At 33.7% G+C, this 72,089-nt stretch overlaps 4 protein-coding genes, 2 long non-coding RNA genes and 1 pseudogene across 13 annotated transcripts; 3 read left to right on the forward strand and 4 right to left on the reverse strand.

The window, feature by feature from the left end:
• Positions 1 to 2,005: 2,005 nt before the first annotated feature.
• On the reverse strand, positions 2,006 to 3,474 carry LOC147388601 (inorganic pyrophosphatase 2-like). Its single transcript, XM_086419943.1, has 3 exons — positions 3,046 to 3,474; positions 2,734 to 2,935; positions 2,006 to 2,629 (listed from the first exon to the last, which is right to left on the reverse strand). The coding sequence occupies exons 1-3, from the start codon at positions 3,159 to 3,161 to the stop codon at positions 2,264 to 2,266; spliced, it is 684 nt and encodes a 227-aa protein (XP_086276069.1). The 5' UTR covers positions 3,162 to 3,474; the 3' UTR covers positions 2,006 to 2,263.
• Positions 3,475 to 9,515: 6,041 nt separating this feature from the next.
• Positions 9,516 to 10,088, forward strand: LOC147388602 (putative disease resistance protein RGA4). The gene has a single exon (XM_086418319.1). The coding sequence runs from the start codon at positions 9,516 to 9,518 to the stop codon at positions 10,086 to 10,088; it is 573 nt and encodes a 190-aa protein (XP_086274445.1).
• A 187-nt stretch (positions 10,089 to 10,275) lies between these two features.
• Positions 10,276 to 11,094, forward strand: LOC147388603 (putative disease resistance protein RGA3 pseudogene; annotated as a pseudogene).
• Positions 11,095 to 24,073: 12,979 nt separating this feature from the next.
• On the forward strand, positions 24,074 to 28,714 carry LOC147388604 (putative disease resistance protein RGA3). The gene is made up of 2 exons (XM_086417682.1): positions 24,074 to 27,867; positions 28,555 to 28,714. The coding sequence occupies exon 1, from the start codon at positions 24,336 to 24,338 to the stop codon at positions 27,819 to 27,821; it is 3,486 nt and encodes a 1,161-aa protein (XP_086273808.1). The 5' UTR covers positions 24,074 to 24,335; the 3' UTR covers positions 27,822 to 27,867; positions 28,555 to 28,714.
• LOC147388605 (uncharacterized) lies at positions 26,490 to 38,881 on the reverse strand. Of its 7 annotated transcripts, none has more exons than XR_015170444.1 (11): positions 38,496 to 38,881; positions 38,304 to 38,393; positions 38,048 to 38,159; positions 32,947 to 33,025; positions 32,708 to 32,845; positions 32,256 to 32,411; positions 31,640 to 31,715; positions 31,165 to 31,245; positions 30,977 to 31,057; positions 30,661 to 30,744; positions 26,490 to 27,784 (listed from the first exon to the last, which is right to left on the reverse strand). It is a non-coding gene; the product is annotated as an uncharacterized LOC147388605 (long non-coding RNA). The 7 variants fall into 7 exon arrangements; XR_015170443.1 differs by lacking the exon at positions 26,490 to 27,784 and adding an exon at positions 30,427 to 30,551 and having other exon boundaries at positions 38,496 to 38,880; XR_015170445.1 differs by lacking the exon at positions 26,490 to 27,784 and having other exon boundaries at positions 30,427 to 30,744; positions 32,256 to 32,363; positions 38,496 to 38,878.
• Positions 38,882 to 44,037: 5,156 nt separating this feature from the next.
• On the reverse strand, positions 44,038 to 48,591 carry LOC147388606 (uncharacterized). Of its 2 annotated transcripts, XR_015170639.1 has the most exons (5): positions 45,392 to 48,591; positions 45,185 to 45,262; positions 44,842 to 44,964; positions 44,525 to 44,607; positions 44,038 to 44,458 (listed from the first exon to the last, which is right to left on the reverse strand). It is a non-coding gene; the product is annotated as an uncharacterized LOC147388606 (long non-coding RNA). The 2 variants fall into 2 exon arrangements; XR_015170638.1 differs by having other exon boundaries at positions 45,185 to 48,586.
• Positions 48,592 to 54,509: 5,918 nt separating this feature from the next.
• On the reverse strand, positions 54,510 to 56,269 carry LOC147388607 (inorganic pyrophosphatase 2-like). The gene is made up of 4 exons (XM_086419612.1): positions 56,050 to 56,269; positions 55,655 to 55,776; positions 55,361 to 55,562; positions 54,510 to 55,025 (listed from the first exon to the last, which is right to left on the reverse strand). Exons 1-4 carry the CDS (start codon positions 56,185 to 56,187, stop codon positions 54,681 to 54,683), a joined length of 807 nt encoding a protein of 268 aa, XP_086275738.1. The 5' UTR covers positions 56,188 to 56,269; the 3' UTR covers positions 54,510 to 54,680.
• Positions 56,270 to 72,089: the final 15,820 nt, after the last annotated feature.

Raw genomic sequence — 72,089 nt, forward strand, 5'->3', positions numbered from 1 at the left:
TTATTTGTTAGTTTTCTTTATTTTTTTTTCTCATCATGGCTGGTCGTAAAGATGATTCTCTCTAGTCGATTAATGTGCAATTAGATGGGAAAAATTATTCGTATTGGAATTATGTTATGAAGAATTTTTTGTACGGCAAATCTATGTGGGGTTATGTTACGGGTACAAGAATTCAACCTACAGACAAGACTACTGATAAAATAGAATCGTTGGATGTTTGGGAGGTTGATAATTCGAAGATCATAAAGAGAGAGGGATCATAAATAAGTTGAAAACTTTCCTTGTATTTACCCGATGTGGGATTAAAGAAAGAAGATATGTTTTTACAATTTTCAAAACTAATAAAGTAAAGTAAAACAAAAATGGAAAAAGAAAAAAGTTCTTTTATGTTTCACCAAAACAGAAAATTACAACTTTTTACAAGAAAACATTCAAGAGGTCTTGAGTTCAAAACTTATCCTCAACAATAAATGAAATATTATATGAAAATTAAACTATAAATTTTATAAAAAAATAATTCATAGGGAACTGAGATCATGATTCATTCAAGCTCCTCGATCGCACTAGAAATTATGCTCAGCAGCAATGATTGAGTGACACATTTTCTGGTATTCAATCATGAAATGCATGCAAAAATGTTTGATATAAACCCATGTCATGTTTTTAAGAAAAATATTTTCTTTCAATGAATCAATTAACCCCTTTGTGTAGTTAAAGATCATTTGTTAGATAAACATTCAACTTGAGAATAGTGGATTATAACTACTAGATATGATAATTTGTCATATTTGATTCTTAATTGGGTCTAAAACAGAACTAAATTGGGTTAAAAAATCCTTAATGGGTGACGTAGGTCGCCTTGGAAACTGACCTCCAGAGTGTCTTGCTCAATTATGGTTTTCAACCAAGTCAGAACTAAAAAATCCATGTATTTATATGTATGTGAAACAAAAGCACTTTTGCTAATTAGCATATATTGTTGTAACCTAAACACAGAACAAAATCCGCTAAGCAAAGACAAGAGAATTAAACATGATGGAATTCACACATTAGTAAGAAGCTATAATTGAATACATGACACACTCACCAAACATTTTATAAGCATTTTGAGCAAGACCCAAAATTCTAAAAATAGACACAAATGACAATTACTATACATATGATTGTAATATTAACAGCAACAATAACAAAGATATGATGATCGGGCAACCGTTCAAATTTCAACAATCCACTTTCTCATCACCTCCCCTCCTATAGCTGCCATTTCGACCACCATGATGTGGCCTCCTTGTATTTCAAAGAAATCAATAAAACTCTTTACCTGTTTTATATGACGCCCCCCTCTGACACACGTCCCCTACACTCCCATCAAGAACCGTAGATCATTTGCCTTGGGATACACAAGAAAAATTTATGGTTATGTGTATCTCAAGACAAATGATCTACGATCTTTGATGAGGGCGTGTGTTTAAGGGAGGGGGGGGGGGGGGGTTAAGAAATCATTACACTATAATTTATATTCTTTCCAACATTTTGTCTGATCTAGACATGATTGGTCCAAATCCGATCCAATAAGGTACCAAAATTGGATCCCTATCAGACTGAAATAGATCGGATTTTGGGTCTGATCCGATCTTATATAAATCATTTTTTTTTTAATCATTCACTTATAAAAAAGAGACACCAAAGCCATTCAAAATATTCCGTAAGGCCGAGTTTTCAAAAATATCGGTCAAGTTCTTCAAGATCAATAGCTTCAAACTTGTTTTTCACCTAATCAAAGGGCTTTCAATCTATAATGGAAAACTTGTTCGACATCAAATTTGATATTTAAATTATGATTTTGAGTACTCTAATATATTTAGAGTATGGGAGCTGGCCATTTGTAGCCCATTATCGCTGAAGTTCTCTCTAGCTCTTAAAAAATGAAGCTCAATCCTCTTTAACTCAATTTTTAGATCCGATTGAGAATCTACTTTGGTAAAGTATTTGACCAAATCTACTCGGGTATTAATGGAATTATCAATTCTAAGAAATGGCATTTTACAATCATTTGATATGGGCTCAAAATTTAAACAATTATACGGATACATATTTATGAGATTATTTTTATTACAATTTTTGGACTGCACCTTGAAAAGGCTGCCTACGTACCCAAATATGGATCAAGCTTCACGTAGTTCTATTAGAAAAGAAAAGAAAAAAAAAACAATTGTATAATCATTGTTGTTGGTTTCGCTAGACTGTATCGAACTCTTTGAAATTAATGATGAATTTGGAGAGCTTGAGGAATGGGGTCATGAGTAGAGATTGGAATCTTTGGGATCTTGCACTCAGTCGATATCAATGCAGATTTTGTATTATTGTCGTCTTCATGGATGATTGTGCTGATAAGTTGAAGGAGAACCCGTTCGAGATCATCTCCATTGCTCCATTCATGTACACCCGCCTTCATCAGTTGGTTGTTGTGGATTAGCTCCCAGAGTGGATAATTCTTCCTCGGCATTACTCGATCGTCTTTTGTAAGCTTCAAACTTGGACAGTAATCAGCCTTTCCATCCCCAACGTAGATAAATCGCTTTTTTCCCTCCACAAAAGTAGAAGCTTTGATCCTATCGATTACCAAACCCTATTTTGAAGAAAAAAAAAAAATTAAAACCATGAGGGGAGGAATTTAAGGTTAGTTTTACTAAACAATTAATTTTAATGAATTAAACTAACCAACTAAATTACCTTGCACAAGTTGGGAGGGCAGATATCACAACCATGAGGGGAGGAGATGAAATCATGAAAGGGGAGGATCTTAAGCTTTCCTTCTTCGTCGATGAAGCATGGATTCGTGTTGATCTCCGAAAAACAATTCATCAGATCATGATGCTTCAAGATTGTCTCAATGAAGAATGGATTAGCATCACTCAGAATCCTCAAATCACACCTTAAAAATAATAAAACAAACACATAAGTTAGCATCATTTGTTTTAGCAAAAAAATATTTAGAAATAAAAAGAAAAATAAATTTGAAAAGGGTGAATAAGAAAAATTTACCCTAGATGATGGGCAGATTTAATGGCTGAGATTATCTTAGGATGCAATGGAACCCGCTTCAAGCATTCGGCTATATCTTCGATTGTCCTCCCTATAGAGTGAAGCTCCTTCATCATCCTACCCTAAACAAATTCAAGAACAAGAACAAGAACTCTTTCATTAATAAAACTGCCCATATCATCTCTAGTTAAAAACAAAACTAGATGAATCTAATTAAATTCTTGGTGTAACAACGACGCGAAATCAAATATAATATCAAAATCTAATCCTATATTTTCTGGCTCCTCTGTTCATTTGTTTCGAATCCTCCAAATTAGGATTTGTAGTTTGCCACCCTATAAAGAATCTGATTTGGTTGAGAAATTTCTTGGTGGGCATTTACACTATTTCTACTAATCTTAAAGAAAAAGGCAGTTAAGAGCAAAATCGATGCTCAAAAATACCTAGACCTAAATAGAGTAGAAAGTTTACATCTTAATCCAAGGCGGCTAAGGCAACCTGACTTGAACCCTAGACATGGGGTTGGCTCTAACACCATGTGTGAAAGAACCTCCCACGTTGCCTTCGTTGGACACTGAACTGATGTGACAGTGCACAAATAACCATAAATTTCTTTCCTCGAGATACAAATAAAGAAATCTATGATTCTTTATGCACTACCACAGTGTTGAACACAGTGTCCGAAGGCAGTTCAACATTTTCCTATGTTAAAACCTAAATTAGTGGCCCACTTTATGGCGACCTAACTTGAACCCTAGACATAGGGTTTGGCTCTAACACCATATGTTAAAATCCAAATCAATGCTCCAAAAATACCTAGGAATTAATGCAGTGAAAAGTTTTAAGTCTTATGTCAAATCCTAACAAAGACCTAGGTCAAGGGTATGTCATCAATTTAAAAACATTGGGTATCTCTGATATTTACTAAAAATGGGAAGGGATTTGATGTTTTCTAAGAACTAAAATGTAAGAAAATTTCAGCTTAATATATTTATATATAAAGTTATAGAAATAGAAGTTACCATTAAAATGTTCAGAGGCATGGTAGGGAGAAGTTGATTGAACAACTTTGTCGCACCTAACTCGTCAACCACCCAATAATCGCTATCGCAATCGATTATTGTATCATCGAAATCAAAAACCACCACTAATCCAGCCATTGAGAGAGAATATTTGATTTCTAAACCTGTTTTTCTAAGATTGAAAATGTAGATTTCGGTAACTTCTCACCAAAATAAATATTTACTTGTTGGCCTAGAAGCTATTTATGTGCCTCGTTGGTTAGATGACTTACTTAGAGCACGAGAAGGATTAGTATTATGTGACGTCACATATATACACTGTCATTATCTTAGTCCGAGTTTGATGCGAAGTTACGAACATCAGCCACATCAGGAATGTAAATCAATGCATCCACACAATCTTTTAAATATACCCTTTACAATTTGAAATTTTTTATACACCCCTATAAATAGAAAATGACCTAGGTATCCTCATCTTCATTCATAAACCAAAAACCCTCTCATTTATTTCTTTTTTTCCAAAGTCAATCATCTTCCACCTAAATATTCAATCTACTTCAACTTTCAAGTTAAAATGAGATGATGGATTGAAGCTAAGGATGAATATATAGAAAAAAAAAAAAATTAGAGTAAATTATTAAAATGGAGCAAGAAAATTCCAAAAAAAAAAAAAAACCCCTAAAGGTGCGCTATTCGATCAAGTAATTTATCATTTTGGAAAATAAATTTTTGTACCAAAAAGGTAAAAAATAAAATCAACCGTAATTTTTCAATTTTTTTTGTACAAAAAATGTCCATTTCTCTTTCTGAAACCTTTTTACCAATTTTACCCTTTACATTTTATCAAAACTCAACTCTTTTATATAATGGTAGCTAACAAAGCTAGGAAAGTATAAATGTAATTGGAATATATATTAAAAGAAGAGTAATTAAGTGATTTTAATATGAAGTTAAAAAGGGTATATTGAGTATGAAAATTAGAAAAAAAAAATACTATTCATTTTATTTCTTAACATTTTGGTAAAAAAAATTTGCTTATGAAAACAATAAATTACTTTACTGTTTTTGAAACTAATTTGATTAGTGCATCATTTTTGGAAATTTTCAATTTTCTGTGCATGTTTTGGTAAATCAGTCAAAAATTGACCAGTTAAAGAAATTGAGGATAACTGAATTTGAAAACAAATCAAGGGTATTTTCCACCTTAACCATACTTCTCCAAAAATTTAATTAATGTTTGGAATATTAATGCAGATTGAACATTAAAAGTTGAAGATAATTGGTTTTAATAATGAAAAATCAAGTATAAAGATAAAAGATTTTGAGATAAAAGAAAAGGTGTTGATGAAGATGAGGATATATATGTCATTTTCTATTAATTGGGGCATCCAAAATATTTCCTAATTCCCCAAGGTTTAAAATGCCCCTTAATGCATGATTTCAAACAATTTGAACTCGACTGTACTAATCTTCTTTAGTTTGTTAAAATTAGGGTTGTCAATAGATGCTTATCGATTCAGATACAACAATATCCGAATTCAAAACCGACGGATGTTCTAAAACTCTATCCAAATTCGAATCCGATTATCCTACTGGATATCGGATAATATTCGATTATAATTCGAATAATTTGTATATATAAAAAAAAACATAATTTTTCCTTATCCAACTGATTTTTCTTATTAAAAAACAACCTATTATATATTATACTATTTATATAATAAATTAATCAAATAAAATAATATATATTATTTTATTTTATATAAAAAATAAATTAAATAAAATAATATATATTATATATTATTTCAAATTGGATATTATCAGATTCGAAATGTTAATATCCGAATCTGTAGCCGATAAGGATTTGAATATATAAAACTATCTGAATTAGAATCCAATATCTAAAATTTTTGAATAATATCCGATTTTTTGACTATCCATTGACACCCCTTGATTCATGAACATGTGGAGATTAGATGTAATATTCAAAAACCATTTAATCAATTTGTTAAATTACAAATAAGCCCCTTTTGATACATAGGCCTTTGCACATGCCAACTTCTGGACAACTATGCAACAAATGCATGGCAATCAATGTACTAAAAATAAGAAACCTATTACATATGTTAGTTTTAATTTTTATTGATTTCGACACTAATACTAAAATAGATTATCTTAGGGGTGCAACTTGATCCGGTTCAAATTGAGAACTAAACCAAACCAAACTGATCTTAATTCAATTTTGTTCTATTGGCATTTTGATTCAATTCTGATTTTTATTTAGTTGTTGGATTGATTCCAATTTAACCTCAACCCGAACTAAGTTGTCTCCAAGATTATCTTAAGATGGAGTACAAGAAGCAAGTTATTTATACCAAGCATTCTTCTTAGGATTGGATCTCAGATCAACTAATAATCATTGCCTTAGTAATCTATTGCCTCACTAATGAGCTAATCAGACGCGAGCCCCTCCTCATTGGATTCTTCTTTTCAATTGAAATAGATAAACATAATCTCACAAGAAACTTGATACTGAAAACAATTAAATTTAGATACCAAAATACCCTAAATGATAACTTATTATATACAAAGAGTTTGTTTATAATCCATCACTAAAACATGTTATACCTACCCTTTGACATCGTCGCATAAAATGTGCATTTTTTTTTTTTTTTTTCTGTTTGACAAACAAGATTAGTGCTTAGTAATTAGTCGATTGAAAAGGCGGATTCTCAACCCAAGGTCATGAAGTCATGACATCAACAATGACAAACTTAAACCTACCATTTTTTCTAGGAGTCTTGTAACGCGTGGCACGTTAAAATGTAATAAATACACTTTGAGAATTAGATTTTGTTCTGAAAATGCTCTTAAAAAAATTATTTATCACCAAAACACCCTAAGATTCCAATTTCCAAAGTGTATTTATCGCACTTTAACGTGTGCCCTTAAGGCACAAGTTAACTAAACCCTTTTTTCTAGATTATTAAATAGATTAGTGGCTTGTGATTAGTAGGTGAAGATGGAATTTGAACTAAACCAACTCATTAAGCTTGCAGATTCATGCAATTCACAATTAATGTTTTGGTCACATGAAAAGTTGTACCTCTTCATAATCATCTCTAACTTTTATCTAGTTTGATATGAAGGGTCAGACATTTAAGTGGTTAAAGTAGATGAGAAGTTACACTAGTCCAAAACTAATTCGATCAGTTTCACATGAAGGTTCAAATGTCTCAAACAGTTTTTGAGGGAATTGAAGGTTCAAATATTGCTACATTGGATAGGAAGAGAGATCAACACATTGGATGGTTCCCCATTGCATATTGCTCATATCCACCACCTTATCCCAGATGACTTGTCCAATATTTTGAAAATCTCTGACAACTCAACCAGGTTTTGTTGTTTTATTATGTAAAATAATCATTTTTAACAATTTAAGTGATTGTTATTTATATATAAAAATAAAATACAAGAATTTGTTATTGGGCATCTACTAATCCACCTTATAATAGAAAAAAAATTGTTCAAATATATTTTTTTAAATAAAAATATATTATTATAAAAAAGGGTGATTTACCGAAACAAGCATTGAAAATTGCAAATTATCAAAATGACACACTATTCATTTCAATTCCTAAATCGGGAATTTACTGTTTTCGGAATTAAATTTTTTTCGTTATAGTGAGGAAAAAATTCACTGTTTTATAAAACATTTTTTTAACTGTTTTACCAAAATTAAAACTAAGAAAATATTTAATGTTTTGTAGAAGGGAAAACAAAATACTATTCATTTGAAAATTGTAAATATTTTGATGAAAATTTTTAATTCCTAAAACAGTAATTTACCATTTTTTGGAATTAAAATGAATAATGTGCCATTTTGGTAATTCTCTTTATAAAAAAAATGTAAATCAATTTTAAATTTACTTGGCTCGTTTGAGATGAGATGACTCGGACATTTGCTTAAATGATGAAACACCTAAAATTTGCAGTAGTATCAGAACAATAAGCATTTAAGGGTAACATGTTATTGGCTCAAAAATATATGGCATGTGGACATTTTATTGGGTGCCATAAAATGTAGTATAAATGTCTTGTATTCTGTTGCGCTACGCACAGTTGTAGGGGTGCTAGTCGCAAGCTCGAACTTTTAAGGGGTACAAAAATGGCAATTGTGTAATATTTTATTAAGGGTTTTTTTTTTTTTTTTTTTGAAGGTTTCTGTTTTTGGGAGCTTTACATGTTTTGATAACTCTCGGTTATATAAATAGAGATCTGGAGGACTGTAAAACTTACTAGAAAATAATGACTATTCTTGTTCTATTCCATGGACGTAGACACATTGCTGAATCACGTAAATCCTTGTGTTTTGTGTGTTGTGGTATCTTTGCTATTTTGTTTTTTTCACATAAAGGTCGTAAGTGTCCCTGCAAGGTTCATCAATTATAGCTCAAAACCGAAGAAGAGACTGCTTAGACATGTACTCTTTTTTATCTTCACCATTACATACTAGAGAGAATTACCAAAATGGCAAAGTGAAATTTGAAAATTACTAAAAATGGCACACTCATCATTTTAATTCCAAAAACAATAAATTACAGTTTTTGGAATTAATTTTTTTTTACTAAAACGGTAAATGAAATGAATAGGATTCTTGGTTGAATTACCATTTGGTGAGCTGAATTCGACGGATTTACAATTCCGGCTCATTGTTCATTTTAATTACCAAAACATGAATAGTAACAAATTCGGAGGTTTGAAAGTGACTATTTCGCAGGTTTATAGCGAAACCTACGAGATAGTCACTTTCAAACCTCCAAATTCGTTACCGCTCACGTTTTGGTAATTAAAATGAACAGTGAGCCGGAATCGTAAATTCATCAAAAGTTGATCACTTTTTCATAAATATCCCTAAATACTTTCTTTGTTTTAGTTTCAATAAAACAGTTGAAACAAGTTATGTTTTTTAAAACAGTGAAGTTTTTCTTCACTTCAGGGCAAGTGTTTTAGTTTCAATTTTCAGTGCAAGTTTTGGTACCTATCTCATGACTACTAATCAAAATTTTAAATAATTAAAGTATTCCTTAGTGTTTCAAATCAAATTAGAACACAATTTTATCTTTTAAAAACATATAGTCATTTTGATAGAACTTAATAAACATAACCAAAACAAGGAATGTGGAGTGTAACTTTGGTAATATGGTGCACTTGAGGTTCACACTCACAAGTCACAATGTGTACTCCATGGCATGCAATGCATCATGTGATAAGGAATAAACCAAAAGTTGATCGGTTGGTTCCCACCACAAAGATAAAAAAGAAGATTTTAGAAGGAAAAAAAAAAGTCAAAAATGTTGATCTCCCACCATAATAGAATCCCATCTATGATATTGCTGTTTTTCCATCTTCATCCATTTGTTTCTACCTCCTCTCACTATTCCAAGTATGGCTGAAGCACTCGTTTCCATTATCTCGGAGCAATTGAGCTCCATCATCCAACAAGAGATCGAACAAGAGGTGAGACTTGTGGTGGGTGTTCGAAAAGATGTTAGACAGCTAACAAAAACACTCAAAACCATCCAAGATGTGCTTGAAGATGCTGAAGAGAAACAAGTAAAAAACAAAGCAGTTAAGGATTGGTTAGAAGAACTTAGAAGCATTGCCTACAACATGGAGGATGTGTTGGACGAATGGAACAACGAAATTCTCAGATCAGAAATTGATGGAGTTGAGAATACTTGTAATAGAAAGAAGAAGGTGTGCTCTTCTTTGTTCTCTCCTTGCAACTGCTTTAGTCAAGTTTATTTGCGTCATGATATTGGTCATAAGATAAAAGAAATAAAAGACAGACTAGATGTGATTGCAGTTGAGAAGGATCAGCTCCAACTTATTGATAATAGGAGGGTTGAGGAACCACCACGACAAATGACTAGCTCTGTGATTGATGTATTAGACATAGGCGGCCATACCATGGACAAAAGTATTATAATGAGTAAGGTGTTGAGCGAAAGTAGTTGACAAGAAATTGATGTCCCTGTCATCTCCATACATGGAATGGGGGGAATTGGTAAGACTACTCTAGCCCAAGCAATGTTCAATGATGAGAAGGTAAAGAGTTTTTTCGAGAAGAGAATGTAGGTATGTGTATTTGAGCCTTTCGATTTAATAAGGTTTGCCAAAGCCATTATTGAAGCCATGGGTGAAAATGTCTCTAATGTCATTGAATGGGATCCATGTCTCTAATGTCATTGAATGGGATCCTTCGCATCAACACTTGTGCAACTCTGTTCGAGGAAAGCAGTTTCTACTCATGCTGGATGACGTGTGGACAGATGATCACAACAAGTGGAGCCCGTTGAAGCTTTCTCTTAATGGTGGTGCACAAGGGATTCGAATTGTGGTTACCACACGTAGTGAGAGAGTTTCAATGATAATGGGTTCGACTTACACACATAATCCAGGTCAATTGTCTGAAGATGATTGCTGGTTATTATGTAGTCGTATTGCTTTTCAGGGAAGGAAAATAGAAGAGTGTGAGAAGTTGCAAGAAATCACAAAAAAGTGCAAGGGTGTGCCTCTTTTCACAAAGACTTTAAGAAGTCTTATGACCTTTAAGAGAACCAGGCAAGATTGGCAAGACGTTTTGGAAAGTGATATCTGGGAACTACCACAGATTGAAAACGGTGTCTTACCTGCTCTACTGTTGAGTTATTATGCTTTACCTTCACATTTGAAACGTTGTTTCACATATTGCGCTATCTTTCCAAAAGATTTCAGGATAGAAAAAGCTGAGGTAACGAAGTTATGGATGGCACAAGGTGTCCTTAGCGCCACTGGAAGAAGAGAGTTGGAAGTAGTGGGTGCAGAATATTTTGATAATCTAGTGATGCACTCATTTTTCCAAAATTTAGGAAGGGATGGTGATGGAAACATAATTTACTACAATATGCATGATATTGTTCATGATTTCACCGAATATCTCACAAAGACTGAATGTTTTATCATGGATGGAAATAACACATAATTAAACATCAGTTGCAAGGTCCGTCATTTAAGTATTGTACAGTCTACGGATTTAGATTCCACTCTTCGGTCCATTTACCAGGCAACGAAACTATGCACTCTGAACCTCCATGGGCGGACATCAAAATCTCCTATGGTACTTTCTAATTTATTTGGTCAATTGACATGTCTTAAAGCACTATCTTGGTGCAATTGGTGTCTAGAAGAACTGACAAATGGGATTGAGAAGTTGATACATCTAAGATACATTGACTTGTCTTGGACAAGTTTGAAGGAATTGCCTGAAGAGATGAGTAAATTGCACAATTTGCAGACTTTGAAGCTTAACCCATTGTATTAGACTGTGTATACTGCCTCAAGGGATTGGGAAAATGATTAACTTGAGACAGCTTGAAATTAAAGGCATGAATGCACTAAGGTACTTGCCACAAGGAATTGGGAGATTAAGCTCTCTTCGAACAGTGTCAAAGTTCATTGTGGGCGATATTAACGAAGAATAATGCAAGATTGGAGAACTAGGAGATCTCAAACTCCTCCAAGGGGACCTAGAAATAAGAGGGTGGAGAAGAGTGACAGATATAAATGAGGCTAATGAAGCAAAGTTAAAGAATAAGCAGTATCTCCATGGTCTGGGTTTGAGCTTTGAGGGTTGTGAGTTGGGAAACATGGGAGAAGGCGAGATAAAGAGGATTGAGGGTGTGCTGGAAGAGCTCCAACCCATCAAAACTTGGAGGAAGTGCATATAAAAATGTACAATGGTTCTAAGTTCCCTAATTAGATGGCAGATTTGGGGAAGTTTCAATTTCTTCAGAAACTCATTCCCAAGTACATTGAAGGGGTTAAATTCATGAGTCAGCTGTTTGTGACAATCCCCCCAGGATTGAAAGAACTTGATTTCAGTTGTTTGAAATAACTTGGAGGAGTGGGATTTGCGGGTAGAAGATGGAGTGATTATGCAAGGTCTCAAAAAAGTAAGCCATAGTGCATTCCCACAATTGAGGGATTTTAGTTTGAGTCATATGGATGAGGGAAGATGAAGAAAATGCTGCTGGAAGTGGAGGAGGAAGGGATATAATCATCATCATGCCACATTTCCACAAATTAGAGCTTCTTGATTGCCCCGAGTTAAAGGAGCTGCCTCACCACATCTTCTCGGTTACACTAAGGAGATTGTCCATTGGTTATTGCCCAAAATCACTTGGACACCATGCCTTCCTCCACTCCTTGAAGTGTTGTATTTTACAGGGGATGTAGGTGTTCTTTCAAGGTCATTGCCCACCAACCATAGCAACAACCATCTCAAGTCTCTAGTGATCAATAACTCACCACATTTGTCACTCCCTAAAGGCCTAGCACATCTTACAATGCTCCAAAGTTTGGAAATACGATTCTCTAATTCCTTGATGTCCATATCTTGAGGAGCTGCAACATCTCAGCTCGCTTCAAGAATTGATAATCTTAAGTTGTTCTGTTTTGGGACCACGTTGCTGGAAGGAGGTAGGGGAGTACTGGAGCATCATATCCCACATCCCCAACATCAGCATTAGAGGCATCTTCGGGGATATGATGGTAATTAATTAGTTTATTTTCCATCAACATTTCGATTAATATGCATTAATTTTAACACTGCATAAGATGACAAAAAGCTTCTGTGCGTATGGGATTGGGATGATGTTAAGAGAGATCTCTGATTTGAGCATTGTCGAATTGATCTTCTCAGAATTTTTTTTTTTTTTGCCCAAAAGCAAAACTATAAATAAAAAAAAATAGCTCTACTATTTAAGCCATTGGTCCATCCCACAAATTATCGAGACACTAACAAAGCATTTTATTTTATTTTTATCCTGATTGTCTTTCATTATTATTTGCAGTAAAAGGAGTTGTTTTCATCTGTTGCAATTGACACAAATCAGCCCCACTCTAGGCCTTGCTTGATACATCATAAAATGTTATAAAATGCTAAGTTCTGCAATTACAAGAGCGGAACCCTGTTTTTCATGGAAGACCTTCAAGAAGAAAAACATGTAGTAATTCTTGTTCCAAGTTTCATGACTTTTTTACCAACGAATTGTAGAGAGATTAACAAAGCATTCAAAGTATTCTTGCCAAACCACGTAAAGTTTTTATTGTTTCTTTTTATTTTGATATACGTTTTTTTATTGTTATTGTTGTTTCTCACACAAAGGACTGTAATACCACACATCTCAAACTTGGCATGGCAGGGACTCCTTTGGGCTAGAGTTCTCTGTGAGCCTCAGGTGTACCATATATAGTTCAGCAAAGTTGTACCTTGGGCTGGGGTACAGTTCTAATCTTGACAAAGGGTCCAAGCCAACTAAAAACTCGTATTCGGACAAACTTGGTACCATAGACCCACAAAAGGAAGCAAATCAGTTTTAGTTGTTTTATGTAGATTTGATCTAGGAGATCTTTCATGTCCATCTAGAACCTCTCTTGAAAACCTGAAAATGATGCAAATAGCAACACGAAATTACATGCTCTCAAAGGCCACAGGAATCATCACCATATATCGAGGTGGGTGGGACACCATTAACATAATAATAGCAAACCTGATTACGAACATCCGAGTCTGAAGCAGATGAGACAAATGTGATTGCAAATCCTTTGGTAACACACAGACTTGCAATAGAAATTTCTTTTAAAGGGTAACTTGCAATAGAAATTAGTTATTAGTTGGACAGATCCACCACCATAACGACATCACGGATTTAAAAGAGTGATTGAAAGAGTTAAAGGGACTAAAAAAAATAAAGCAGCATCTGCAGGGTCATGCATGTCATAGTTGATAACGATATTGATGCACTCAATGTCAATTGCCCTGTCAACCAAAGCAGTATCTTAGCCTTGCGATGTGTCAACCTATGCAAATTGCATTGTAGTTCAGGAGAAAATATCCATGCATGCCTCATTTATATAAAACAACGCAGGCACTCCAAGATTTCCATTAACTAGTAGAAGAACCATATAAGATTTGCTCAAACTAAACTATGCAGATTACACTTTTACTGAATGAATTCTAAAAAGAAATTTTATACAATAAATCATTCTTTCAATTTTAAATTTATGAAATTAATTTTAGGCCAACCATTCCATCATTTTGAACATAAAAATTCTCTCTGTCTAATGCAACAGGATTCTTTTCCCATCTACTAATTGTAATCCATTTACAATTTAAATAGCAGAACATAGTACATGCTTATATCACCTCAGAACATTAGATCCCAATCCCAGTCTGTCTGATTTGGAATGCTAACGTTACACTTCCTCCCAATTCATTTATTATTCCCCATCGGTAAATCGCACATAATTATGGCTATTGGCCAACAAAGACAGAAGCAGAAACAAATGCCTCACAGAAACAAACAACTCAAAAGAGCATAGGACTTTATATAACACCAGTGACAGCCATGGACTAAGAAATGCACAATGTGAGGTAACGATAATTGGTTTCTTAAAAATGATGTTTGAGGTTCTCCATCAGACATACGGCTTAGATGAGAGAAATGTACAGATTTCCTAGATATCACTACAGGTCTTCAGAGTTTTTGCCTAAATAGTAGCATTGATGAGTAGGTCAGCCACACGGATGGATAGAATGTTAGGGGAATCAGAGGCCAAAGGCATTGATGAACCTCATGTTTGTTTTATGCAAAATAACACTTCGATGCAAGACATGAGCAGATTAGTTACTCAAAAGAGTGGTGAACAAACCCCGTGCAAGTATCAGCAGAACCAGACATGTCAATAGTTGTTAATGATACTGATGCATTCCACTGCCTTCAAAATCTGTCGCCATAAGTGTCCTTGTTTTGCCCTTTTGAAGCCTTTCAACACCTCAACCTGTGCAAACACACCCCATTTCTGTGACATTTCAGAATGGATCAAAATAAATAAGAAGATAGAATCCACACTTTTGGAGTCCAATCCTTCATGTAGATCATTCAACTTGCATTTTTTTTTCCAAGTTCGTCAATTTAGTTATTTTTACTTGTCTCAGACATTTTGGAAGGAAGTGAGATTTGAATGTCAGTGTTAAAGAATGTGAGAATGACTTTTTCCACCAAAAGTTACTCCCACGTTCGATAGGAAGCGAGTTCACCACATTGGATGGACCACCAATGCATAGTGTGCTTACAAAGTTTACTTCATAATTTGGGGGCAACTGAACGAGAAAGTCAATTTGAGTGGTCCATCACGTTAACTTGTCATAGATACTAGGTGATTTCCCCCATATTTTAAAAATATCAGCAGAGTCAAATGAGTTTTGTTGTTTTTTAATAAAAAATAATAAATCTTTAATAATTTAATTGGTTGCTAACTATATATAGAAAAAGATTCCATGATTGCGCATCTAGTAATCCACCTTATAACAGAAAAAAATAATCTCTTAAAGATAGATATATAGTTATAAAAAATTTAGACCAATTTAAAATGGTTTGACTCATTCAAGATGAGATGATATGCTCTTGCAGGAAGAATCCTAAAATGAAAATTTAGACTAATAGTTCGATAAATTTGAAATTGATTTCTAAAGATGGTGCATGATGTAATTCCTAATATGTGCCTGTTTTAGATCTATAAGTTTCGATAACACATTTGCTAATATTCTTCATCTGCATGTTATATAATTCATTTCCAAGTAATTTAATCTCTTGTGTATGCTATAGCAAGTTTTCGGGCTACCTGACATGTGGTTCATCTAAATTTCTGATCTTCTAATGTGATGAAGCTTTTCTCATACCATTAGCTCTTTCTTTCACTTTTCCTGAAGGCACCCATGTTTTAGCTATAACCAATTGGACCCGACTTTGGCTTTCTCAGCATAGTATCCTTATCTTGTGATGAAGAATAACGAAAAGGCTAAGTTGATTGATTGGTTTTCCACAACAAACATAAAGCAGAGTAAAGAATAAAGGAAAAGTTACAAAAGAAAATGTATTCAAATAAAGCACTTTTGGTTTTGGGATTTTGATATATAGAAATATAGAATTGTTCCATTTTTCAAACTCATAGCCTTCATGAGGCCCAGTGCACCATACTGATAGAGATGATTTCGCTCACTACTCGAAAATCTTAAAAAACATAATTTTTTAAACATTCATTATCTGCCAAGAAAATCTAAAAATTGACTCTAATTATGAAAAAATAGGATCTAGGGATTTAAAAAGAAATTAAAATTTTCACTTATCAACAACTCATTAAAAAAATTTCCACACTGTACACAAATGCAACATTAGAAAAAGAAAACAAAAGAGTAAGAAATCCAATATAACATATAAAGTATTTTAACCAATCCAAAAACCGCTTTCTTTTCCTTTTTCTAAAGGCACCCATGTTGATTACTAGATTCCCACAACAAACATAAAGAAGAGTAAAGAATAAAAAAAGCATTTATGAAAAAAGAAACAGCAAAAAAAGTAGGACATTCATCACCCTTCATCTTCATTCATTGGCCTAAGGGCCAAAATCTTCAAAATTCGATGTTTTATTCAAAATAAAGGCCTTACGAGTTTCAAATAGGCCTATGGGCTCACTACAAAGCTTACATAACTTCTAAGACTCTCACCAGCTCACTTCTCAATCCAACCATATCTTACACAACCCAATCCTATGCGTATCAAATCCAACCTAACCCTTAAGGCCATTGGACTTACACGAATCCAAAATCCAACCCAACCAAAACCATTACTCAATACCTAAATCCATAAAATTCAAACCCAAAACCATTCGCCTAACACATTCCTTAAATCACTCCTCCACCCTATCTTACCATTCTTCCAACATATTCCTTAAATCACTCTACAACCCTATCATACTCTACCCCTTACTCTACATCTAACCTACCTTCCACATGTCATTCTCACAACCAAATCCAAGTAAAGATTGGGTTTTCAACGAAAAATCCATGTCTACACAGATAACATAGATCCGCATAATGTTTTAAAAATTGGATTGACAATGGAACCATAATTTTGCTGAACTGAAAGGATAGGGGTCCAACCGAGATTCAAATTGGTCAAATTGATGAGAGACCTATATGATGGGTGTTTAGCTTCATGTCATTTAACTTCCAACGAAGCAATAAAGTTTGACTTTTCAATTGACTCTATTCAAATGTTCACGGTGCCAAATCAATTTGATGGCTTGCAAGTCAACTCAAATAAGTTAAATAAAACATTTATAAATATTTTCTATTATTAATACGTATTTTATAATATAAAAAATATTTATTATTTTGCTCTCCAAGAAAATGTTAAATATAATACCCTGAATTCTAGTTAATTTTTCTGAAACAAATCGATTAATTTTTGAGTTGACTCAATTGAGTTATTGAGTTGACGCTACTTTACCAAGTTGGTTCTATGAGTGAGTTAGAATAAGTTTTGAGCCAAATCACCCAAAAATCCAAACCAAGTGGAGATGGTATCTTTCAACTTAATTATTCAAATGTGCCTCCACCTAATACAGAGACTGTTGGTGTTGACTAAACTAACAGGATAAGCACAAAGACCAGCTAGGAGGATATTAATATAAATATCATATTATAATCCTGACTATTAGATAATTCTCAAAATTTGAAATTAGAATCTCGAGGATAAGCTAGTCAACTTGAAAACAATAAGAATCTTATTGAAGGATTGGTTCCACCGACTAAACATAGATTATAGAATTATAATTGAAGCAGGTGCGCAATCAACTGAGCAAGTAGCAATCAAGAAAGAAATTTAGGGGTGTATTTTTTTATTATCTCCGTAATATTTCTTCCATTAGAAAAAAAAAAAGAAAATTGAATAGTTGACCTAGGCCTTGAATTTGATCCAATTGATCATAAAATAGTCCATCTGGATCCTATGAACCAAGTAGTTGAACTTCTATCGACGCTAAAAGATAGGCGACAGTGTGGTACATTCTCCATGGATTGAATCCAGACTATTAGAATTGCCAGTTTGATCCAAGTCCTATTTGAGAAAGGAATATTATTACTTTTCAGTGCAATAGACATGATTCAAATAAGGTCATTTACATAATTTCTTAAAACTAATTATGGTAGAAAAATAACCTGAGGGATTGGCTCAGTGGCAATTTCAGATTGATAAGCGGTTAATGCCTATAAGTCGTGAGTTCGATACCCAGTGTGAGCATTAATTCCTCAGGGGTCACCCGTGAGGGCGCACCCTCACTTACCTAGGCTATGTGATGTGCGGGCATTACACGTGACCTAGGACTAGTTCTTGGACAAAACCATGGTCTATGGATTGGGTAACGCCCAGATACGGGCCTGGTCCGCTGTCTACAAGGATACCCAGTTACCAAAAAAATAAAAATTATGGTAGAAATTTTTTTATCTTGAAAAACTTTTATTTGTGTTATTGGAACCAATACTATTTCTTTTTACTACTTATGCCTTCAAAATAAATGTGACTAGAAATGTAATTGTTCGTTACTATTATTTTCATTATCACTTGAAATGTAACTATCAATACTGATTTCAGAATGAAGATAATTGTCAACGCTACCATTAATGATGATGTAGGCAAATCCTTTCAATTAAGATAGATATTGGACCCAAGCTCGATGAAAAGTAATATCAGATGGCTCCAAATGACTTCAAAATATGCATGAATTTAATATTTTTATAAGACATGAATCCAACTTGAGCCCACTAAGTTTTTATTAGGGTGCCGTAGACGACTTAAGCTCTTTTCGATATATATATATATATATGGATTATGATCCGTATACACATAAAGCTACTCATAAAGCTACAACGTGTTTTGTCTTATATGGGCAAAAATGTTTGGAATGGGCTGATTTTTTGTGAGGACGATCTCTATGCTGAGGAGATCATCCTTGCCAAAAATCAGCCCATTATGGAATTTCTAGCCCCATGTTTACAAGTTGAAAATTTTTAGACCGTCCAATTTTTGTAAATCACTTTTGATGGGGTTAGAAGTTTTGGAATGAAATGATTTTTTGCAAAGATGATCCCCTCACCATAGAGATCATCCTCAGAAAAAATCAGCCCATTTCAAACCTTTTTAACTATATAAGAAAAAAGCGTTGTAACTTTATATATATATATATATAGGGTCCCGTTCAGCACCCTAAGCTTTACCACACACTTTAACAAACGCGTTTTGTCCTACATGGGTTAGAAGTTTTGGAATGGGCTGATTTTTGGTGAGGACGATCTCTATGGTGAGGAGATCATCCTCACGAAAAATCAGCTCATTCCAAAACTTCTAACCCCATCAAAAATGGTTTACAAAAAATGGACGGTCCACGATTTTTCAACTTGTAAACATGGGGCTAAACATTTTGGAATGGGCTGATTTTTGGGGAGGATGATCTTCTAATCATAGAGATCATCCTCACCAAAAATCAGTCCATTCCAAAACTTCTAACCCATGTAGGGCAACAAAACGTTTGTTAAAGTGTGTGGTAAAGCTTAGGGTGCTGAACATTTCCCATATATATATATTTCTGAAGAAAACTTATTTTTTACCATTACATTTTATTTTTAAGTTTGGGAGTTAGGTGGAAAATTAGTAGCCGTCCAATTTCAAAATGTTGGATTGAGCTCAAAAAGAAAATTGATTTTAATATCTTTGAATTTGAATTTTTCGAAGAAATTTAGAAGGTTCTGGTTTTGGATTACGGAAGCCATCAATTTTAATTTTCACTGTTATTTTTTGTTTTAAATTTAGGAGTACGAAAGCCATCAATTTTAAATACCTACGATCAAGCTTAAAAGTGTTTTTATTTTTAGTCTGAGTTTTCCATGAACTCTAAAAGGCCTTGTTGATTTGATAATCTATGTGAGGCCAACGATCATTAGTAAGATTTAAAATCTTACTAAATTAGTTACGGTAGTATGATTAATAAAGTAAGATTTGTTTAAGTAGCAAACTTACGAACTAAGGGAGTTTTTGTAATAAAATTGCTATAGATAGGTCTGCCTGGTAAATCTCTCAAATCAAAATTTACTTATCTCATATAGAGGGTAAACCTAATCTTGGTGGTTGCTTTACCTACCTCAATGGTGTAGTAAAAAAATAGAGAGATGTCGGTGCAATAGACACCACATGTTAAGATGCAAGGTACAACCTTAAGGTGCAAGACAAGCATAGTTAGTAAATTCACGATTGATTCGCAAATTAGACACGAATTAGACGTATATTACTCTTCCGAATCAGAACTGCCGTTGGATTCAAAGATTCGGATTAATTCGCGGATCTTTGAATTCCAATGACTAAATCGCGACTTGTATGTATATTCCGTAAGTATTTTATTAAAATATGTCGTATTTCCCTATTCTTACTTCAAAACTCAAGACTCGAAAAAAGGGAAAAAACCCCTAAGTTGAAAATTGCCCCCACCGACCCACCATGGAGTTTACTCGTTTACCATCTGTCATCCGGTGAAATTTCCTTCTACTTCGCATTAATAACTTCTTAGAAACGACAAATTCTTTTTTTTTTAATTTAATTAGGTCATGGGACATGATGATTTTTGCATTAACTAGTATATCATGTTTTATATTTTTCATTTACATTGATTATTAGATGGATTAAAACTAAATTTTTAATTGTGAATATATATTTTTTTGGATGAATGTGATTGTGGATTGTTTATTTGTTTACTTAAGATATTTTAATTTAAATATTGATAATTTGATTAGTAGATTAGAATTGTTAGGTCATATCATATGTTATATATATATATATATCCGAATTTTTGAAAGTTTTAAAAATTGTTGGATCCAAATCATTCTCGAACTATTTCCGTATCATATTTTTACTATCTTGCATTTTTTCGCTGAATTTTCGAGCAAACTGATGCATCACTATTCCGAATGGTACCTGATTTATTTGCGTACCGTTTTGTCCATGTCCACCAGATTACCAACTATGAAGACACACCACATGCCACTGAGAGTAGTTTCAAACGTCTCTTTCAAAAAAAATTAAAAATTAAAAAAGGAAAACTGCACTAGTGGCACCCCAACTCTTTCTTGTTACAACCCAATTGCTAAAATTATTTATCATACCCTAATTTAAGATTAAAACTCACCATTCAAATATTAGAGAGGTTTGCCTCAAATTATATCTCAATACTATAAAACATTATAACCGTCGTTCACAATTTTAATAGTTGTTTACAATTATGATTAGGTTCAAATAAAATTTTAAATCCTAAAAATAAAAAAATCCACTCAAAAAAAAAAAAAAAGAATAAGAAGAATGGTGAATCTCCATTTCGTGTGTTTAAAATTTTGAGTCGAGTACACAGTTCATTTGAGTTCCCAAAATATGTATTTGTTATTTTTATAATTTATGAACTTGTGAATTTGACAATTTTAATATTTACAAATTTGTGGATATACAAGTGAATTCATTGATTACAAAAGTCACAAATTCACTCAAATACATGTTTTTGGAATTAAAATGAGCAGGGTATTGAAATTGGAATTTGAACAAAAGTGGTGCACGTTTTAAGGAAAATTCTTTATTTTTAATTAAAGTTTGATGAGTAAAAGTTGGAGTGCCAATAACAACTCTCAAGAAGGAAAAAAAAAAAGATGATGACAACTTTGCTAGACATAATTTAAATAATGGTGATAGAAGTCATATTGTTGACCACGCAATCCAATCCTATTGGAGGATTGCTTGGAAATTTTTTACAGTAGTCTATCCATCTTAATTTCTTTTACCATCCTTATACTTTTTATTAATTAAATACAAATCCAAACACCGTCATTTTCAGTTGAAATAACAAAACACTTATCTTCCTAATGTAGTAAGATTTTAATCCTTACTAAGGGTCATTTTGTTCATATGGATAATCACATCACCAGTCCAACACTACCACAGCCCTCTAAGTTTCATCAAAAACTCAGATCAAAAAAATAAAATTCAAAAAATAATTTTTTTTAGCTTGATGTAAATTTTTGAAAATTACCTAACTTTCAAATAACTCTCAAACTTAAAATTGAAATGTAACGCTGAAAAATAACTATTTTTTTGGGATTTGTAATTTCAAAGTTCATATACTTTTGTCCACTACCATATTGAAGCATCTGATCATGTTTTTGGATGCCACAAGGTGAGCCTAAGGTTACTTGGACACAATAAAGTATTTTAGAGAAGCACTTTTGCTACTAACTTAGTTATAAATTTGAAATCTTACTAAGGGTCGTTGAGCTCAAATGAATTATAAAATTGGCAATCCAATACCAAGGTTTTCGATTATGAAAAAAAAAATCAAAAAAGAAACTTATGTAAAACAAATTATGCTTTTTGAATGAAAATGATTTCCTTGAAAATTCAGATAAAAAATGAAAAAAAGAGGTGTTTTGACATTTTACTATGAAAAATATTTTAAGATAGGTGTTATTGGCACCCCAACTTTTGCTTATTGAACACCAATTAAAAATAAAGAAAACAATTGAATGGTTGAGAATAAGTAAAAGTTTAGGTGCCAATAGAAACTCTCTCATTTTTTTTTTTCTTTTCTTTTGCTTTGGGTTTAGGATTTTATATGAACCTTTTTTTTAATAGTAAAAAACTATTAAAATTATTTGAATGAGTGCTATAATATTTTATAATATTGAGATTGTAATTTGAGGCAAACCTCAGTAACAAATAAAGAAAATAAATGAATGGTTGAGAAGAAGTAAAAGTTAGGGTGCCAATAGAAACTTTCATCTTTTTTTCTTAGATTCTTTTGTTTTAGGTTTAAGATTTTATATGAAATTTTTTTTTTTAATTGTAAAAAACTATTGAAAGTGTTTGAATGAGTGTTATAATATTTTATTCTGTTGAGATTGTAATTAGAGGCAAATCTTAGTTATAAATAAAGAAAATAGGTGAATGTTTAAGAATAAGTAAAAGTTGGGGTGCTAATAGAAACTCTAATTTATTTTTTCTTAGATTTTTTTATATTTAGGTTTAGGATTTTATATGAAACCTTTTTAATTGTAAAAAACTATTGAAATTGTTTGAATGAGTGCTATAATATTTTATTATGATGAGATTGTAATTTGAGGCAAACCTTAGTAATATTTGAAGAGTATGTTTTGATTTTTAATTGGGGTGTGATAATTAATTTAAGTAATTGGAATGTAATAAGAAAAAAATGGGGTGTCAATAGCCCTTTTCTTAAAATATCTCTCATAGTAAAAAGTTGAAACACCTCCTTTTATTTTTGGAGGTTAATTAGAAAAATATTTTTCATTCATTATTATTATTTTTTATCTGAATTTTTTAAGAAAATCATTTTCATTCAAAAAAAAAAATATTCATTTATTTTTTTTATTTTTTTTTTCAGGATCAGAAACCTTATTTTTGAATTGCCAGGTTGGTAATTCATTTGAGCTCAATGATCCTTACTAAGATTTCAAATTTTACCAAGTTAGTAGGAAAAATACTTCTTTAAAATATTTGACTATTTTCGACCAACCTTGGGCTCACCTTATGGCATCCAAAAACATGATTGGATGCTTCAACATTGCTGAGGACAAAAGTTTATGCACTTTGAAAAAATAAATTTTCAAAAAAGTTATTCTTCACCGATGTATTTCAATTTTAAGTTTGGGAGTTATTTGGAAGTTCGGTAATTTTGAAAAACTTGCATCAAGCTAAAAATAATTATTTCTTGAATTTTATTTTTTTGATCTAAGGCTTTCAATGAAATTTAGAAGGTTATAGTGTTGGACTGGTGATGTGATTATCCATATGAGTAAAAAGACCCTTAGTAAGAATTAAAATCTTATTACGTTAGTAAGACAAGTGTTTTGATATTTCAATTGAAAATGTCTATTTGAATTTGAACTTAATTAATAAAGAGTATAAGGATTGTAAAAAAAATTAAGATGAGGGACTGCAACAAAAATATTCCAAGGAATCCTCCAATGGGATTGCGCGGTCATTATGCGTCAACAATATGCCCGTCAACAAAATCACACTCAGACGTTATAAGCTAGCATTGCACAAAACAATGGAATCATTGTTTTAGTCTCCCACCAAACCAATAACAGATTCTAATTTTTCATTCCTGTTCAGTTCATCTTCACCCTTCATTCTCATTGCTTCCTTCATTTTGATTCATTGTTTTAGTCTCCCACCATAATAGATTCTAATCTTTCATTCCTGTTCACCCTTTCACTTCATTTCCATTGCTTGCTTTCAACCTTTGATCTCTCATCATACCAAGTAAACTATGGCGGAAGCACTTGTTTCTTCTCTCATAGAGCAATTGATATTCATCTCCCTACAAGAGGTGGAACAAGAAGTGGGACTTGTGGTGGGTGTTGATGAAGATGTAAAAAAGCTACAGACTACACTCAAATACATTCAATCCGTGCTCAACGATGCAGAGGAGAAACAAGTAAATAACAAAGCTGTGAAGGTTTGGTTAGAAGAACTCAGAAATGTGGCCTACGATATGGAGGATGTGTTGGATGAGTGGAGCACCAAAATTCACCGTTCACGAATTGAAGGAGTTGATGACGCTCACATTTGCAAGAAGAAGGTATGCTCCTATTTGCTCCGTCTTTGCAATTGCTTCAGTCAAGTTTCTTTGCGTCATGACATCGGCCATAAGATAAAAGAAATAAAGGGCAGACTAGATGTGATTGCAAAGGACAAGGACCAGTACCAGCTTATTGATAGTGGGAGGACTACTACTATTGAGGAATCACCAACATTTCGAATGACTAGCTCTATGCTTGATGTATTAGAAGTTTGTGGTCGTGACCACGACAAATACATTATTCTAAGCAAGTTGTTGAGCGAGAGTAGTCAACAAGAAACGCCCAATGTCCCTGTTGTCATCTCTATATGTGGAATTGGGGGAATTGGGAAGACTACTCTTGCCCAAATGGTCTTCAATGATCATGAGGTGAATAACCATTTCCAGAAGAGAATGTGGGTGTGTGTATCTGATCCTTTCGATTTAACAAGGCTTGCCAAAGCGATCATTGAAGCTGCTAATGAGGACGTCCCTAATTCCATTGAGTGGGAACCTTTGCATCAAAAATTATATACATCTATCACGGGAAAGCGGTTTCTACTCGTGTTGGATGATGTGTGGACTGAAGATCACACAAAGTGGAGTCCATTGAAGCTTGCTCTCAACGGTGGCACACAAGGAAGCAGAATTGTCATTACTACGCGCAGTGAGAAAGTAGCATTAATGATGGGTTCGGCCTACACTCATGATCTAGGTCAATTGTCCGAGGAGGGATGTTTGTTATTGTTTAAGCGTATTGCTTTTCAGGGAAGGAACAAAGAAGAGTGTGAGAAATTGGAAGATACAGGTAACAAAATCATAAAAAAGTGCAGGGGTGTGCCTCTTTTCGTGAAGACATTAGGAAGTCTCATGCTCTTCAAAAGAACCAGACGAGAGTGGGAACAAGTCTTGGAAAGTGATGCATGGGAATTACTAGAGGATGAAAAAAGTGAAAAAGGTGTTTTGCCTGCTCTACTGTTGAGTTATTATGCATTGCCCTCAAATGTGAAACGTTGCTTCACATATTGCTCTATATTTCCAAAAGATCATAAGATAGAAAAGGATGAGTTAATCAAGTTGTGGATGGCGCAAGGTCTTCTTAACTCCACGGGAAGAAGAGATTTGGAAGTAGTGGGCACTGAATATTTCAATGAACTATTGATGCACGCATTTTTCCAAAACATGGAACGAGATGACGATGGAAACATAATTTACTGCAAGATGCATGATCTTATTCATGATTTTACCCAATTTCTTACGAAGACTGAATGCGTTATCATAGATGATAATAACACAGAATTCAACAACAACAGCAAGACGGTCCGCCATTTAAACGTTACAGAGTCTACGGATTTAAGTTCCATCCTTCCTTCCATTTACGAGGCAAAGAATCTACGCACTCTCATTGTCGAAAGACAATATTCATGGCCATTAGAGTACGTCCCAGCTCTTTCTGATTTGTTTTGTCAATTGACATGTCTAAGAGAACTATCTTTGCGCCATTGGGCTCTTGAAGAACTGCCAAATGAGGTTGAGAAGTTGATACATCTTAGATACCTTGACTTGTCTTGGACAAGGTTGAAGGAATTGCCTGAAACAATGAGCAGATTGTATAATTTGCAGACATTGAAACTTAACGGTTGTACAAGGCTATATAAACTACCTCAAGAAATTGGGGAAATGATTAAGCTGAGGCATCTCGAAATTGAAGAAACTCGTGAACTAAGCTACCTACCTCAAGGAATTGGTAGATTAAGCTCCCTTCGAACATTGTCTAAGTTCATTGTTGGCGATGCCAGGGGAGGTGGATGCAAAATTGGAGAATTAAAAAATCTCAATCACCTCCAAGGGGATTTAGAAATATTTGAGTTGGAAAGAGTGGCAGATGTAAATGAGGCTAATGAAGCACAATTGAAGAATAAGCAACATCTCCATGGTCTAGGTTTGAGCTTCAAGGTTTGTGATTTGGAAAATGTGGGAGAAAGTGAGATAGAGAGGATTGTGGGTTTGCTGGAAGGCCTCCAACCACATCGAAACTTGGTGGAATTGCGAATAAATCGTTACTTTGGTTCTAAGTTTCCTAGGTGGATGGTGGATTCGATATTGTCCAATCTCGTTACTATTGAAATAGTTGATTGTGCGAAATGTGTGCAATTTCCTGCTTTTGGGAAGTTTCAATTTCTTCAAAAACTCAAAATTGAAAACATGGATGAGGTTAAATTCATGGGCCAGGTGTTTGGCCAAATTGCAGGTAGTGTTGGTCTTCCGATTGTTCCGCCAAGATTGAAAGAACTTGATATTGGTGATATGGTTAACTTGGAGGAGTGGGATTTGAGGGTAGAAGATGGAGTGATTATGCCATCTCTCAGAAAATTAACCCTTTGGAACTTTCCAAAGTTCCAGGTTTTGCCAACTCTTGGAAATTTACCAGTCCTTGAAAGCCTTGATATAGAACACATGGATTCGGTTAAATATGTAGGTGTTGATTTTTTAGGAATTAATGTGGATGTTGATGATGATGGTACAAAAAGTGGTGGTGGAGAATCAAGAGTTGTGGTTGCATTCCCACAATTGAAGGAACTAACATTGAGTGGTATGAGTGAGTGGGAGGAGTGGGAGATGCTGACAAGGGAAGAAGAAGAAAAAGAAGAACATGCTGCTGGAAGTGGAGGAAGAGATATAATCATCATGCCACTTCTCCACACATTACACCTTTATCATTGCCCCAAGTTAAAGGAGTTGCCTCACTACATATTCCCTGCTTCACTAAAGACACTGATCATTGGTTCTTGCCCAAAATTGAGTTGGACACCATGCCTTCCTCCACTACTTGAAGAGTTGACTTTAAATGGGGATGTAGGTGTTCTTTCAAGGTCATTGCCCACCAACCAAGTTAACAACAGCAACAACAATCTCAAGTCTCTGATTATCGTCGATTCACCACATCCGTCACTCCCTGAAGGTTTAGCTCATCTTACATCACTCCAAAGCTTGTCAATCTATTCCTCTAAGTACTTGACGTGCATGTCTGAGGAGATGAAACAGCTCACCTCGCTTCAAAGCTTGTCAATTCATAATTGCTCTGTTTTGGGAGCACGTTGCGAAAAGGAGGTAGGAGAGGACTGGAGCATCATATCACACATCCCCAACATCGAGATCTGGAATGACGAAGAGGACAGTAGTGATGGACTTTAATATTAGAGACACGCATGCATCATGACTCAACCGAGATCTAAGAGAGGTAAAATTCGTTTTTAATTAAGATTTTACATTTGAGGTTCGCTCTCATCATCACATCACATCACATGCCACCGGTTCAGATGATGGGAGAATACAAATAGATTCCCAATACAACACACAAATATTTCGAATTTATTTGTTTACTAAGGCTTGTTTTCCTCAAAAAGATTACCACATTTGCTATCCAACTCCACAGCCCTCTAGATTTCATGGAAAAACTCAGATTCCAAAGAACAATTAATTTTTTATTTTTTATTTTTTATTTTTAGCTTTAAACAATGTTTTGAAAGTGGACGTTGACCGCACTTCCACCGACCTCCCAAATTTAAAATAAAAATTCATCATTGAAAATTTTTTTTTTTTTCTTTGAAATTTGTTTTTCAAAGTTTGAAGTTAACTCAACGATTTTATAACCATGCTATAAATCAACTCTCTTTTTGACATTTTCCTAGGTGTTTGAATATAATTCATTTTCCCATGATCATTTTCTCAAGGAATTCTTATTCTCTTGAAAACAAATTCCATACAATGAAATAGACCCTATGGAATTAGTATAGGTTCTTTTGATAAGAGACATTGGCTTAGCGTTAAAGTCCTATCCATGTTTAGTAATTTAAACCTTTAAAACATTTTCTTATAGCTTTGTAATATGTTATTGACAGTCATACAAAATATTTGTTTTGTCCAGGATATGGAACTAACTAAAGAAGAAGTAGCAATTGTTGTCGCGAGTTTCATATTGTATTCAAGACTTGTCTATGACATTTGATATATATTTCGTATTATAAATTTGAAAAACCTTGCGTGATTTGATTTGTTATGTTTGTGTCTTGTATTTTATTAGTGACAATGGATATATATCAAGACAGATTAAACAGATTTAGCTTGTGATTTCTCCCAATATTTTAATAACTTTTTCCTTGTGAGCGGCTTTTTAATCTTGTATTAGGGGTTGCAATGTATTTTTTTTTCCTGGAAATAGTGAAAAAAAATCTTATGAATATAGGCCAATTTTGCCGAACTACTCTCTCTCTCTCTCTCTCTCTCTCTACATATATATATATATATATATATATATATATATATATATATATAGGGTCACGTTCAAGGGCCAACTTTTTGGCAAAACATTTTTCAAAACATGAGTTAGAAGTTTTGGAATGGGCTGATTTTTGGTGAGGATGATCTCTACGGTGAGGAGATCATCCTCACCAAAAATCAGCCCATTCCAAAACTTCTAACCCATGTTTACAAGTTGAAAAATCGTGGACCGTCCATTTTTTGTAAACTATTTTTGATGGGGTTATAAGTTTTGGAATATGTTGATTTTTAGTGAGGATGATCTCACCGTAGAGATCATCCTCACCAAAAATCAGCCCATTCCAAAACTTCTAACTCATGTTTTGAAAAATGTTTTGCCGAAAAGTTAGCCATATATATATATGGGTCACGTTCAATGGCTAACTTTTTGGCAAAACATTTTTCAAAACATGAGTTAGAAGTTTTGGAATGGGCTGATTTTTGGTGAGGATGATCTCTCTAGAGATCATCCTCACCAAAAATCAGCCCATTTCAAAACTTCTAACCCATGTTTACAAGTTGAAAAATCGTGTACCGTCCATTTTTTGTAAACTATTTTTGATGGGGTTAGAAGTTTTGGAATGAGCTGATTTTTGGTGATGATGATCTCCTCACCGTAGAGATCATCCTCACCAAAAATCAGCCCATTCCAAAACTTCTAACTCATGTTTTGAAAAATATTTTGCCATTGAACGGGACCATATATATATATATATGGGTGGTGCTCGAAGGCCCTAAAGTAAGCCGAACATTCTTTCAATGTATAGGTTAGAAGTTTCGGAATGGGATGATATTTTTTTAAATAAGGTATTTAGAGGCGGTTTTAAATTGCCACCAATTTCAACTAAACCGCCTCCAATATATTTAAGGGAGGTTTAATCAAACCGCCCACTATAGTGGCGTTGCTGATTCCTTCTAGTGGCCAACTAAGGGTGGTTCTAAAACCGCCTCTAAATAATGATTTAAAGGCATTTTTTATATTTTTAGAGGCTATTTGAAAACCGCCTCTAATAATAATAATTTAATGGCGGTTTAAAAACCGCCTCTAAAGAATATGATTTAAGGGCGGTTATTATATTTTAGAGGCTATTTGAAAACCGCCTCTAATAATAATGATTTAAGGGCAATTTTAAAACCGCCTCTAAAGAATATGATTTAAGGGCGGTTCTTATACTTTAGAGGCAGTTTAAAAACCGCCCCTAATAATAAATTTAGTTTAAAAAAAACAACATTAGAGGCAGTTCAAAACCGCCTCTAATGTTGTAATAAAAATTTAATAAAACATTTATTCCAAAATAAATTCTGCAATTATATAAAGAAAAAGAACTGCTATTGGCACTCCAAATTTCACTTATCACATGTTTATAAAAAGATGCCACAACCTGTAAACGAATATTTCACTAAACATAAACTGCAATCTACCAAACATGCATTTGCAAAATCCAAAAACAAAGTGCGCATTCACAAATATTTTCACTATAAAAAAAGAGGCAACTCTACGAATTATAAACAAAATAAGTAATTCAAACATTGATTCATAGTATTTTAAAACCTAATAATTTGTACATGAATATCATCTCTTCTGGTCCATCCTTTCTACCTTCACTGCATTTGAAGTTGTTAAGTGGATTGTTCATGCATTCATAAGATGAAATGAGTATAGCAATTTCTAATGACATGACATGGAAAAAAGATATATATGAATTTATATTACCATAGTTGGAGTTTGATCAAGAACTGCAAATCCTGCTTTAAGAAATCTTGATCCGACATCGACAACCACTGCCTCCATTGCTTCCTAAGAATAAAAGAAAGCAATGTGAATCTAAGGAAATTTGAGTCTTGGATTGGGATTCAATCACCCCTAGTTGCCCTCTACTAGCGCAATGTGAATATGAGTGTGTGTGTGTGTGTGTGTGTTTTTCCCTTGTATAAATAGAATATGAGTTAGTTTTAAAAAATCAAAATGGATAGTGCTAGAAAAAAATCAATCAACTGTCAAGAAAATTAGGAGAAGAAATTTGAATTACCTGTGAGATGTTTCCCTAGCTTTTTGATATGAATTGGTGATAATATTGAGCGGAGGATGACAATAGATTCATTTTGAAACCCTATATAACCATAGATAAATTTATTTTGAGTACGTATGAAGCCGAAGAAACATTCATATAACTCCAAATCAACTAATATAATTTGTCGAAGTACTTAATAGAAATACCTTTTAGAAAACCCTCCTTCCCAAAAAGCACGTCATCTATTTGATATGCAGAAGAAGTGCAAATAATTGTAGCTGCAGCATCTACATCAAAAGAAAAGAGGGAAAAAATACAGTTAATTCTATGGCGATGAACACAAGGACCCAGTTTTGTTGTGATAAGAACAAAATACTATATTAAGATGTGAGAAAACCTACAAAGTAGGGGAGTAGTATTTTCTACAGCGAAAAATATCACCGTTTACACCATTTTTTGCTAATGATGTGCAAGCTCAATATAATATATGCCTATAAGTAGCATACAACATCTAAAAAGAGGAAATTTTAAATAAATAAAAACTTGTCTAACATAGTGAATAAATTATTCTGTCTTCTACAATAATGCTTATGTTAATTGTATCATGTATTATTTGTATCAGTAAGTAGGGGTGCCAACACCATGATTGTAGAAAATAAAGAAAAACAGTAGGACACCAACCTCTTCTTGCCTCCATAGGGCTGGCACATTTAGCTCCACCTAACTTCAAAAACTCATCCATCACTGTGTCCAATGCCTGCATGTGGAATAAATGCAATCAAGCACCAGATTCACAGCCAAACAAAAATTTACGGACAGAAAGGATCAGACAGGACTCAAAGGGATTTTCAAACAACTACATACATGAAAGGAGAAGGACACTGGCACTCCAAAATCCAAACCACTTACATAAGAGAAATTATATGTTTATATATATGGATACATATAACTTGAGCAAAAATAGTCATAAGGACTATGAATTTCTGAAGATAACAATCCACCCTTCCTCTGACAATGGTTAGTAGTACCAATAGGGAAAATAATAAAATTCTAAGTTGTAAGCAGGGAAGAGGAAAAAAACAAAACAAGGCCGATAAAAATTTGACAATAACATGACATGGAAACCCTTCCTTGATTTTATTAAGAGGTATCACAACTCGCTTTCTGCCTTCTTGGAAGAAGGCATCGAAGAAGCAACTTCTGGAGCAGTAAGTGTTACAAATCATAGACATAACTTTGATAAGAACTAAGGCAAAAAAGGTGAGAGTTCGGGGCAAGTCATGGAAGAATCACAAACCTTGAGGCTGAGGTGGAGGTTGAGGTTGAGATTCAGATTGGTATTGTTCTCCTTGAGGGGCTGTTTGTTCTTGTTGCTGGGTGGCAGATGCTTTTACCTGTGCTTCCACTAAGAACTCTCCAATATTAAATGATTTGTTTGGGGGTGAAGCACCATCTGTATATATAGCATCACATTTATAGCATTATAAAAGCCTTGAAATTTCTAATCGATCATTATTTTCTCATTAAGAGCTCTTTCGAAGGGTTTGGGCAGAATTGTGTAATTGAGAACACTCTCCACCAATTGGCCGAGCTTTACTTTAGAGTAAGGGCAACCGGCGGGAGTTAGAGAAACCCATATTTCTTCTAGTTGTGTCTTCGAAATGAAAGTTGCACATAGAACTCACATTGAGTTTTAAGGTTGGTTTGAACAGATGGGTTTCCCCAAAAAGCCATGTTAGAAATACAAACCTTGAGGCTAAGGTTCAAGTTCAGATTGGTCTTCTTGAGGAAGTGTCTGCTGTTGGGCAGTAAAAGCTTTTAGCTGCTCTTCCGTGGTCGTTAAGTACTCTTCGCTTGAGTATGGCTTCTTTGTGGGCAGAGTACCATCTGCATAGATAATAATAATATTCTTAGTTTCTTTGCCTTAGCCTTTTTAATGCAAAAAAATGAAGAGATGGTAAAGAGAGGCAGGAAATAAACTAAAATACATATAGTTTTGGAAAGTTGCAAGCATTGTCTCTGTAATTCCCGATGCTGCAATTAGGTCTCCAAATGCACAGTTTGGACCTGCAAATGTAAAAAAAAAAAAAAAAAGATGGAATCGATGCGAATCTTAGAACATATATACATCATAAAATGCAAGATTATGGTTTTTCTTCTTTTATATAAAAAAAAAATCCTGACAGTACGTGCTCCTAGATCAAATATATTACTCTGTTGTAACTCTTCTAAGCATAACTCAAATAATGTTCATGTGGAATATGTACACTTAATAAGTTGCTCAAAAAATTGCATGGTCAACTCATCTTAAGACTTACAAGTAGAAAGGGATCTTATGGAAGGAAACATTTACATTGTAAGTAAGATATTCAGAACTTGAGACCTATCCTCGTAGTGAAGCCCCCAGTTGAAACATATACTCAGAAACTAATCAAATGAAACTTCTTAGATGACATATATCATGACCAAATTGAGACCAATTGTTCCACAATGGGCATGATCTCCAGATTTATGGTAGAGTCAATCATGTATGGAGTGGAAAATCAAAATAAAATTCAGGTATTTTATTGATGACAATGGTGGTGGTACCAGGACTCCTCAACCGCAAAAGGGTCAACAGTGGAATCATAGGTAGGGTGTGTCATACCCCCAATTAAACCCCATGACCCTCTTATATTCATAATTCCCCCCCTCTCCACCGATCGGTCTTATGGAGTAGTTGGTTGGTTAATAAGGGACTCCTGTATTAAGGCATGAATGGTAGGGAAGAGACACGAGAAGGAGACAAACTTCACTCACTCAACTCTAGTCCTTCAATGGTGAAGCAAAAGCTCAACTCTCGAGAGAGGTTCTTTACATTACACACAAAAATTATTAAAACCTTCTCTACACCCTCATCTCTAGTCTACCAACCATTGGACTCAATCCAAGATTTTGAAAATGGAAGGGTGCTGAACTTCCACGTAACTCCCAAATTTAAAATCAAAATTTAAAGATGAAAACTAACTTTTTTTGGAAAAAAAAAAAAAATTCAATGCTAATAGAAATGTCCTCTACAATCCTGAAGCATCGGATCATGGTTTTGGTGCCACAAGTTGAGCCCAAGGACCCTTAGTAAGGGTGAAATCCTTACTTAGTAAGGCTAGTCAGACTCGGTAGGAAACTATTGGCCCCACCAAGTATTCAAGATAAAAGATCGGCCTGATCAGATTACCATAACCAGTCATTTCTCACATAGCGACCTTACAAATGCTATACTAAGGTACTTGCAACAGTTAATGCTTCTAGAACCCCAACGTGTTATGACCAATATAATAATGTAACTATCATAGGACCAACATAATAATGTAACTATCATATGTTGGTGTGCAACACATATACAAGGTGTCTGACGTGCTGGCATTGAGAAACATGAATGCTGGCATATCCACACTCATGCACTACATTCTAATATTTAATTTTATTTAAAAATTATAATGCTTTTCTAATAAATATCAGTAAAAGAACATATGAAAAAATAAGTAAAACATTCGGTATAACATTAAGCTGGTAAGTAGCTTCATAAATACAATCAAAATGTGTAAGAGGAGAGAATACCAAGCAACTACAGTTAATGTTTAACAACTCAATTAAGTAGGGTGGAGCATACAATTCCTTTATTTAGAAATTATTTTTAAAAGTTCTCTAAAATAAAAGTATCAGTGTTGCATGTGTCGTGATGTGGGTTAGGACATGTAGACACGAGAATCCATAACCTCGTGTCAAACACAACAAAAACTCTAAAACACATTGATGTTGCATTATACCTTAGTCGGTTGAAAAGATAACCAAAATAAAGAACTCTATATTAAAAATATACGCTTAATAATTTTTTTATGCACAAGGAGCCGTAGAACATTAAGCTATCTGAACCAGGGGCTTTATTTCTTAAAACAGTTAAGAGAAAACTCCTGAAGAATTTCAAAGGACAAACCCAAATCCCTGTCATCTATATCTACATAGATAAGGAACAACCTATTAGTAATTCCAAATAATTTAGAAATAACAAGTCAACAAAACTCTAGAAAGCCCCAAGATAAATCATTTCCAGTCACACTTCGAGTGTAGTGACTACTGATTGAGTCATGAATTGGATTGGATGGGCTGAACTAGGGGTTCACAGACCCAACAGCTCGGGATTGGGAATAAAATCAGGAGTTGTGTAAAGGATTGACCCGGAATTTGACTCAAAACGATATATATGTCGAAATCCAAGATTAGTGTTCCAAGGGTTATCCAAGGTTTCAAGCCCAAAATACATGATATTACACAGGTTAGCATATCAAATGCTCAAAACCACAAAAATTATCTAATAATATATTATATACAGAATCAAACTAGGTAAAAAAGTCATATTAAAGGATCATAAAATAGAAATGACAATAAGATGTATATTTTCTTTGAAAACATTCAAACATGTTCGTTTTTCCAGTAATCCTGTATTGGCATCAACGACATTACTAATACATGAAAAAGGTAAAAAGCATACTCAACAACTTTTCTTTTCTAACTTTATCTTTGTAATGGGGTAATGCCCAAAAAGTATTCCCAAGTGAGAGACAACTCTCGAATAATGACAGGATGGACTTCGAATAACATTCGAGAACTCCAAATGGAGATAAGAAGTGAGACCAAACTTCAGAAGCTAACTTGAAATGGGAAAAAAAAAATTGTTCCACTAAATCTTGATCATCCATACACAGCCGCTCAAATGGAAAAAATAGGCTGGAACTCTTAGGCCCCAAATAACCATATAGGAACATGACATCAGGGGCAACCGTGTTAATGCTTGGTAGTAAGACCTGACAAAGAACTCCCCGTCCTAGCTGGCCATCCACACGCCACGGTCCTCAAACTCCAGAAGACCATGCACACTTAAAATACAACTCACAAGACGAGCAATAGAATACAACTCTGAAATCCCAAGCCATTTTTGATACCGAAGAAACTCTAAACTCAGAGGTTGGAAGCTCTTTCTTCTAGGATTTCACGAAACAACTATGTGAATAGCACATTTAGGGATGATAATCCGCACCAATGTTTAGTAATTTTTTTTAACGTGTAAGGATTCATGGTATGTTAAACCACCCAAAGTCCAAAATCTACACTCTAGTACTCTCTTTGAAAGAAAAAAAAAAAAAGATAAATAAATGACTCTTAAATGAAAAGAAAAATTTTGCTACCATCTATCTCGATCTCTATAAGTAGATAAGTGAAACCAACTTGCAATTTCCCAAAGTTTTGTTCCAAGCCCTCAAACCTCTAGAACACAAAACCCTAGATGTGGGGTTGGCTCTAATACCAAACGTTAAGAACCTAAACCAATACTCCAAAACAGGGGCGGAGCTAGTAAGGAGCTGGTGGGGGCAATTGCCCCCATAGAACTTTGAGACACCCTTATATTTTCAACTAATTACATGTCCCATTTATCCCCACTCCCTCACCTCTCTTCCTATTTGCCCCTATACCCTCATCTCCCTCCAATTTTTGCCCCCACACGATCTCCCTCTATTCAAGTTCTTCAACTATACAACTAATCATCGTTTGGCCCCACTACAAGAAAATCCTGACTCCGCCCCTGCTCCAAAAGGCCTAGACCAGTTGGAACGCCTTAACCACTTAGGAACGTAACAGAATTAAGTATCGAAAAAGCACAATATTTATTCACAAAAAAAACAAGAAATTGATGTCCAATTGATCGAAAATAATCCAAGTTAGAAAGGAGCCCCTGAACCAGCAAGAGAGAAAGACCCAATTGATCGAAAATAAATGTCAAAAACCACAATTTTTACACACGATAGCACATCAAATCCACATCATTATCTAATGATATATGAAATTCCTCAAACCTTTAGAACACAAAACCCATGCTATTGGACTACACATGATATGGATATCTATCTAGAAATATTCACAAAAAAAAAAAAAGATTTTTTTCAAAATCTTACACACATGAAATCATCAATATCACCAATCTTCAATTTCTCTAGAGATTTCAATAAAATAAATCAACAAAACCCTAGATTCAAACCCTAAAAACCAATATGAGCTCAAAAACCAAGAAATGTCTCGCAACCACTCATCAAAACCCTAATCCAAACCATCTGTAGATCAAAAAAGAAAAAAACACGAAAAATTCCAACAGAATCCACCAAAAATAGAAAGAAAAACATGAAATTGAAGAGCACCATCAGTGGTGCCTTCTAGTGTAATTCTTTTTTATTTTTTGGTGAGGTTTGTGGGATTATTAGTCAATAATTAGTAGACTAAGGTGGGTAATTTTGAACTTCACTTAATTCCAATATAAATATGGGGAAATCTAATGTTAATTTAAAGTTCTCTACATAGTTGGCATTTGCCCATATATTATAATAATTAATCCGATAACTAGATCAAAAGTTACGACTGTCTAAGTTTCACATTCAAAACCGTAAAATATTTTATTTTTTAAATTTTTTCACAATCTATAAAAACAAAATTAGTTCATATAAATATGTACATAAAACAACTAAAAATTTAATAAAATAAAATAATTTTGTTTACAAAGTCAGTTTAGGGAAAATTCAGCAATCTGAAATTTATACCTTTCGGTATAAAGTATGTCCAAAACCCACTCAAAACAAGTCTAAATAAGGAGATTTTTTTAATGGAGAAATTATAATTATTAGTAATCCATAAAAATAAAATCAAAAATCCTACACCATAGCCATCTAAGTTTCATAAAAAAAATTAAATCTAGACAAATAAAAATTCAAAAAATAATTTATTTTCAACTAAATCCAAGGTTTTGAAAATGGATGCCTACCGAGTTTCCAAAACTTAAAATTAAAATTTATCGATGAAAATTAACTTTTTTTCCTTTTGTTTATCAAAATTCTTAGAATTTCGTACTCTACAACCCATGGCATCGGATCATGTTTTTAATTCAACAAATGCTTTAACATTTTATTTGGCACATTTAAAACATTCGAATCAACACTGTACCCTAAAGATAAAAATAAATAAATAAATGATTAGATCATTCAAAACCAATTGATCAAAACAAATTACCTTCTTAAAATCCTCCTTTCTTCTTCTTCTTCTTCTTCAACCTTGAAAAATCGAGATAGAGAGCAGTAGAACAAAAGTTTAGGTGATTTGGTTCTCACGGATCGACCAAATGCTGTAAGTCAAATTTTTTGACAAAAAAATAAATTAACATTCGAATCAGCATTGTACTCTAAACATTAAAAATAAATAAATAAATAAATCATTCAAAACCAATTGATATAGAGAAAAAAAAAATTAAAAATAAAACACAAATTACCTTCTTAAAATTTCACTGACCTGTTCCAACTCTTGAAAGATTAGGCGTTTGCTAAAAATTCCTTTCTTCTTCTTCTTATTCTTCTTCAACCTTGAGAAATCGAAATAGAGTGGGATGGTTAGGGAATGGAACAAATATATATAGTGGGAATGGGAGAGAGGGAGAGAGGAGTAGAGAAATAAAAAAAAATACCGCCAAATTGAAGAACGTGAAGAGGCGAAATTTGTTGATCGATTATAGATGGCTTCAACAACAAAAACGCCTCGATTCTTCATCTCTTTAACGGCGTATTTGAAGAAATTTCTTTGGAACACCTTGATTTAGGGCAACATTGCCATAGATTTTCGCCACAAAACTCGTATCAGCTGGGTTCTTCCATCTCCATCTTCAAAGGCGATTTCAACGGAACAGCCGCCCATTGATATCCGATCGTGACGCTTCACATAGCCGACTATGAAACCACGATTTACAGTCTTCGAAACCCTATCTTCATCCCCTATTTCGACAGTTTTAAGAATCGCCATTTCAGGCGGTTTTTCGAAGAGCCCTTCCAATGGCTCATGTATTTTGCGGCAGTTTTGCGAAAACGCCGTTACGACTCCGTTTTAGAGAGAAAACCGTCTAATATATTTAGAGAGAAAAAACAAAAAGATGCGTGGGTTAACGGGCGTTTCTTTATAAAACGCTGGTAAAAGGATTCTATTTTAGGGCATTTTCCAAAAACGCCCTCATATTTAGGCTCAAAATCGTGTCTTTTTTGTGGTGATCACCAAAAATCAACCCATTTCAAAATTTCTAATCCCATCAAAAGTGATTTATAAAAATTAGACAGTCCACGATTCTTTCACTTGTAAACTAGGGTTACCGAAGAGATCATCCTCACAAAAAATCAGCCCATTCTGAAGCTTCTAAGCCATGTTTTGAAAAATGTTTGGCACAATATTCGGCTCTCTTTAGGGCCTCCAAACGCTCTCCCATACCTATAAATAAGTTACCCAATTATACTATTCTTCAAATTAAAAATAAAATTATCAAGAAATAAACCTCTTAACTAGTTTACACTTTATAACTACTATGTTGTCATGAACCCTTTGTCCATATTCTGGTCTAATTCTTCCCTTACTATTGTGATGTAAGCAAGTAAGCAACTCCATCGGTTTTGATACATAATATTTATCACTTAGTCAAAGTCTTATTAGATTAAAAAAAAAATACATATGAGTAATTTTATTATTTGCAAATGTCTTTTTTTTTTTTAATTTAAAAGGATAAGATCGGCTAACATATAATTAATAAGCATTTTCTTTAATTTATAAATTAAGAAATGAATTCAGGAGATTATTTTTTTGAAAATAAAATCTCAATTTGTTTCATGTGGAAATGTTTTGGAAAACATGTGCTTAAGAAGATTTCTTATGGTTGGAACTCACTGAGATGTGTCATTAAAAGAATAAAATAAATAGAGTTTATTTCAAACATTTGATCTTATTGAATAAACGATTAAATATACAAATTAATAACCAATTTGCAAACCCAAATAGGTATGAATCAAATGAATTCGTAATACGATTTGTACTGGGTTCTGGGGATACAACAAACCACGTAACTAACCAATTTGCGAACCCAAATTGAACTTGTTGATATTACATATATAACAAAAAATTTAATTACATTTTATCATTTCAGTACTTGATATATGTTTATATTGTTGTTTATACATGAAACTTGAGTCAATGTGTATTTGTTTATCTTAGAAATTTGTATCATTTTGGCTATAATTTGTGTAGAGGTAAAATTTTGGATGTCATCGATTCCTCGAGATTTACCTCTAACAATCAATGTTCACTGTTATTGATGCACACAAACGATTAAAATCACACAAAAAAATCATAAAAGAAAAGGAAAAAAAGGGAGAAAAGACAATAAAAAATATTTGTTTACGGGATTCGTCCCAAATCTGAACTACATCCCCGGGCTTCGTAGAGTATTCTCCTATTCTTGAAGCAAATACAACATTTACAAAACCTAGCCCCCTTTTTTATTTTTTCCTCCTCTCCAAAGCCCCTTCTTTTTTAGCTAATAGCTCTTCTTATATAGATAGAAAGTCAAACCCTAAAAACAAAGTAAAACTATTTAGGATTCTCTACAAAATATTTTCTTATCTAGAAATAGATATTCTCTAGTCAATTAGGAGATTTCCTATTTTTTAAAAATATTACAATCTTAAACAAATAAAATCTAATCCTAGATATGCCAATCAATGCCTCGAGATACTCATTAAATCTATCATGTGACCAATATTCGTCTTATTTACGTCACGTGTTTAATATTGATTTTACTCTCTATAGTTAGCCCCTTCTCGTTGGTGGAGATTGGTGAAGCCGAGATCCACTTTTGAGAATATTACACTACTCTTGCGTCTCCATTTTATTTTACGAAAATATTTTCCCCTTATCTTCCTTGTGCTCACTTAGGGTCTCTTTAGTCACTTAGGGCAAAGCAGTCACTTGGAACATTCGTCATTTAGGACCCTCATCCTATTACAATAAAGTTATCACTCGGGACATTAGTCATATAAGACCCTTAAGCCACTCCAGGCTGCTCTTTCACTCAAAATATATTGGCCACTCATGACCCCTATCCATTCAGGTTTACTCTACCACTGATGACAAAAAAACTTTATCAGTTTGGACCCATCACCACTCAGGGAGGCTTTGCCGCTTGGAACATAAACTTAATTTCTTGGGATCCTCTTAGAATATGGATTAAACTTCCTTAATGAATTTGATTTGCTAAGGTGGTGTTTGTTTCCACTTCAAAATGCGGATTTCAGTGCATTTGGTAACGAAGTGCATTACGAATTTGTGTTTTTAAACGCAAATATGAAAAGCTGTATTTTGAAGCTTTTCTAATCGCATTTGCGGGAGACGCGAACTACCCAAAAACGGTTCAGACAAAACAACGTAAATGCCCCTCGATCTCTCTTCTTCTCTTCTCTGTCAACGAGGCTTTTTTTTTTCAGTGGTGGTTGATTACTGGAATTTGATCGAGTGGTGAAAATTTGGTTTTTGAAGTTGGGATGGTCACAACAAAGTACCTTTCAAATAATTTCAATGAGAGCCTGGCCTGTGAGGGTCGGCGTTCGTCTTCCTAAGGTGTAGAAACATTTCGAAGGTTTGATTCTTTTCTCCTCTCTTTCAATTATTTTGATTTTTAGGTTGATGTGGATTGTTTATTTCATTTTACTTACATATTAATTGGGGTTTTACGCTTTTGATTGGGTGGTTTGATTGGTGAACAAATTCATTGACCAAAGCATATAATTCTTATGTGGAATTGATTAAAAGTAAAGAAATGGGACAGAAAGTTAGGCTTGCTTGGATGATGGGGCAAATGCACCAAATGACAGATAAACTGTGGTGGGATGCACTTTATAACTGTCTTGAGTCTTAAGCATTGGATTTGTAGGTGTTATTTAATTTAAGCTTCCACTAAGATGGAAATTTGTTTAATTTTATTGTGGTGATTTATCATACTTTTTTTTTATACTGATTATTGTCTTGTTTTGTTTGATTTTTTTTTTTCCTGAGGTTACTATGAAGTTCTTTACCTTTTTAAGGTTTTATGTATTCTGTTTTCAGTGAGATAAGATTCTTAAGCTCTTACCCTATTTTAAAGGTTTTCTCTTTGTTTTTGGTAAGTGACACTTTTTCTAGATCTTTTTTTATATCTTCGTAGATCTTGTCATTTAATTTGATAGCATTATGCATATCTTTTTCATGTCGAAAAGAGAACTAAAAGCTCTTGATGTAGATTGGTGAGCTGATTTTAAGACAGAAAAAAGGTTTGATGGAGTTTCTCCACCTTGAAGAATCAAGTTCACATCCTAGATATCTCACCTAAAATATATATTTAAGAACCAAAAAAACTTATACAAGATTTTTAAAAAAGAGTATGGGAGCTCTCTCCTTACATTTGTTATAGAATTTTAGAAAAGAAATTAGCCCCAATTCCAATTAAATTACTTACTAATTTGTCCATATCTATTTTTGAAAGCCTTGTTGAAATAAAAGAGATCTTAAATTGACTTTGTGGGGTTAAACTTATTGTACATGGGATCCAGGCTTTCTGTTGGTTGGTCTGCAACTATTTCTTGAATCTATGTTTTTTAGCTTTTGGGTGTAAGCTTCTTCAATTCCCCCCTCCACATAGTAAAATAACTTTACCTCATTGAGCTAAAATTAATTTTCTATATTTCTTGTTAGATCCTTGTATTCTAACTTTGTTAAATATTGCAACAACCTTCAATATCTCTTTAGATTTGCACCAATTTTTTTTTTAGTAGAGGCCTCCAAAAGCTTCATTGGCGAGTATGTCACTCAGTATTTTGTTTGATAAAATCTTTTGATTTATTCACTCGTTAGTCTTTATGGATCTTGAGTTCCCTAGAATTTGTTGTGCCAATGCTTCTCAATGCATGAAACAAGTCAGTATCGTTATATCATCTAAGAGATCATTCTATCGTCTTTCTTAGATTTTCAAGACTTCAAGGTAATATATTTCTTTTGTATTTGATCGAGTTTTTATCATATACTACATACTGATCATGTAGTGTGGATTACCTAATAAATGATGTCAGAATATAAATGAGATATTATGTGAATGTGTTATAAATATAAATGATACTGGTCATTTTTGGTACATTCTAAGTGTATTATCAACATTAATCATGTAAGTATTTTGTTTATCAAAAAATTTTCATATGTCCATTTTTAAGAGTAGATGCTGTCGAAATTTCTATAGAATTATAAATTTTTTATAATTTTTTAAAGAATTATAAACTTTTTAAAATTAAAATAATTATTTTTGTAAATTGTTAATATAAAATTATTGTATTTATATATATTTAATGTAATTATATATTTATAAGGGTATTTTGATAATTTTTTATGCCTTTTGAATGTACTATCAACCTTAAGGGTATTCTGGTCATTTTACCCTAATACAGCAGATTCTAGAAGTTGTATCAAACAATAAGTATCAGATTCTGGTATACAGCACAACACTTTTACAAAACTCTATCAAACAAACTTTTCAGTGTTTCAACTTCTGACAGTAGATTTTGACAATAGAATCTGACAACAGATTTTAGCAGCTGAATCAAATGGGGCTTAAGTGTTTTCCCTACAACCTGTAACTCTTAAGCAACACCAACAAAAAATAATAGCACGTGCACAGAATATAACGTGATTATTAAATCGCTACCTGCGATTTCTTGATGTGCCATTACTTTTGATCTGATTATACCCATATTGATCAAATGGTTTAACAACCAAATCAAAACCCAATGGGGTGCCCAAAATTCCCCCACCATTCATCAATCCATCTTACCCATTGATTTCTTTAAACTATTAAGAACACACACCATACTCTCCAATCACTAGTACAGAAAAGACTTTAGACGTCGATTTTTACCTAATGTCTAAAACAATAGACATCGGTTTAAAATCAGATATCTACGGCACTAATGGCTTAAGTCTATACTTTAGACATCGATTTTTAACCGATGTCTCATGCTTGCATTAAACCAATGTCTACAAAAAAAATTCATGCATCCAAATAAACTCACCAGACTACAATTTATTTTTTTCTAAAACAAAATATATTATAAAATGCTAAATCATAATAACCAATTTTGTGTACCAAGATATACAACAATAAATAAAATCTGTCATTTATAAAATGAAAAAGCTTTATACTCTATGATGACGAATAAAAAATATTTAGATCTTTCCATTAAATCATTTGCTATGAAAAACCTCTGTTTTGTTTCAATAATTTCCAAATCAAACCTCAAGACACAATCTTTGTTCTTTTGACCACTCAGCCCACTCTAAAGTGGCAGGAGCTTTAAGCCTTAAAGTCGTGAGTGCTTCAAGCCATAAGTAATCATAGAGTATCCCACATAGAGCGTCTCCTCCCCTGGCTTGAGTTAAGAATATAGTGCTGTCTCCCTTAACCAACAATGATGAAGAAACATTGATGTTATAGAGCCTGTGCAACCCATGGATCCCGTGGTGACAAACAGTGTTATCCATCCCTAAATTCAACACTTGAAACACAAGGTGACCCATATCTTGATAATTCACGTAAACCTGCAATTGGACAAGGTACTAAAGCAAAGTCATGAATGGGGCTCGCATACTGAAGCTAAGTCTTGCCTGAAACTTTCCAAAGTAAATGAAATGTTTAAGTTGTTTCATTTCAGCCACCCCAAATTCTGAGATATCCAAGCCAAGACAAACTGACACAAAATGAAATTTTGAATCGTTCATGGGCCTACTTTTAATCCTATTAAAAAAATCATTTTGCTGCACTTAAAAACTATTTTTCAAAAGCTAATAGATCATTATCGGTCTCACACTTCAGGAATTTCAAAGTCTAAGTAGCAAATGAAATAATTTCAAACATTTATGTAATACTTGACACCATATAACTCTAAAGAAAACATGCATCAAAAGTCAAAAGCATTTAATACCAGAACATTGGCACCAATGCTTGTTCCAACAGCAAATAGAGGAGCCTTAGGCTATTCTTGATGAAGATAGTCAACAACTTCTCGTATGTCCTCGGTCCATCCCGCATTATAAAAGCAATCAGACTGTTGTCCAACATGTTAATGAGAAATTCATATTCATAAACAACAAAGAAATGTAATGAAGACTAACCAGACGAAACAACACTTATTACCCAGGTCGAATTTAGAATTTATTTGAATTTTGTGACATTTTATACGATGTGATCGTGTTAGTTTTCCTCAAATTGGGGGATAAAACATGAACATATTATACATTAAAAAAAACATAACTTTAAAGAAATACCTGAAAAATCAATCTGGCAAGAAGAAGCTTCCACTTCTTGGCAAGGAAAAGAATTTCTATCGTAGTCTCAATGCAAAACTTAAAACCCACATAAACCACAACACCAAATCAATCATGAGAAAACCAAGAATGTCTAGACCAAAAAATTCCATGACATTAAAGATAAATTAGAACATTTAATGTTTTTTTATCAATGTTAGTTTTAACCTCTAAATCCAAGAACGTCTGAACCTTTATTTGACTGGAAATAAGAACTTTGAATAACTGATCCCCTAATACAGATATCCAAATCAAAATGAAGAAATAGATCACGGAAAGGTAGAGGCTTGGAGTGCTTCATTTCTTTCTGAAATGCCAAGCTCACCAACAGTTTTTGGGTTGTTCTTGCCTCTCGTCACTCTACTTCCAAGCCCTCAACATCATCATAGAAAATCCTTAACTCAATCTAGAGCAGCCATAATGAACATCAAAATTGTTCTGTGCTCACCATCTGAACATCATTACTTACGAAATTTAGTACTAATTCTCAAATTTGGATGAATTTTTTAATCAAAACTCTCCTAATAAAGATCGAGGTTACATTACAATAAACAAATTTTAGTTCCTAGCAAACTAACCTAAAATCTAAATTTCCCAAAAAAAACGTGTAAAATTGGAGCACTGAAATCCAAAACAAATGAATGAAAATGAGATATAATGTGAAAAAAGTGAGCGTACCATGAGTATTCAGCAAAAGATGTCAAGTTCTATTAACAATAATTCAAAAATCTAAATAAATAAAAAAAATTCTAGATAAAGAAGAAGTTGAATAGACTTTAGATGATTAATTATATAAATCAAATAGTGTTTATATAGCAATCGAAAATCGACATTAGTTTGACCACCATGAGTATTTTGAAATCAATCACCTAGATTGATGGCGTAATCAACGACCATGATGTACATGATGAGGAGATGGATAGTGAGGCCCATGATGAAACTAGCCCTCCCACTCTAATTGAGGATAAGGCCACCACATGAGATTCGGAAACCGGCCCGGTTCTGTGACTAATGGGGAAAGTGGTGGTCGTTGTTTAGGAGGAAGATACGATCTTAGTCAATGGACCACCTTATTTCCTTTCTTTTCTTTTGCTTACTCTCTTTAGTAAACTTTCTTTTTTTTTTATTGCTAATTATAGGAAAATGGAGTATCAGACAGTGATGTTTCCTAGTTTGTTTTTACTTTCTTAGTAAGTAGGATATATGATAAAAGGCACAAACAAAGTAGTAAGAAGTAGTTTTGGGAGGTAGTTCTTTTTGGAATAAAGACACTGCAGTCTTTGTAACATGTGTTGCTTGTGTTGGATTGCCTTGCGTTCCTCTTCTCTCATTCTATTTACTTTTCAATTCTAATTCCTATTGGAACTGTATTATTTGGTATCAAGTGAGGATCTACACTGCCACAGGGTCGAATGTGGTGGGATTCGCAATAAAGATGTCGACTTAAGGGTCGATATTCCGGATTTTGAAGTCAAGACACGCCCTGACAAATTTATCGATTGGATCAACACGATAGAGCGTGTGTTTAACTACAAAAAATTACCAGATCATCGCAAGATAAAAATTGTTGCCATCAAACTAAAGAAGCATATCTCGGTTTGGTGGAAGTAGTGGAAAGCGAAATGAGAGAGGCAAATGAAGCCAAAAATTACTTCTTGGGAGAAAATGAAAAAAGTACTTAAAAAAAAATTCTTGCCTGAATCATATATACAAGATGCCTTCCTTAAAATGTACACAACTTCCAGCAGAAGAATCGCACAGTGGAGGAATACATGGAAGAGTTTGATCTTCTTACAATGCGTTGTGGAATCACTGAACCAGAGGAACAAACAATTGCTAGGTTTCTTGGGGGTCTGAAGAAAGAAATTTACAATGTCGTGCAACTCCAACACTATTGGACCTACAATGATCTTTGCAAGTTAGTTCTTAAGGTAGAAAAACAACTCAAATCAAGGGGAACTCGTTAGCCAACGTATAATGAAGGTGGAGGGGCTAATTCTCGTGGAATTAATTTCAACCGGGGAAGTATTTCTCAAGATGTTCCATCGCGGTCAAATCCAAACCAGCCATCGAGAGCATCTAGCTATAGCACCATCTAACCGTCGTGATGGGGTTGGTCCTACTCATCCAAACGGCTCCAATAGCAAAGCGACACAATGCTTTAAATGCCTAGGGTTTGGGCATATTGCTATGGATTGCCCTAACCGTAGATTCATTAATCTAACTGAGGAAGCATTAGGAGAGGAAGAGTTTTAGGATAAAAAACGAGGTGATAATGAAGAACAAGAGGCCGAAGACCTCACATGGAGTGATCATGGAGAAACCTTGGTTATTAGACGGAGTATGAATTTATCATGCATTGAAGAAAAAGATAATTGGCTACGCAACAATATCTTTCATACAAGGTGCACCGCCTATGGAAAGGTATGCAATCTGATTATCGACGGGGGAAGTTGCGAGAACATGGTATCTCAAGAAATGGTTGATAAGTTAAAACTGAAAACAGAGAAGAAATTGAAACCATACAAGCTCGCTTGGTTCCGCAAAGGCAATGAAGTACATGTTACTCAAAGGTGTTATATTTCTTTTTCTATTGGGCAATCATATAAGGACTCTGTTTGGTGTGACATGGTGCCAATGGATGCATGTCATGTTTTATTTGGAAGGCCATGGAAATACGATAGACGTGTAATCCATGATGGTTTCAAAAATACTTACACCTCTTACAAAGATGGTGTAAAGGTGATTTTGGGACCATCTGAGATGGAGAGTATTCCCAAGCCCATTAAGGGAGAGGGTAGTAACTTTCTGTCTATGTCAGAATATGTTGTCGAGACTAAAAATCATGAGGAGTTTTATGCCCTGGTTGTGGTTGAGGAGAATGAGGACAAGGAATCAGTGCCTCCTGAGCTAGAACTTTTAATGAAGGAATTTGTTGATGTTATAACAGAGGAGTTACCATGGGGGGGGGGTTACCACCAATGCGAGATGTCCAGCATCATATCGACCTTGTTCCAGGTGCTACCTTGCCTAACAAGCCATCCTACAGAATGAGTCTTGAGGAACATGATGAGCTACAACGTCAAGTAAATGAGCTGTTAAGCAAGGGTGTGTTACAAGAGAGTATGAGTCCATGTGCAGTGTCTGCACTATTGTCTCCCAAAAAAGATGGGTCATGGCGTATGTGCGTGGATAGCAGAGTAGTAAATAAAATAACAGTAAAATACAAGTTACCCATTCCTCGCCTCGATGACATGTTAGATCAGTTAGCAGGATCCCATATCTTCTCAAAAATTGATTTGCAAAGTGGATATCATCAGATACGGATTCGCCCAGGAGATGAATGGAAAATTGCATTCAAGACACAGGAAGGTCTATACGAGCCATTTGGAATTTCGAATGTGCCAAGCACCTTTATGCGGCTACTGAACCAGGTTTTTAAACCATTCATTGGCAAATTCGTTGTGTATTTCGACGATATTCTGATTTACAACACAGAGTTGGGGCAACATTTAAATCATCTTCATCAGGTTTTTGGTGTATTGCGGGCACAAAAACTATATGCCAACCTGAAGGAGTGTGATTTTATGACTGATAGCTTGATTTTCTTGGGTTACATTATCTCCGCATAAGGCATCAAAATGGATCCAAAAAAAAATTGAAGCTATACTTAGTTGGTCAAGTCCTAAGAGTATACATGAAGTTCAGAGTTTTCATGGATTAACCACTTTTTATCGGAGATTCATTCGTGGCTTCAGCTCCCTTGTTGCTCCTATTACGGATGGCCTAAAGGGTGCGATATTTAGGTGGACCAAGGATGCTGAAGACAGTTTTGTGTTGGTCAAGAAGAAAGTGACCGAAGCACCTGTTTTAGTCTTGCCAGATTTTGAGATGCTATTTGAACTTGATTGTGATGCATCACACATAGGGATTGGCGTTGTTTTGAGTCAAGGAGGACGAACTATAGCCTTTTTTAGTGAGAAATTGAATGATACTCGGAGGAGGTACTCTACATCCCAGATTGCTCTCTTAGAATAGTTATCATTAAAGAAAGTCATAGTGGAGGACTTGGCAGGCACTTTGGTCAGGACAAAACCTTAGCTTTGGTCAAAGATAATTTTTATTGGCCCAGATTAAACAAGGATGTCAACTGATATGTGAAGCAATGTAGAATATGTCACGTGGCCAAAAGTCACTCTCAAAACACGGGACTATATACACCTTTACCCGTACCAAAGGCACCTTGGGAGGACATTAGCCTAGACTTTGTGTTGGGCCTTCTGCGGACTCAATGAGGTAAGGACTCTATTCTTGTGGTGGTTGACAGGTTTTCGAAAATGGCACACTTCTTAGCATGCGACAAAACATTTGTTGCCAGTCGTGTAGCTGAGTTGTATTTCAAGGAGATAGTGAGATTGCATGGTATACCGAAGACCGTGCCTTCTGATCGTGATGCCAAATGTGTGGGACATTTCTAGAGAACCTTATGGCGCAAGATGGGGGCTCAATTACAATTCAGTAGTTCTCACCATCCGCAAACTGATGGATAGACCGAGGTTGTAAGCAAGACATTAGGCAATTTACTAAGGAGTTTAGTTGGGGAGAACAAGCAACAATGGGATCTAAGTTTACCACAAGCGGAGTTTGCATACAATCAATCAAAAATTAAGTCTACAGGGAAAACCCCTTTTGAGGTGGTATATGGAAGAAACCGAACAGTCCGTTCGATCTAGTTCCATTACCAATCGCAAATCGATTCAATGGTGATGCAGAAGCAATGGCAGAATATATTAAAGACCTTCATGCACAAGTTCGAATGAAATTGGAAGAGAGCAATGCCAAGTATAAGGCTTTAGCAGACAAACACAAGAGATATGTTGAATTCAAGGAGGGTGATCTTGTTTGGATCAATCTCCAAAAAGAGAGGTTTCCTCCTGGTAAGTATGGAAAATTACAAAATCGAGCTACAGGACCATTTCGAGTCCTAAAACGTATTGGTGAGAATACCTATCAGATTGAACTTCTAGGAAACATAAGTGCTTCAGCTACCTTTAATGTTTCTTGATGAGTTTAATTTTGACTCGAGGTCGAGTCTTTTCCAACCAAGAGGGATTGATGGCGTAATCAATGACCTTGATGTACATGATGAGGAGATGGATAGTGAGGCCCATGATGAAACTAGCCCTCCCACTCTAATTGAGGATAAAGCCAACAAAAGACCACCATGTGAGATTCAGAAACTGGCCCGTTTCTGTGACTAATGGGGAAAGTGGTTGTTGCTGTTTAGGAGGAAGATTCGATCTTAGTCAATGGACCACCTTATTTCCTTCATTTTCTTTTGTTTACTCTCTTTATTAAACTTTCTTTTTTTTCTTGCTAGTTATAGGAAAATAGAGTATCAAACAGTGATGTTTCCTAGTTTGTTTTTACTTTCTTAGTAAGTAGGATATATGATAAAAGGCACAAACAGAGTAGTAAGAAGTAGTTTTGGGAGGTACTTCTTTTTAGAATAAAGACATTGCAGTCTCATTAACGTGTGTTGCTCGTGTTGGATTGCCTTGCGTTCCTCTTCTCTCATTCTATTTACTTGTCAATTACTAGTTCCTATTGGAACTGTATTATAGATGAATCTTTGAAAGCTAACCAATCAACTAAATCATCAATATAGAACCCTAATCATCAACCAAAAAATGTAGTAAGTCCGTGAGATTGCAGTGTTAATACTCGGATCAGAAATCCAGACTTCCTCCAATGCCTCAGACTAGAAATCGATGACCGTGAGATGGAGAGATTTGTTCGTTCGAGAGGGATAGCTTCGTCTGAGAAATCGAGATAAGCCGAGAGAAATCGATATAAAGAGAGAGAGAGAGATCGAGGCCGATCAAGAAAAAGAGAGAGAGATCGAGAGAAAAAGTGAGAGTGATCGAGATCTAGAGAGAATAAAGGTGAGTTAAATCGAGAGAAAAAATGTCAGAGAAGTCGCTAGGGTAAGTTTGGTTCGACTAATTTTCAGATTTGAAGGATCTTATTCTAAATTATAAAATTAATACGAAGGTATTTCTAAAAATACATAATTTTGAAAAAGCGGTTGAGTTATACGATTTTGTTTTATATATATCATTATATCCTATTAGAATTCAAACATCACTTTTAATACAAACAGATGTCTAATTAAAAAAGGATGGAGTTGTCTAAAGTTTTTTTTTTTTTTTTAGTAGTGATGAATGTAGATTGAGATCATCTTAAAAGTGATTCTTATTCGATTTCACTTTGTAATTTTTGTGAGTGTTTTTTATTTGTTCCCACAGATGATGCTAATGTGTAAATGTAAAATCTTGATGTTGTTGATTCCTCAAGATTTTGAATTCCTAATAGTTCTCCTTATATAGATAGAAAATTAAACTTTAAAAAAAAAAAAAAAATTTAACCATTTAAGATTCTCTACAAAATCTATTATTATCTAAAAATAGATATTCTCTAATCAATTAAAATATTTTCTATTTCTAAATAAAATTACAATTTTTATCAAATTAAATCTAATCCAAGATATACCAACTAATGCCTTGAGATACGTATTAAATCTATCAAGTGATCAATAATCGTCTTATTTACACCATGTGTCTAATACCAATATTCCTCTCTATAATTTGTAAGTTGCATGCTTGAATTACATGTATGCACAAGTGATCAAACTACTAAAACATAAACATAGCAAGAAAAAAAAATTATCCCAATCTATGAATATGAACCACAGTCACTCTAAAGTGGCAAACCGTAAATCCAAATTTGCACCAACTAAAAACTAGTATCACACAAACTTGACAAAAAACACACATAATTTAAAGCATCATACAGAAAATGTAGATTTCAGTAACTTCTCACCAAAATAAATATTTACTTCTTGGCTTAGAATATATATAAGGAAAATGTTCGACACCCTACTATTTGTCCTACGTGTTTTGCCCTACATAAGTTAGAAGTTTTGTTATGAGCTGATTTTTTGTGAGGATAATCTCTATGGTAAGAAGATCATTCTCACCAAAAATCAGCTCATTCCAAAACTTTAAAACCCATGTTTACAAGTTGAAAAATCGTGGACCGTCCATTTTTTGTAAACCAATTTTTACGGGATTAGAAGTTTCAGAATGGGCTGATTTTTTGTGGGGATGATCTCCCCACCATAGAGATCATCCTCACCAAAAATCAACCCATTTCAAAAGTTTTAACCCATGTAAGACAAAACGTAGGGCAAATAGTAGGACACCGAACGCTCCTATATATAAATAAAATCAGGATCCGTGTACTCATAATTCTTCAACTCATAAATATGGGGTTACAAGTTTTAGAATTAGCTGATTTTTTGTGAGGATGATCTCCTCGTCATAGAGATCATCCTCACCAAAAATCAACTCAATTCGAAACTTTTAGCCCACATAGGACAAAACACAATTTACATATATTAGATATATTTTTTATACTCTTTATTGCATAAAGAGAATCTGAGATCATAAAATATGCCGCAAATTAGAGTTTCCCCCCGTAAAAATCTCCTATTTTCATAATCCCCACTGTCATTATTACCATCATCATAACTATCATGACTATCACCATCACTATCATAATCCTTACCGTCACAATTAACATGACCAATTTCACCATCAACATCATTTCATCGTGGTTTTCATCATCTTCATATTTCAAATGGTGAAGAAGACTGGTTTGGAGAAGAAAACTCTAAATGTTGTAGGTCATTTAAACCATTTCCCATTAGTTGATAAGAGAACACAAGGTCATGGGGTATCACCAATTTGAAAACAAAAGGGTGTCTCAAATATTCATGAACATGTGGAGATTAGATGTAATATTCAAAAACCCTTTAATCAATTTGTTAAATTACAAAGAAGCCCCTTTTGATACGTAGGCCTTTGCACATGCCACCTTGTAGACAACTAAGTAACAAATGCATAGAAATCAATGTACTAAAAATAAGAAACCTATTACATATGTTAATTTTTTTTTTATTTATTGATTTGGACATTAATACTAAAATAAATTATCTTAGGGGTGCAACTTGATCCGGTTCAAACTGAGAACCAAACCAAACCGATCTTAATTTGGTTTGGTTCTATTAGCATTTTGATTTGATTCTGATTTTTATTTAGTGGAACTGACCTATGTTGGTTCGAATCCAATTTAACCTCAACTTGAACTAAGTTATTTATACCAAACATTCTTCTTATGATTGGATCCCAGATCAACTAATAAGTATTGTCTTAGTAATCTATTGCCTCACTAACAAGCTAATCAAACGCAAGCCCCTCCTCATTGAATTCTTCTTTTTAATTGAAATGGATAAACATAATCTCACAAGAAACTTGGTACTGAAAACAGTTAATTTTAGATACCAAAATACCCTAAATGATAACTTATTATAAACAAAAGTTTTGCTTATAATCCATCACTAAAACATTTTATACCTACCCTTTGACATCGTCTCAAAAAATGTGTATTTTTTTTTCTATTTGGCAAACAAGATTAGTGATTAGTAATTAGCAGTGATGGATTATAAGCAAAACTTTTGTTTATAATAAGTTATATCAATCACAAATATTTAACTTCTTAAAATTATTAGGGTCACGATACTCCAGTTTATCTGAAAATCTCCAAATCATAATCTTTAAGAGTTGTGTTGGAGTGACCTCAAGATTGTACCTTATATCATGGAAGTGGATAGAACCATAAATGCTTTTTCACTCGTATCTCGATGAGCAACATCTATGATTCCTATCCATTTTCACATTGAAATGTGCAATTTGAGATACAATCTTGGGTCACATCAGCATTATTCAATCTTTAAATACAAAATTAATTGGAGAAGAAAAACAAGAAATCAATAACCACATAACACATGAATTTAAGAAAAACTTTGAATCACCAAAAAAATGTGAACCCAGACCAATTTAACTAACTTAGCACATAAAATTACAGTTTTGCCCTTTTGATCAATGCTATTGGTTAAGTGTTGTAACTCCTTATTAACATGTAACATTAGGATATTGTCATGGTTGGATCAGAAGTCCAAGCCTTGAACTCCAAAGTATGAGGACTATAACAACATGTTTGATAAGTATGGGCTTTTGTTCACAAGTGCCCTAAGGGCACAGGCAAGGTGCATTTAATACACCTTGAAATTTTATTTTATTTTTATCAAAAATATTATAAATAATATTTTTCTTACCAAAAATACACTCAAATGCTTATTTCCAAGATGTATATATGATTTAAATAGAGATGGGAAACACATATTTTGCAACTTCATTGATTAATGATGTAGACAACATTTTTGCTTGAGCTTGAAGTAACAAAATACTCAAAAACAAAAAGATACAAAAGGAAGAAATGTTATTAAAAACAAAAAAAGATTTATTGGCTTTGCCAGTATTGAAATTTGTAGCTTCTAAAGTTGAACCCTAAGAGCTTGAGGAAAGGATTGATGGGTAGAGACAATTGATATCAATGCAGAATTTCTATTATCGCCATCTTCATGGATGATTGTGTTAATTAGGTGAAGTAGAATCCGTTCAAGATCGTCTCCATCGCTCCATTCATGTATCTTTGCCTTGATAAGCAATGGGTTGTTGCAGATTAACTCCCAAACTGGATAATTCTTCCTTGGCATTACTCGATCTTCTTCTCCAAGCTTCAAACTCGGGCAGTAATCGCCCTTTCCATCTCCAAGATAGATGAATCGTTTCTTTTCCCCCGCGAAAACAGAAGTTTTGATCTTTTCCATTACTAGACCCTATTGGTAAAAAAAAAAATCATAAAATGGGTTAAACAAACTTAGACATAAAGAAAATAATTTAAATATGATATATATATGTAAGTTTAATCTTTAAAAATGTAATCCACATGTCACCATCACTATCTGATTATGCTATTTTTATTAATGGTATAATTCACATAAAACCCTGATTTATATTAAGTGGGCCCTAAAGGGAAACAAATTAATAAAAATTTCAAATTTGATTGATTGATTGAGATAGAATCAAAAGCAGATCCTAACAAGCCATGCTCATAATTAACGTCTTATTAGCTTAGTTAATTTTAATTAATTTAATTATACTATTAAACTACCTTGCACATGTTAGGAGGGCAGAGATCACAATCATGAGGAGAGGAGGTGAAATCATGGAAGGGGGAGATCCTGAGCTTCCCTTCTTCATCAATGAAGCTTGGATTTGTGTGGATTTCCGAAAAATAATCCATCAAACCATGATGTTTTAATATTGTCTCAATGAAGAAAAGATTTGCATCACTCACAATCCTCAAATCACACCTGAAATATTTAAATAAAGTCATTATTAGCACCATATTTTTTAGAAAAAAATTAAAATAAATTTGAAGATTAATTGTGAGTAAGAAAAATACCCAAGAGCATAGGCTGATTTAATGGCTGAGATTATCCGAGGATGTAATGGAGCACGTTTCAAGACCTCAGCTATATCTTCGATTCTCTTCCCTTGGGAGTGAAGCTCCTTCATCATCTTATCCTGAACAGATTCAAGAACAACAACTCTTCCATTAATTACAAAAAAAAAAAAAAAAACATAAACATAAACAATGAGCAATAACCCATACCTCTCCTTGAAACAAATATAGAAGAAATTAAATTTTTCCTTAAAAATCCAATTGAAATCTCACATAAAATCAAAATCCAAACAGTGGGTAATCTTAAAAAATTCAAGAACTCTTCAAAATTGCAAACTTCATAAAAATCCAAACAATGGGTTAAAAAAACTTAGTAAATTAGAAATCAAACTAACCATTAGAGTGTTCCAGGGCATGGTAGGGAGGAGTTCATTGAACAACTCTGTCGCACCCAACTCATCCACCACCCAATTATCGCTGTCGCAATCAATAATCGTTTTGTCGAAATCAAATAAAACCACAACTCCAGCCATATTTGAGAATAATCAAAAGCAGTTTTAGGTATCAAGAAATCAGTTTCAGGAATCACTTCTCACCAAGGCTATGAGGCTAAGAAGAGAGAGGGTACATTGTATTTATAGGGACTTCCGTGGCGGACTGACTAGAACCTTAAAGAACGTGAACCACAATTCCCCAACCTTTAGCTTTTGTTATCTTATACAACAGATGGTAATTTAATATATAGCGACAGATTTAGGAGCCGTAGGATTAGAGGAATAAAATTATGGGTTATTATTCAAAGGTTTGAAGCCTGATAATCTATTATACTAAGTTACTACTGGTTTATAAAAATTAATTTCTACAATTTAATAATGAGAATATTAGAATATTCCTCGGGAATAAAACAATAGCCACGTGTGTATAAAAAGAATATTCGATATGCCTTTTCATTCTTTAATAACTTTTCCTCAAAATTGGAAAGTAAGGCGTGTATAATCAACTCGGTTTCTTTTAGTTATTAATATATCCATTCAAGGTGGGACCCATCTACCAATCAAACAAGAATTGAGATCAAACAAAGAATTATAAACTGAGTAGTAGACGGTCAGGAGCATCCGGATTTGCGGGATTATTCGATGGTAATCGAATTAATATTCGGTTCTGATTGCATTATGGATAATATATTTAGCCAACCTTCTTTGACCTAAGAATTTGGGGGTCGGGTAAGATTTTTGGGCGTAGGTTATTTTATAGGAAATATAACGTATATCTTAATTGTAATTTAATTATGCGTCATTATGGGTGCAACTTGATTCGATTCAAATCGAGAATCGAACCAAATCGATAGTTTTGGAGAGATTTAATTCGGTTTGGAACAAGTTACAGTTTTGTTCTAGGTTATGAAAATGGAGAACCGATCCATTTGATTCGGTTCTCGGATAAAGCTTGTATAGAATTGAACCAAACCAAACCGAGACCGCACCCCTAAGCAAAACATATATAATCAATTATTTTAGGGGTTGGGACATAGATTTGTGATTTTTTATGAATAAACTAATGAATTTTTATGATTAGATTTGTCATTTATTGTATGCAATTTTATATTTATTTTTTCATTAAAAAATATTACTTATAATTTATAGAATATTGACAATCCGTAGAATCGAACCGAACCAAACCGACTTCAATTCGGTTTGGATTGGTTTGATTTCAATGGAATTTGGTTCAGTTTGTTTCTTATGTAGTGGAATCGACCTATACCGGTTCGGTTCTAATTTGACCTCAAACCGAACCAAGTTGCATCCCTGTGCGTCAAGGCTCGGATGACTTATGTGAAAAACATATGATAAGGTTGATTTAACCAAGGCATGGACATATGGGCCTGATACCCAAATTTAAACCAACACACACATGGTCCTGGACTTGAACATGATTTACTCCCAATTCGTGCTTGGATCAATAGATATTGGTATGGGTTCAAACTCAGACTGAAATCAGGTCAGAAACCTAAATTAGACATGAATTTGAAATTTGATTGTAATTTTTGGTGACGATCATTGAGCGGGATTCTGATCAACTCGGTTTCTTTTAGTTATTAATATATCTAATCAAGGTGGGACCCATCTACCAATCAAACAAAGAATTATGAACTGAATAGTAGACAGTCAGGACCATCTGGATTTGTGGGATTATTCGATCATAATGGAATTAAATTTTCGGTTCTGATTGCATTATGGATACTATATTTAGCCAACCTTCTTTGAACTAAGAATTTGGGAGTAGGGTAAGATTTTTGGTCGTAGGTTATTTTATAGGGAATATAAAGTATATCTTATTTGTAATTTAATTATGCATCAGTAGGGGCGCAACTTGGTCAGGTTCAAATCAAGAACCAAATCAAACCGATAACTTTGGGGTGGTTTGGTTCGATTTGGAACAAGTTGCGGTTCGATTCTGGGTTACGAAAATTGAGAACATATCAATTTAACTTGCTTCTCAGATTAAGTTTGCATAGAACAGAATCAAACCGAATTGCACCCTTAAGTAATATATATATGAATATAATAAATATTATAAATTACTTTAGGAGTTGGGACATAGATTAGTGATTTTTTATGAATAAACTAATGAATTTTTATGATTAGATTTGTCATTTATTGTATGCAATTTTATGTTTATTTTTTCATTAAAAAAATATTATTTACAATTTATAGACTATTGACAATCCATAGAACTGAACCGAACCAAATCGACTTTAATTCGGTTTGGGTTGATTTGGTTTGATTCTGGTTCTTATGTAGTGGAACCGACCTATGTCGGTTTGATTCCAATTTGACCTCAAACCGAACCAAGTTGCACCCCTATGAGTCAGGGCTCAGATGACTCATGTGAAAAACACATGATAAGGTTGATTTAACCTAGGCATGAACATATGGGCCTGAAACCCAAATCTAAACCAGCCCACACATGAGCTTGGACTTGAACATGATTTACACCCAATTCGTGCTTGGATCGATAGATTTTGGTATGGGTTCAAACTCAAATCGAAATCAGGTCAGAAACCCAAACCAAACATGAATTTGAAACTTAGTTATAATTTTTAATGACGATCATTGAACGGGATTCTGATTTTATTTTTTTTTATTTTGCATGATAGTAGGTGCCAATCATCAAGGGGGGGGGGGGGTTCTGAATTTTTTTAATATTAATTGATGGCATGCACAATATCATATGTATTATAAGAGCACTAGAGTCACTCGCGCCTACGACACGAGCAATCTCTCTCAAGTTGAGGGGTAAAAGCGAAAATAATAATATACCCAATAATCCACATAAGACTCGACCCAATATCTCAAAGTGAGCTACTCAGTGAGGAATAAGCTATCTTCACTAAGCCTTTATATAAGCTCGCTTCATAAAGTAAACTACGCTTGTTCTGTAGTAAACTGTTTTACGAATAAGTTGGAGTACGTGGTGGAAATTTTAACACAATCTGCAAATATAATCATGACTACAACTTGAAAATGACACAAAAGTAAGCCTAATTAGGTTTGTGATATTATTAAAAAAATTTAAGGTTAAAAGGATAAAAGATGAAAGACAATAAAATAGGTTAAAGTGATAAAAGAGAAAATCTAGTAAAATTATAAGGGGTGAAGTGTAAAAGAACTAAAGTAGATTCCAAAAAATTATAACTTAATGGGAAAGTTAAGGACATAAAAGTAAAAAAAATAAAATTGGAAGGATATTATTAAAGAACTTTGAGGTTGAAAGGATAAAAGATGAAAGATAATAAAATAAGTTAAAAATGATATAAGAGAAAATATAATAACATTAGAGGAGTGAAAATAAAGTTGAAGAGGGTAAAAAGAAAAATGATAAAGTAGTTAAGGTGGGTCCCACACAAAAGTTTGTATCTCACAACTATATCAACTTAGTTGTGTTTTATTATATGTGGGTTAAAAAGGTAAAAGAGAAAATATAGTAAAATTATAAGAGGTGGAGTGTAAAAGAAACAAGTGGATCTCACAAAACTATAGCTTGATAGAAGAGTTAAGGGCATAAAAGTGAAAAAAAAAAGTTTGAAGGATATTATTAAAGAATTTTTTTGTTTAAAAGATAAAAGATGAAAAATAATAAAATATATTAAAAATGATAAAAGAGAAAATATAATAAAATTAGAGGAATGAAAATAAAATTAAGGGCTAAAGAGAAATAATAATAAATTGTTAAAGTGGGTCTCATACAAAGATTTTTGTCTCACAACTGTACCAACTCAGTTGTGTTTTATTATATATATATATATATATATATATATGTTTTTTTTACACTCACATAGTGAAAGGTATACAAAGGAAGTCAATTCAACATTTATTTTTCTAAAACTGAACTACCATCATTATAATTGTAATTCTACTGATTATGACAAAAATAACCCTTATAATACTAAGTTTAAACGTTAAGATAAGGGCATTTGTAAGATTCACAATTGTGGTATCGAACCACTTCCAATCTACCTTTTCTCATTATTATGGAAAGGATAATAAATAGTGGAGTAAAATATTTTGGATATTATTACATATCCAATTCAAATTCAAATATTGAATTTCAGAATCTAATTTGGATACCAGATTTACTTTGAGTTCGACTAGCCTTTGTAAGTTGGTAAGGATTTCACCCTTACTAACAATCCTTGGTGTCAACTTGTGGCCTCCAAATACATGATCCAATTCTTCATGGTTGTAGAAGATAAAATTCTATGAAATTCGAAAAACAAAATCCCAAAAAATAATATTTTACACCATTTTATTTTAATTTTAAGTTTGAAAGTTAAGTGGAAGTTTGGTACCCGTCCATTTTCAAAATTTTGGATCAAGTTTTATATATATATATAGGTCACGTTCGGCAACAAACGTTAAGGAGCCAACACGTTTGTCCTATGTGGCTTAAAAGTTTTGGATTGAATTGATTTTTGGTGAGGATGATCTCTATGATAAGTAGACCATCCTCACTAAAAACCAATCGAATATGAAACTTCTAACTCCATCAAAAGTGGTTTAGAATTGTGAACCATCGATTTTTTATTGACAATTTATAAATCACTTTTGATAGACTTAGAAATTTCATATTCAACTTATTTTTGGTGAGGATGATCTCCTCATCATAGAGATCATCTTCACAAAAAATCAACTCAATCCAAAACTTTTAAGTCAGATAGGACAAATGTGTTGGCTCCACGTTGGTGGCCGAATGCCACCATATATATATATATAATTTTTTCTAAGCAACTTAGAGGGATGTGGCGTTGGCTTGCTGTGGTGGTAATCTATTGAGCAAAACGACCTTTAGTAAGGTTCAAATCTTTACTTATTTGGGAAAAGGAACCGACTAGTTGCACACCACCCATTACTAATTGCACTCCATCACTTAAAAATTTCCCTTTGCACTCCATTTGGATTATTACACTCCAAAAATAATAGAAAAAATATTGCACTCATTTTCTTCTTCTTCCCCAACGATGCTGTAGACATGAGAATGTTCATCTTTGAACTTCAATGCTACGTTGTTTGGAGTCGCCACCATTCTTTTTTTGGAAATGGGTGTGAATGGGCACCCGAATTGATTTTTTTGAAAATCATTTTTTCATGGCTGTAGACACCCAAATTTGATCGGGCCCTCGACGCAAAATGCCTCAAAAATTGAAAAATTGGAATGGGCTCCGAGGCCCAAACCTACAAAAACCCAATGAATTTTGTAATTCATTTGTTAATAAATGGCCCAAGGCTTCTTACGTGGCCCACGGATCGAAAACTAGCCCAGTCAACTCAATTCCTAAACCCACTCTTATTCTACCCACTACCCAAGCCCATTCAACTCAACTCAAATCTATTCTTATTCAACCCAACACATTACCCAAGCCCAACTCTCTACCCAAGCCCAATATCACAACCAATCACCCAATATGACACATGTCATTACTCCCTTTCACCTCCCTCAATCAACCAACCAACTCCATTACTTCCTTCCAAAAATTAATTCAACCTATAACCCTACCCTAACCTATCCTATCCATTCTCTCAAATCAAACACTTATAACCTATCACCCTCCCCTAATCTACCCCCATCACTCCCTAAAAAACCTATCTCTACAATCTACACCTAAACCCATCCTCTCAAATCAAACACCCATCCTTTCATATCAATTCATCTCAACCCTTCATTTCCACCCACTTTGACACATGTCATCATCTCCCTCACCCTCCCAAAATATCATCAACCACCTCATTAAATCATCCATTCTCTTAAACCAAACACCATTTAATCACAACTACTACCTTAAACTCACCTCACCAAACACTCAACCCAAATGGGTTGGGTTGGATCCAAACCATTTGGGTCAAAACTCACCCATTTAACCTTCTTACACAAATACCCCTCAAACCCCATCAATTTACACATACCCTTCTCTTAAATACCACACCATTCTACCACTTCTCATCATTTCACCCTACTCTACCCCTCAAAATAACTTACAAATTCTATAAAAACCCTGCCATTCTCAACTCTTAATCCCTAATAAAAAATCCCACATCCAACCCTCCAAAAGATAAAAAAGAAATCACTCTCTCAACCTTTCTCTCTTAACGCATTCTACTATTTCTATTCTCAACACACAACTCTCAACTCTCAACTCTCAACCTTCTCTCAAACAAGTCAAGCAAAGAAAAAAGGAAGACTCATCAAAGAAAGTCAAAGAAAGTCAAGGAAGGAACAAGGTGGGTTTGACAAAATGATACCCCCCAACTTCCCTCTTCTACTCACCCCTTTCCTACACATTTGCACACACCACTATGGTCTAAATCACCAAAGGGCCCCTTCTTCATAAGGGTGCCCTCAACGATTTGAACCAACATCGAAGCCCCTCACACTTGAGGGCACACATCGAATCCTTTTTCGATTTTATTTTCTTTTTATTAAAAAAAAAAACCGAATCCGAGATTACCATATTACGTGGATGGAGTAGGGTGCCTAACACCTTCCCTACTCCATAAATGGACCCCTTTACCTTGAATCAAGGTTGGACCATGCACCTTATCCTACGAGAGTCATCAAAAAAAATGTCAAAATGACATATTTTTCAAAAATACAACTTCGGGTGACCATTCACACCCATTTCCGAAAATGAATGGTGGCGACTCCAAAACACCCCAAAGTGGAGGGATGTTTCAAAAAAATATCGAAAATCCCGTGTCCACAATGGCATTGTAGTGACTCTCATTCTTGTAAAAGGTATGGTCTACCTAAAATCTAGGTGAGGGGATTCGATTAGAGAATGGGGAAAGTGTTATGCACCCCATTCTTTCCACCTATGGTGGTTACTTTTAGATTTGGCCATTTTTGAAAAAGATTTAACATAACAAGTAAAATGCATGGGATGCATGGAGTGGGTGGGTGCACATGGTGTGTATGTACCTCTTTGTAAGAGGATTTGATGTTAGTGTTGACATAAAAAGTATCTTATAGGAGAAGATATTATATGGAGTTAACACATCTTTGCATGAGTTGAGATGTTGGTTTAATGATTTTAGAGAAGTTCCATGAATGGAGTTCTTTTAGATCTATAACCTTAATGCATGCATGTTTAAGTAGAAACTTAGTGTTTTAACCTTATCAAGAGAGTTACACATTTCTTCATCATGGCCAACATGTGTGATGTGTGTGCATAGTGTAAATTATGATGCATGATATGAGAATGGGTTAAAAAGGACTTCAACCTCCATCCTTTCGACCAAACCGCCTCAAGCATTTCATGCCCAAGGTTGAGGTTCAATCTACTTGAAATGAATGAGGGTTTTCCATCACATCCTAAGGGTTTCTAAAAAAAAAAAAAAGAGGGATAGAAGAAGAAGATGCAAGTTAAAATAAATAACAACTACTACACCCACCTTGTCCTCTTGGAGGTCTTGAATGAACTTGAGCTTAAGAAATGAACTTGAGAGTTGAAGGATGTAGTTGAGGGTTGAGAGAGTTGAAGGTTGAGAGATAAGAGATGAGTATAAATTTTGGTAGAGTTTTAGGTTGAGAAATGGGGGCTTTAGAGCATTAATTGTTCTTAAAAAATGAGGGTATTTATAGAGTTTTTGGAGAACTTTTGAGAATAAAGTGGTCCAACCCTAAAAATAAAGAAAATGGACATAAGATTTATGTTATTTCTTGTTGGATATTTCATTTGTATGGGGGTAAAGATGACATTTGTGAAGAAACCTTAAAAGCACTCTTTGGTCTTTGATTTTTTGGTAAATAGAGGTGAGAAAACAAAAAATACTTTTGGGATGATGAATAAGGGAGTGACATGTGTAAAGGTGGAGTGGTAGGTAAAAAGTAGACATTGGTTCATTTGTAAATAACTCATAAAACAAGGGGTGGAAGTGTATTTTTGAAATAGACCAATGGGAAAATAAAAGTACTTTTGAGAGGGTGAATGAGAGAATGACATGTGTAAATGTGAGGTGGTAGGTGAAAAGTAACCTTTGGTTCATTTGTAAATAACTCATAAAACAAGGGTGGAAGTGTATTTTTGAAATTGACCAATGGGAGAACTCCATGTATGTACTTGAAGATTCTCACCTTTTGAGGGTATAATGGGAAGTTCTCTCAACTTTATAGATTATTACCAAAGACCAAAGTATCTTTTTGATTTGACTAAACTTTTTGGAAATGACATCTTGGGATTTCACAAGAAAGAGTTGACTCACCAATTAGATAATGTATTGGGTATTGAGGGCTTATGGGAGATCAACATGTGTCATCTTTTGAGGGGGTGTGAGAAAATGGGCTTAGAGTGGACTTGGTATTGGGCTTAGAGAATGGACTTGGTATTGGACTTAGAATATGGACTTGGGTTTTGGACTTAGAATATGAACTTGGGTTAGGTTGGAGTATGGATGTAAGTTCGGATCGAATCATGGAAGTAAGTAGAATTGGCTTGGATTAGGGACAAGGTATGGGTATGCAAAAATAATATGAGATGATGCATGTATGCATGTATGCATGAATAATGATGTCACATGGCAATGCGGGTCTGTTGAGAGGCTTGAGTCTAACTTAGAATCAATTCGAGGAGATTTGGATTTTCTTACAGATTCGTGCAAATTGGAGTGTCTACTGCCCACATAAATTATTACCGATTCAATCATTTTTGTATAGTCAATCTATTTGCAAAGATCACAAATCCCTTGTAATAACCATGTCCAAATTGACAAACCAAAAAAGTGTTGGTTTTGACAATTTTAAAGCCATTGTGAGACTTACTAATTCAAATTCATGTCGACACTTTGGGCTAATAAATGATCATCAAATTCCATTAGATAAAATCGAAGCATTGGCTTTTATCAATTTCTAAACAAAATCTAAATAAAGATTGGAAACTGATTAGCTTAAATTGATGCTAATGAGAACATGAGCATAATCAATAACAAGAAAAATAGAGTACGAACATGGAAGAAACCATAGTTAGATCCAATATGATATGATTAATGATAATCTAACACTCTTTTTTCAAATGCCCCCCATACACTTTAGATCCAATATGATATGATTAAGGGTGTTTTCAAATCATTTTTCTTGTGTATCCTGAAGCGAAGGATCTACGATTATGTGATGGGAGTATATAGGGGGCGTCTGAAAAAAGACGTTAGATTATCACGACTTATACAGTATACTATTCCTATAAAGTAGATTAGGTGTCTATGTGGCACACTTATATTAGTGTTTAAAATACCTTTGGCTCCTAATCAAGCTGTTCATATAGCCCAGTGTTTATTTCCTAATCAAGTTGTGCCATGTAAACACCCTTCATATCTATAGAAATGGGATATCATATGCGATGTCTACTCATATTTTTATTCAAATTCAGATATGTAGCAACTGATTTGATTAACCATTAATCAGAGGCGACCTTTAGACTTTTTATTTTTTTATTTTTACACCTGACCTGGTCAAAGCAATGGTCCACTTTAGTCCACACAAATCGAAATGAATGTGATAATTTACATCATTTTGGTTTAATTTACAAGTCTAACGTGGGATGTGCACATAATCATAAATGTGTTTCCTCGTGATACAAGCAAAAACCATCTACGGTTATGTATGCACGTCCCCGTCAGAATTGTGAGAATCACAGTAATTGCTTTGTGTCACGCCAGCACGACTCAATAAAAAATGAAAGAGTAGGTCCCAAATGACTTAAAACGTAATACAAAAAATCATAAAAGTGGAATCCTACTAAAAACATGGGATTCCCCTTTCCCATTTAAGTGTCACTTCACTCAAACTCTACTACCCCATTTTTCTCTACCATATTAATTTTAGTTTTTCTAGAATAATTCATGTAAATTATTGATTTTGTTTTTGTCTCAAACAAGGCCACTAACAATGTTTTAAAAATGAACATTTGTCAAATTAGTCAATCTACAATTGGACCTTGGTCCAAATCAGTTGGATTTTACGTATGTTCATTGAAAAATTAAAATATGTATACATTTTCCCAAAAATGCCTCTTTTTATACTCATAAAAGGATAATACTAATAATAATAATAATAATCCATATTAAAATATTTATACATTTTCCCAAGAATACCTATATTTATATTCATAAAAAAATAATAATAATAATAAATAAAAACTCATGGTTCATTAGCTGAACCGTTTTTATTATAAAATCCAGTCGAACCTAGCAAGACCATCGATTGGTCTGATTTTTAAAATATTGGTCACTTGAGTTTCCTTTACTTTTGAAATTCATTTTCAATTTATACATGTTTTAGTTATAATTTCATTAAAAACATTTTATAGGCCAACCTTCTCTGAACTAAGAATTTGAAAGTAGGATAAGATTTATAGGCGTAGGTTATTTTATAGGGAAGATCAAGCATATCTTCTGTTAATATCTTGAAAAGAAATTGAATTTTATTAATAATTAATATGACCGATTTGGTTGGTTGATTAATTTAGCGATTGACACATTGTCCCAGAAATCCAAATTGGAACCTGCCACAAATGGGTTTCAACCTAAACCCGATTCATGCTTGGTTCGATACATATTGATCCAGGTTCAATTTAGAACCTATGTCGAATTAAAAATAAAATCAAGCCGGGAACCTAAACCAAATGTAAACTCGAAACTCAGCTGTAATTTTTAATGACGATCATTTGGGGGAATTTTGATTTTTTATATAATAGAAATAGATAAAAGTGGGAAATATTTTTCATTATTATTTATTTCCTTTTTTATATTTATTATTTTAATTTTTTTGTTATTATTTATGCCTAAGAATTTTCTTTTACAATCAATAAACAGTTCAACATGAGTACCTGAAATTTGAAAAGAAGTAGAAGCAGGTTTGTCGACACTGACACTTACCAACTTAATAAGATTTTAAGCCTTTCTAAGGATCGTTTAATGGATTACCACATCTGCAATCCAACTTTACAGCCCTTTAAATTTCATGGAAAACTTTGGATTAAAAAATATATATCTTTTGGATCACAATTTACATGTCTCATGGAAAAAAAAAAAAAAATTCATAAGATTTTTTTCCTTTACAACCCTAAATCATCGAATCATGGTTTTGGATGCCACAAGTTGAGTCCAAGTACCCTTTGTAAGGGTGAAAAATCCCTACTAACTTAGTAATGCTAGTCGGACTCATTTGTCAATGTGTAATTATATAATTCAAAGCGGTATTCAAGTAATCAAATATTATTCACAATTTTTGGATATTGAATTTTAATTCAGTAAAATATTATCTTTCAATACCTATGGATACAGATTCGAAATTGGATTAGATATCATAATCATATAATTTATCGTGGGGGTGTAATTATGTTCAATTAGGTGGCTCAATAAAATGCCTCCACATAGTCACTAAGGCAAAGCTAAATGAGGAGGAACACGTATCTCATCCTCGAAATAGGACGAACCATTGGAAGCTTATGCGACACATGTAAATACTTGAAGCACTCAGGCTAACTTGGCCGAAAATCTAATTCGTATATTAAAGATTACAAAATTAGAAAGAAAATAAGAATGGACTATGGGATCCTCGTTAGAATGGGATTGTTAGATCGATTTAGAAAGAATAATGCTGAAGTGACGTCAGGCTGGAATCTCAATGAAAAACATCTATGAATCTCATTAGAGGTGCAACTTGGTTCGGTTTGAGGTTAAATTAGAATCGAACTAACATAGGTCGGTCCACTAAATAAAAATCAGAACTGAACCAAATTCCATTGGAACCAAACCAACCCAAACCAAATTAAAGTCGATTTGGTTCGGTACGGTTCTATGGATTGCCAATATTCTATAAATTGTAAGTAATGTTTTTTAATGAAAAAACAAATATAAAATTTTGTAGAGTAAAACAAAAATCTATTCATAAAAAGTCTTTAGTTTATTTATAAAGATCACTAATTTATGTCCTAACTCTTAAAATAATTCATAATAATTATTTTATATATAAATATTTATTGTATAGGGGTTCGGTTCTATACAAGCTTGATCTGAGATCTAAATCAAATTGATCGGTTCTTTATTTTCATAACTCAGAATCGAACTGCAACTTGTTTCAAACTGAACCAAATCACCCCAAAGCTATCGATTTGGTACGATTCTCGATTTGAACCGGAACAAATTGCATCCCTAATTCTCATACTCTTTCACGTCAATAAGTGTGATGTGAGATTCCAACTTTATGTCACTCCATCATGACTCATTAATCCGATGTAACACCTTTTTTGTACAGCTGAGCTGATCAAAGCAATGGCCCACTTTGGTCAACACAAATCAAAATGTGTGTGATAAATTACGTAATTTTGATTGAATGTACACGTGGCATTCTTTGAAAGCGTGACAGCCGGGTTCTTTGATTAGTAAATTTTATTTTAAAACACAAATCAAAATGGCCGGCTAGTACATCTACTCGGACCACTTTATCAACAGGTCACTGTTTTTAGGTTTTTTATATTTGTGTTTTGGTTGACCACGCCAAAAATACTTTTATAAGCTCAAAAGCTATACCATATTGAGATCCAATGGATTCCACGAAGACGATGATAATGAACTAAAGCATCTCCAATGGCAATGTTACATTTGCTCTTTAAATTTTTTTTCTTTTAAAATGACTAAGTAAACAAATGTCAAATTTGACACAAACAAATGTCAAATTTGACACATACCAAAGCTTCCTCTCAAAAAAAAAAAAAAAAAAAAAGAATAATTAAAAATACTCTTTTTTCAAATGCAAAAGAAAATTTCATAAATTTTGAGATATTCTAAAAAGCAATGTTAAATACAACATTGCTTTTAGTAGATTCCATGTTCGAGGTTCCATATAGCACTTCAATTGGAGAGCATTTATTGGAGAATTCTCAAATTGAGAATTGCCACCAAAATTTCAGACACCAACGAGAGTTATAGTCATACAATCCTACTTACTATGCTTCTGGAAGAGATCATTATAAATCTAATCAAGTAGGTCACTGACTCTGACAAACTTAAAAACGTACAAGATGTGACTATGTAAACATCATAGACATGCAATGACCACCATTAAGCACGATCAAACGTTTACAAATATCTATTAACAATTTTTCATGAAACCAAAGGCTAATGATTTATATAATCAATTGCATGTTCCTTCTTCAAAGGATCATAAAGATAAGTTAAGAAAGTGATAGAAACAAATTTATGCATAATCCCGAGTGGTCGGCCTAATGATAATTTTAGGCCCATAAGTAGTTAATGCTCGTAAGTCATGAGTTCGATACCCAGTATGAGCATTAATTTCTCATGGACCACCCATGAGGGTGCACCCTCACTTACTTGGTGTATGAGATGTGTGGGCATTGCACGTGCCCCGAGACTAATCCTTAGAAAAGACCATGGTCTATGGATGGGGCAAAGCTCATACACAAGTCTGGCCGACCCGGTCTGCTATCTGCGAGAATACATAGATATCAGAAAATAAAATAAAAAACAAATTTATGCCCTATACATAGATATCATACTAGTGGATGTTTTGGATCTATTAAAACCGATGGGATAATATAATTATCATCGATTACTTATAAATAAAGATCATTTTTTTCATTACTTACATTTACTGAAAATATACACATATTATATTTAAATATTTAAAAATTAGAATTAATCTTAAAAAATTTGACATCTTGATTAGTATAATGAACCAGTTTCATATTTTTTCATGAAACCTTTGAAATCAGAATCAACCCTACAAACTAATACCAGTTATCCATTGAGAAATAATAAACAACATAGACAAGTATTTTTTTTAAAGAAAAAGAATAAAAATGTAAACTTGATAATTGATTCCAACAATGAATTCTTCAAGAGAATTCAAAGTTATAGGCACGAATTGCAGGCATTGATTTTCCAATCTTTATTTAGGCTTGTTTAGAAATTGATAAATAAATAAATAAATAAGTATGTTTGGATATCTAGGAATTCTATGATCACTGATTAGTACAAAGTGCCGACATGGATTCGAGTGAGCCTCACAATGGCTTTAAAATCATCAAAACGAGCCCTTACTTGATTTTTCAATCCGGGTATGTGGTGATTACAAGGGATTTGTGATGTTTGCCACTAGATTAGACAATATAAAAGTGAACCAACAACAACCAACCATATATGTGGGCATGGTTGAGGAAGAAGAAGAAGAGTGCAATATATTTTTCTATTATTTTTATAGTGTAATAATCCATTGGTAATGAGGGGTGTGCAACTAGTTGGTCCCTAATAATGACATCAATTTCACTACTATAATAATTTTCCTCCAAAATGCCCTCAACAAATTAAGCTTTGGAACTTATCAAATAAAAGTACAGTTTTGCCCTTTTGATCCGAGGCAATTGATTAACACTAATCATAGTTTTAAAACTCGTTTTGACATCTCATCTAGTCCATGAACGAGACCGAGTCATCTCGGACGAGTTTTCCAATACGTTTGAGACGTCTCATTCAACAATGAGAAAAATGAACGTGGGGTTTTAAATCTCGTCCGATACATTGACTTGTCCATCCATCTTGTCCATGCTTGACACCAAGACGACTCTAGCAATACGTCTTGATCTCTAATTTGTTTTGAAACCATGACTGTAATTCCTTATTGACATGTAGCATTCCACACGACAAACCTGAAACCATAACAAGTGCCACATGGCACTTGAGAGGATGTTACATAGAGGGATCAAAAGTCCAAGGTATGGGGCCTCTTAAAAAAAATGGTTGAGAAATATGATAGAGAATTGCTATTGCCACACCAATTTTTTACTAATGACACACCAACTGTGTGCACCTTTTTTTGGGTGATTTATGAAGGAATTGGTGTGGCATTAGTAGCTCTCATATGATATGGGAAACACATATTTTGCAACATTATTGATCCATGATGTAGACAACGTTCTTTCTTGAGCTTGGTAAAACTAAATGTAACAAAGTACTCTGGTACAAACAAAGAAAGAAAAATATAATTGGCTTTGCTAGTATTGAAATTTGTAGCTTCTAAAGTTGAATTCGAAGAGCTTGAGGAAAGGGGTCATGGGTGGAGACTGGTTTGGTCTGAAACTTGCAATCCATTGATATTAATGCAAAATTTCTATTATCGTCATCTTCATGGATGATTGTGTTAATTAGGTGAAGAAGAATTCGTTCGAGATCGTCTCCATTGCTCCATTCATGTATCTCTGCCTTAATCAACAATGGATTAACTCATTATTTTATGGGTGATTTTTCTTAGAAATATACCTCAGTCCAACTCAATAATTTTTAGGGCCATTGGGTTAACTAAATTGATTTTTCTCAATAAAAGTGTCGAGTTAACTCATTGATTTTTGGGGATACTGGCGTGTGAGTACTTTTCATTAAATTGGTTTGGATCAACTCATTGATTTTGAAGCGCATTGGATCAATTTTTTTTTAAACTTTCTTATAATCGCATTAAAATATCAATTTTCGTTAAGAGAATTGACTCGTTGATCTTTGCATTCATGCCACTTTAATGGAATTTTATTTTTTTCCCAAAGCATGACTAGTGGGTCATTTTTGCGTACCATATATATGTTTAAATTGATTTTCATATTTCTTTTCCCAAAAATCATCATTTATGTGTATTAATGCATAATTCACCTTATTAATGTGTGACACACAGATTTAATCAGAAGTTCTAGTTTTTCGTAAATTTTCTAATGCGATACGAAAAAAATACTTTTCAATTTGAGAAATCATTACCCATAATATTTATTTGGTTTACTAGATGTAAAATAATAATGATTTGTTTAGCCGTTTCGATATGAAATATTGATGATTGGACCTTACTTTGATTTTAGTTTTTACCCGTTGACCTAAGGATTTTC

The sequence above is a fragment of the Akebia trifoliata genome, chromosome 12 (assembly GCF_017979445.1).
Source record: "Akebia trifoliata isolate Shusen 1 chromosome 12, ASM1797944v1, whole genome shotgun sequence".
NCBI classification, from domain to species: domain Eukaryota; kingdom Viridiplantae; phylum Streptophyta; class Magnoliopsida; order Ranunculales; family Lardizabalaceae; genus Akebia; species Akebia trifoliata.

Excerpts from the sequence above, each read along its gene's own strand:
- LOC147388601 (XM_086419943.1), bottom strand. The coding sequence starts at position 3,161 with ATGATGAAGGAGCTTCACTCTATAGGGAGGACAATCGAAGATATAGCC. Across the intron at positions 2,936-3,045 it reads AAATCTGCCCATCATCTAGG|GTGTGATTTGAGGATTCTGA; the intron begins GTAAATTTTTCT and ends ATTATTTTTAAG. Across the intron at positions 2,630-2,733 it reads GCCCTCCCAACTTGTGCAAG|GGTTTGGTAATCGATAGGAT; the intron begins GTAATTTAGTTG and ends TCTTCAAAATAG.
- LOC147388607 (XM_086419612.1), bottom strand. The coding sequence starts at position 56,187 with ATGGCTGGAGTTGTGGTTTTATTTGATTTCGACAAAACGATTATTGAT. Across the intron at positions 55,777-56,049 it reads TGCCCTGGAACACTCTAATG|GATAAGATGATGAAGGAGCT; the intron begins GTTAGTTTGATT and ends GAATCTGTTCAG. Across the intron at positions 55,026-55,360 it reads GCCCTCCTAACATGTGCAAG|GGTCTAGTAATGGAAAAGAT; the intron begins GTAGTTTAATAG and ends TTTTACCAATAG.
- LOC147388604 (XM_086417682.1), top strand. The coding sequence starts at position 24,336 with ATGGCGGAAGCACTTGTTTCTTCTCTCATAGAGCAATTGATATTCATC.
- LOC147388602 (XM_086418319.1), top strand. The coding sequence starts at position 9,516 with ATGGCTGAAGCACTCGTTTCCATTATCTCGGAGCAATTGAGCTCCATC.